This window comes from Panthera onca, chromosome B3 (assembly GCF_046562875.1).
Source record: "Panthera onca isolate mPanOnc1 chromosome B3, mPanOnc1 haplotype 2, whole genome shotgun sequence".
In the NCBI taxonomy this organism is placed as follows: Eukaryota; Metazoa; Chordata; class Mammalia; order Carnivora; family Felidae; genus Panthera; species Panthera onca.
In genome coordinates, this window is record NC_138344.1 from 144177672 (window position 1) to 144246775 (window position 69104).

General features: G+C 49.7%; 2 protein-coding genes, 3 long non-coding RNA genes, 2 other non-coding genes and 2 pseudogenes across 17 annotated transcripts; 6 read left to right on the forward strand and 3 right to left on the reverse strand.

Annotated features, from left to right (window-relative positions):
- Positions 1-1776: 1776 nt before the first annotated feature.
- Positions 1777-18995, reverse strand: LOC132670360 (uncharacterized). Of its 8 annotated transcripts, none has more exons than XM_078447819.2 (13): positions 18468-18963; positions 16664-16975; positions 13734-14295; positions 13131-13251; positions 11109-11201; positions 10106-10206; positions 8268-8366; positions 7785-7917; positions 6151-6264; positions 5737-5892; positions 5179-5303; positions 4517-4608; positions 1777-2444 (listed from the first exon to the last, which is right to left on the reverse strand). In XM_078447819.2, the coding sequence occupies exons 2-12, from the start codon at positions 16890-16892 to the stop codon at positions 4536-4538; spliced, it is 1806 nt and encodes a 601-aa protein (XP_078303945.2). In that variant the 5' UTR covers positions 16893-16975; positions 18468-18963; the 3' UTR covers positions 1777-2444; positions 4517-4535. The 8 variants fall into 8 exon arrangements, 4 of the variants coding, with proteins under 4 accessions (XP_078303945.2, XP_060476838.3, XP_060476840.3 ...); XM_060620855.3 differs by having other exon boundaries at positions 13131-13254; positions 18468-18961; XR_013555950.2 differs by lacking the exon at positions 5179-5303 and having other exon boundaries at positions 13131-13254; positions 18468-18977.
- LOC144616612 (uncharacterized) lies at positions 11192-12704 on the forward strand. Its single transcript, XR_013555953.1, has 2 exons — positions 11192-11281; positions 11382-12704. It is a non-coding gene; the product is annotated as an uncharacterized LOC144616612 (long non-coding RNA).
- On the reverse strand, positions 17781-17887 carry LOC132670515 (U6 spliceosomal RNA). The gene has a single exon (XR_009606752.1). It is a non-coding gene; the product is annotated as a U6 spliceosomal RNA (small nuclear RNA).
- Positions 18996-32944: 13949 nt separating the features above from the next.
- Positions 32945-33653, forward strand: LOC132668549 (thioredoxin-like; annotated as a pseudogene).
- Positions 33654-36542: 2889 nt separating this feature from the next.
- Positions 36543-40234, reverse strand: LOC132670362 (uncharacterized). 3 transcript variants are annotated; one of them, XR_009606640.3, is made up of 3 exons: positions 39933-40234; positions 39742-39806; positions 36543-39003 (listed from the first exon to the last, which is right to left on the reverse strand). It is a non-coding gene; the product is annotated as an uncharacterized LOC132670362 (long non-coding RNA). The 3 variants fall into 3 exon arrangements; XR_009606641.3 differs by lacking the exon at positions 39742-39806 and having other exon boundaries at positions 36543-38577; positions 38875-39003; positions 39933-40189; XR_009606639.3 differs by lacking the exon at positions 39742-39806 and having other exon boundaries at positions 36543-38158; positions 38313-39003; positions 39933-40185.
- On the forward strand, positions 39307-41732 carry LOC132670363 (uncharacterized). Its single transcript, XR_009606642.3, has 2 exons — positions 39307-39737; positions 41502-41732. It is a non-coding gene; the product is annotated as an uncharacterized LOC132670363 (long non-coding RNA).
- A 4165-nt stretch (positions 41733-45897) lies between these two features.
- On the forward strand, positions 45898-54265 carry EIF5 (eukaryotic translation initiation factor 5). Of its 2 annotated transcripts, XM_060620858.3 has the most exons (12): positions 45898-46003; positions 46138-46348; positions 47235-47514; positions 47620-47701; positions 47987-48159; positions 48726-48837; positions 49665-49807; positions 50062-50220; positions 50749-50910; positions 51174-51338; positions 51605-51739; positions 52074-54265. In XM_060620858.3, exons 3-12 carry the CDS (start codon positions 47443-47445, stop codon positions 52161-52163), a joined length of 1293 nt encoding a protein of 430 aa, XP_060476841.1. In that variant the 5' UTR covers positions 45898-46003; positions 46138-46348; positions 47235-47442; the 3' UTR covers positions 52164-54265. The 2 variants fall into 2 exon arrangements, with proteins under 2 accessions (XP_060476841.1, XP_060476842.1); XM_060620859.3 differs by lacking the exons at positions 45898-46003; positions 46138-46348 and adding an exon at positions 46690-46847.
- LOC132670643 (small nucleolar RNA SNORA28) lies at positions 49176-49299 on the forward strand. Its single transcript, XR_009606864.2, has one exon. It is a non-coding gene; the product is annotated as a small nucleolar RNA SNORA28 (small nucleolar RNA).
- A 9758-nt stretch (positions 54266-64023) lies between the features above and the next one.
- The window catches only part of LOC132670364 (small vasohibin-binding protein pseudogene), a 6756-nt pseudogene continuing 1675 nt past the window's right edge, over positions 64024-69104 (forward strand).

Below are 69104 nucleotides of genomic sequence, written 5' to 3' on the forward strand. Positions count from 1 at the left end.
TAGTCTGCACTCCACAGGTCTTTGCCAGCCCGCCCGCTGTCCCCTGTTCCTGCTGGGTCTCGCCCATGTGCTTGCTGATTTTTGCATGGAGTTCATTGTCCTCCCAAAACTCCTTGTAGGGGTCCCTGGGGGAGCTCAGTCAGTTAAGGGTTCGACTCTTGATTTCGGCTCAGGTCATGAACCCCTGGGTCGTGGGTTCTAGCCCCACATCAGGCTCTGCTCTGAGTGTGGAGCCTGCTTAAGATTCTCTCTCTCTCTCTCTCTCTCTCTCTCTCTCTCTGTCTCTCTCTCTCTCCCCCACCCCCATCTGCCCCTCCCCACCTCTGTCGGAGTACTTTGACACCCAGCCAGAATGAAGACAGTGTTCTTAGGAGACGATCAGTGTTTGCTGCTACCCAGCACCGGTCTGGGCCAGTTTCAAGTAACACGTATGGCTTCAACTTTTTATTCTGTTTTGTTCTTAGACTACTTGCTTACGTAATGTGATTGGCACAGTGCCCAGCACCCTCTCCCCGTGGTCCAGCCCTGGGTCCAAAGGGGTGGAAAGTGTGGCTGGTCCGTTGGCTGTCCCCGGGGCTCTGCTTCCTAGGCCAAGCATGTCAGGGCTTCCCGATCCTTCCCAGCCATGGTCCTGCCCTGCCCGCTCAGAAACAACCCCAGGGACACAGTTCTGGGCCCGAGTCAGAGAAAAGAGGGCTCTCCGGGTGGAGAGAGGAAGAAGAGGGACCGAGACCCACAGCAGTGGAAGATCAGGAAGGAGGCGGCCTGGCCATTGTCTTCAGCAGGTGGCAGCACTGGGCAGGAGGGCCGGAGGACAGAGAGGACGAGGGATGAACAAGCCAGTTCTTTCTTCAGACGCAAGGAACGTGAGGTCCTCCTCCTTTTGGACTCCAGGCCGAAAACTGTGCACAGTTTTGGACTCTGCACAACCACAAAATCCTGCTGGTCTAGAGACCAGGAGACAAAAGAAAGGAAGAAAGACTTCCCACCCCAGCTCATGAAGGGACAGCCCCCTTCCCCAGGCTCACCTTGACCTGCGGGACCTGAGCGGGGGGCTCTGAGAACTCAAAGGACTCGGGATGGGCCAGGGTTGGAAAAAAGGCAGTGGGAGGTGGCTATGTTCCTGATTGTTTGGGCCTCCCCACCAAGCTGAGGGTCCTCCTGGGGCAAGGACACTGACCTGAGCAGCGTCCCAGGGAGGGGCCAGGCTGTGGCCTGTGGACAAGGCCTGCTGGGGTCGAGGACGGGGATGATCAGAGCTACAGGCTGAATAAGTCCCAAGAAATAGAAATCATATAGGCAGCACTCTACGGTATCATGCAACGAAACCAGGTCTTAAAAATGAAAAGACCCTTCCACCGGGAAATTTTAATTGAAAACTCTTCAACATCTCTAGAGACAAAAAGGAGATACAGACCCAGGGGCGCCTGGGTGGCTCAGTCGCTTAAGCATCCGACTCTTGGTTTCACCACAGATCATGATCTCAGGGTTCATGGGTTTGAGCCCCACATCGCGCTCCCTGCTGACAGCATGGAGCCTGCTTGGGATTCTCTCTCTCCCTCTCTCTCTCTCTCTCTACCCCTCCCCTGTTTGTGCGTGCTCTCTCTCTCTCTCAAAATAAATAAATAAAATTTAAAACAAGGAACTACAGACCCAAACTGCACATTTCTTTTACAATATATATAAAAATACTACCTATCTGAGCCCAGGGGATCCGCTAAACAAGGTGTTTAAATTCCTATGCAAGGTCGAGGTCACAGACCACAAACACAGATGTACAGGAGCTACTCTTTAATTTTCCAGAAAGGAGAATGAGGACAAGGAGGACAAAAAAAAGGAAAAAGAGAAATGACTGCTTCCAACTCTAGAGTTAACCAGAGGCCCGTCGGCTGCGATTTATTCACGTAGCCCGGAGGCAGCGGTACCTGAACATCCACCCAAGACATTTCCTGCGACTGCTCTTCTGACACCAGGTGTGGGGGTCTCCACACCAGGCAGGTGTCCAGGTGTGCAGACACAAGTTAATTCTGATAATACATCAGACGGCAGCTGGGGCTGCAGGAATCTTGAAGCTCTCCTCACTCAAACATCTGGGGTTCACGTCCATAGCCCTGGCTGGGTCCTCAGTAGAGTCGCTGGCTGGGACACCTGCACGTGGCCTCCCACAAGGCCTGGCCTGCCTTCTAGCTTGGTGGCTGGGTTCCAGGGTAAATGCCCCAGGCATTCCTTCTGATAGAAGAGTCCAGACTTCGGAAGGATTGGCTTCCTCCCGAATATCAGGCTATCATTTATGAAGTGGCCACTGGGTGGGCACTGGGATCAGGGGCACTCAGATCCTTTGCCTTAGGTAGCTGCTGGAGTCACACAACTTCCACAGCCCGAGGTTCCCTGAAGCTACTGCTCACCTCCACCTCTGTTCAGGGCAGTCAGGGTTCTGCCAGACCCTGGGGGGACAAAGACAAATGTGGTTGGTCCTCTGCCATCAAGCCACTTGCCAATGAACAGACAAGACAGCTCTTGGCCAGAGGAAGACTGTGATGTGCATCTTGGGAAAGAAAATGAGCAACAGACTTGGCGGCCTGAAAGGAGAAGAATTTCGACAGATGGGAAGGACACTCCAGGTACGTGGAACAGAACATACAAAGATGTAGAGACAATCTGACCAAATATCAACAATTTCATGTGAGTCAACCAACAGCAGGCACATGGGCAGGAGAAGAGCCCAGTGCAGCTAGATCAGTGGTTCTCAAAATATATTCAGTGGAATCCCAGGGACCTGAGATCCTACAGGTGACCTGTGAGGTCAAAACTTTTCATATGCCCCTTTCGCTGAGTGGACATTTACACCAATGGCCCAAAAGCCATGGCGGATAAAGTTGCTAGAACCTTGGCCCACACCAAAGCAGTGGCACCAACTTCTACTAGTGTCCTTCACTACCATGTACCCACAGGAAAAAAAAAAATCCAGTTTCACTTTAAAAAGTGCTGATAAAAGAGTAAAAATACTTACTCTTGTTAAATCTCAATTTGTGACTTACACAAAATTTGTGATGCATAAATTTTTAAGATCCCACATGAAGAAATACACAGTTCATACCTGGCCCTTGTATTGCACAGTGAAAGACAATGGCCACCCTGAGGAAAAGCACTTGTGCAATTGACATTTGAGTTACAAGCTGAACTAGCCACTTGTTTCATGGAACACCACTTTTACTTGAAAGAATGACCCATGGACAGACTGTTCAGTTGTTGATGGCATGTTCTTGGAAATGAATGATGTGAGCTGGCCACTTCAAGGTAAACAACTGATGGTGTTTGTCGCCAATGATAAAATTTTGAGCTCTCGAGCAAAAATTGGGATTTTGGAAAACTTGTGTCTTCCACTGTGAGCCTGGGATTCCCAACAGCTATAGACTTTCCTGATGAAACTGATAGCTATGTTAACAAAGGTGCTTTATGGACAAGGTCTGATAAAACATGCTGACATCTAGATCCACATCACTGTGTGAACCTGTGTTTGCCAGGTGACAAACACTCTATGCTACAAAATCACATATGGGTAGAAGAGCCATTTCAAAGTGCAAAGTAGACCGAGGGGTTTTACTACAACAGAGCATGCAAATTTCATAAAATTCATCAAGCTGGTTTCAGAATATACGTCCTAATCTTTAATAAACTACCACCTGTCCAGGAAAGGTGTGATATCAAAGCAGACTGGCCATAATTTCCTAAAAGAGGCATTAAAATACCCTCTCTTTCCCCAATAGTAACTGGTCTATGAGAGGCTGGACCTTCCTTATATACTCCAGCCAAAACATGTCACAACACATTGAACACAGCAGCCAATAAATGAGGATCTACCTGTCTCCTAGTAAGCCAGACAAAGATTTTGCAAAAATATAAAACAATGACACCCATATTGTTAAGTTTGTTGTTATTATTGCAGAAAATACTTAATTTCTCCATTTAAAAATCATTATTTGCCATAATGTTAACATGTTATGGGTTTATTTTTTTAAATAAATTCATATACCTAAATTAGTGTTATTCTATATAAATGTTAATTTATTTTCAAATCTATATATTCACATATAAATAATATATTGTCATTTACTTTGTTTCTAGTGATTTAATAAATACTAATTTTCCATTTTGGTGAATTACTATTTTAACCAATATTGTAGATGAATTACTAAATATTTATTGGCTTTAATTTCTAATATGGTAACTCTTAGATTTAACCACGTAAGCTACAGCACTTAAGTTCAGTGACTGTTCAGAGTAAAGGGGTCCTGAGATCAAGACGTTTGAGAACTGTGCTCGAGAGCACAAGGTGCGGGACCCAGGCTGGCCATGCCACGTCTGCTACGGCAACTGGGCCTTGATCCGGCTGTGCCCTTTGACCTGGTTCCCTCCACATCTCCAGAGCCACGGCCCTGGCCACCCTGCCCAGGGCTGGACCCTGCCCTATCGCCTCCCCTGGAGGGATGCTCTGGAGACTTGCACCCTCGGTCACCTGGTGCAGAGCTGGGGGATCAGCAGCAGCAGCAGGATCTTCCCTTGACCTCAACCTCCGAGTCCACAGAGCTGCATGGCTGGTCCTGCATGCTAGGGAGTGAGGAGAGAGCTTCTGTGCACCTGTGAGCCTCTGGGTCTGTGTACCTGTGACCACGGGGTCCGCGTACCCAGGAGTGCCCACCAATGAAGTCTAGAGCAGTATCTTCCAGGGCGGCTGGGACACTAGCACATTCCCCAAGTCTCCACCCGCCCTTCCCTCCGGGGACCCCTAGGTGACCTACCAGGGAGCCCTGGGAACTCTAGGAATGGGTCAGGATGGGAGCACTCTGAGGGTGGCAGGGAGACCAGCCTCCCTTAAGACCCCAGGTGAGTGATGGTCCTGCACTGCCTGCCATGTTTTGCTGGGGACTCTGGGCAAGTCCTTGCCCAGACCCTTGCTCTCAGGCCTCAGTTTCCCTCTCTGGGAATAGGGGTCAATGAGCTGTGAGACTCCAGCTTAGGGTTCTCAGTCTCTGGCAGCTACTGACCCTCCATACCCAGGGGCCCATGCTTTGGTGCGGCCTTGCCCCCACTGGGGCCCCTGGCAGCACCCCACCTCCGCAGGCTCACCCGTCCCCCTCTCTACCGACCCCCTCCCCAGCCCCTTATTCTCCTTCGTACCTCAGATAACCTGGGAATCTGTCCCTGAAGGAGGCCAGCCAATCATCCACAGTCTCCCTGCCCTTGTTCTCGCTGAGCTGGAAGATCCCCAGGATGGGTTCCTCTGGGATGGCCAAGCCGGGACCCTGCCGGGAGCAGCTGGTACGTGAGCACGGGCCCTGTGTTCCCGGCTTCCCGTCTCTCCGGAGGACCCATTCCCCTTACCCACCTGCAGGCCCAGAACCCAGGTCCACCCCTCAGGCCCCAGGGTGGGCGCTGCTGGTCAGAGCTGCCTGGTCCCGCCAGAGTTACCTCCTGAGCTCACCACACCTGTCCTGGGAGGGCTTGCCTCCCCCCAGCTTGAGACATCCCAACCCTATCTCACGGTGTCGCCGTGGAAGCAGGTGGCCCCAGCCTTGTGTGCGGGATTCGAGGCCCAGTGCCGGCAGGTCTGAGTGTGGTTTGGGCGAGGGCAGCACACCCGGCCCAGGCAGGGGGCCGGGAGAGACGAGAACCGGAAAGGGAGGACAAAGCGACCCCCGCCCAGCACCCGGCCTCCCCGAGGGGCCCACGGCTCACCCCGTGCTTCCTGAAGATGTTGTCCAACTTCCAGATGTCCATCTCCACCTGAGTCCTCAGGCTCCCCCACTTCCTGGGCGCCAGCATCCTGAGGTGGGTGGCCAGGGCCTGGACGTACTCCCCAAAGACCACCACGTGCAAACTTTGCATGAGGCTCTGCTCTCCACAAGACAAGATGGAGAGGCCCGAGTGAAAGCTGTCCCAGGACACGGTCTGGCTGGCCTTAGCGGTGCACCCTCGGGGATGGGGGCGGGGGGAGGCGGATGCTACTCAAACTCCTCCAGCGCGGGTCTGTGGAGGGCCTGTCCCCACCACCAGCCACATCGAACCCCTAACCGCCAGGTTCCAGGGGTGCCTGCTTCAGCTCCTCAGGGTGACCGCCAGCAAGTCAGTCCCCCCGAATCGGCCTCCTACCTCATACACGGGAGTGGAGTGCAGGCTGGGACAGCCCTCCAGGCCCTGCCACAGGGACTGCAGAGCATTGACCAGATCCCTCTCCTTCCTCCCGAAGTGGCCCTTCAGCAGATTCTGAGAACAGGAGGGTCGGGTGTCACGGGGGCCCGTGGTGCCCAGGCCGGCCGTGCTCCCTCCCACCCTTGCCGGTCTCCTCCAGCCTCTGGGCCCCCGCCTCGCCCCACTGAGGGCACAGTCCTGGGCCAGAAGCTCACCCACTGTCTGTCCCAAAGCTCTGTCTACCCTCCTCCTGCCGATCTCTGAGAGCACCCCAGATTCAGACTGCAGCCCCTGACCCGAGCTCTTCCCTGGAGCCCTCCTGAGTCCCCCCGGGTCTCTCCCCTTTGTCCCCACAGGACTGGCCTGGCACCAGACCTCGATGATGCTTTCCCTCCAGATCAGACTCCCAAGACACAGGACTGGGGCCTGCTCAGTTCTCAGTGGACGCCACAGAGGATGGGCAGAGGGGCAAAGCCAGCCTCCTCGGTGTTACCAGGGTACCTGAGCAAGTCCCGTCCCCGCTACACCCCAGCCCTCCGGCGCCCCGTCTGCACGACGCAGCCTCATCGGCACCATCTGTAAAAGACGGTGCCAACGTCCAATCCATGAGGTCTGCCTGCCTGGAGCTCTGTGTGGAGAAAGACCCCGGGGCTCCAATCGGGCCAGAGCAGAACGGAATGCTGGGACTGAAGCCATGTCTGCCACAGCCCAGGGAGAGGCAAGGACAGGCTGCTGGTCACCCTGGGAGGACCAGACCTCCCCAGGGCTTGCCAGGTGCTCAACTCTGCAGAAAATCCAATGGCAGTTGTCTCAGGAGCCGGTCCCCAGGGGGGAAAATGAACCACTGGCTAGAACTGCAGGAGTGGAGACCGACCACCAGTACCTCCCATCTTCCACCCAGGAGGCCCCCATGAGGACAGGGCCCTGAACCCCTAATCTGAATGGAAAATTCCCTCCTGTGGTTTCCGCATCCTAGGAGGCCACCTCGCCCTCTCAGGGCTTCGGCTCCAGGGTCAGCCTCTGGGCATCCTCAGGGACCTCATCCTCTGGTGTGGCAGCCACAGCTCAGGGGGAGACAAAGCCGGGCAGGCACAGAGGCTCTGGGACACAGTGAAGGGACTTCACCTGCCTGGGAATGCAGCCCGGTCAGAGCCAGGGTGGGGAGAGGGGAGCCAATGTCAGGCCTCAACTGGCCTGGCAGGAGAGCAATCACACAGGTGGAGAAAAGAAGAGGCAGGTCTGGCCAGAGGGGACAGAGGGAGGTACCCTCCATGAGGAGGGGGCCAGGCCTCATAAAGTGGCAGGGAGGCTAAGCTAAGCCCACTCATCGGACAGGACCCCTACCTCAGGTCAGACAGGAAGCTGGCCCTGCCCCTCTGCTGCAGACAGAGAAGGCAAGCTGGGGAAGGCGGTGGGGGGGGAGGGGGCCTGACCAGGAACATCTCTAGCCCATTCTGTCATTGCTGCCATGTCCCTCCCCAGCAAAGGCTCTGCTGGGCTGGGCAGAAGTCCAGGGAGACAGGGGCAGGCGCCTTCTGCCTAGGTTTTCTAGGATAAGAGACCCCACGCCAGGGCTGGGGCGGGGATGGCATCACCTGGCACAGGGCTCTGACTCTAAGCAGGAGGTGGTCCCGGCTGTGGCCCTCAATGGCGTGGATGGCACCCTGTACTGCGGTCACCAGGTCTGCAGGTGGAAAGCATGCCTGACTCAGCTCCTGCCACGTTTTCCTGTTGGAGTAACCAAAGGGGGTCCGTGGGGCCTGGCCCAGAGCCCTGCCACAGCCCCAAAGCTGCAGCACACCGGCCACACCCCTGCGCCTCTGTGCACCCTGAGACAGATGGGAGGCCGACGCTCCCTCATTTCTGCTGCCGTTGCTGTCTATCCCATCCCACTGTTCTTTTTTTCTCTGTACTTATAGACTGTTGTATCCACGTGCCTTAAAATGCAAAAGGTACAGTGGAAAACTCCTCTCCCCACTTTTTTCACAAAGGACAGCCATTGCCTGTCCGGATCGTCCATTGCCTAGCCTGCCCGGGCCCACCGGCCCCGCCCACACCCGGGTCACGCCCCCACGCACCTGAGGATGCAGCAGTTTCCCAGCAGGTGCACCTCGGGGAAGGCCCCCGCAGTGGCAGTGGCGTTCTGCTGCAGGAAGTGGACAGCCTTGTCCTGGTACCTGCGGTGTGAAGCGGGAGATGCAGCCCCTCCCACCAGCCGAAGGGCCCTCCCACCAGCCGCAGGCCCCGCCCACCGGTCGCAGTCCCCGCCCACCAGTCGCAGGCCCCGCCCACCAGCCCCAGCCCCACAGGCCGGGTCCCTTCTCTGCTTTAACGGCCGCCCCGTTCGCAGAACCACAAACGTGGGTTGCAGGGACCGAGATGTTGACAAGGCAGCCGGGGTTTACTTGGGCTGGCTCCGTGCCAGACCCGGCAGCCAGATGCTTCCTAAAGACATTTTCACCGAATGCCCTGGAGGACCGCTGGTGGCAGATGCTTGAGAACAGGATGGGGGTGGCTTTTCCCGTGGACTTGGAGCTGCGTCAGTGCTGTATCTGAGAAGCCCTCCCTCCCCGGCGGGTGAAGGGGAAGGCAGGCAGACGAGGCCCTGCCCTCCAAGCCCTGGGAGCGTCGGCTGAGGCCTGGGGGTGCTCTCAAGAAGGGGAGGCCGGCACCCCACGCCCGGGCTGGGCCACTGAAGCTGCTCCAAAGCAGAGTAGGGGGAGGCTCCGGGACAGCACACACCCCTGCTCCCCAACAGCAGGACAGAAGGGGCGCCCTCACGAGTCTGAGTCCCTAGAACACAGATCAAACTGGCGGCCCAGCAACATTTTCTTAAACATTTAAAACCTGGCTGATTTCACCTAACAATCCATATCCCTGGCCTCTTTTAAGTAACCTGCCTCACAGCCGCCCTTTATGGAGCCTGACCCAGGTGAACACAGCCACTTCTGAAGTCTCCAGAGAAAGGGGCCTCGTGATGTGGTCTACACCGCGCTGTGCCCAAGGCATGCTTCTTAATCACAGGGGCCCAAGGACCCTGCAACACTGAGCCCAGCCCCAGCCCGTCGGGAAAGAGGCAGAGTCCCCACCCAAATCCTTAGCCTGGGACAGAGCTGGGTGTGTGGCTCAGGACTCTGACAGTGAAAAGCAGAGGAAATGAGGACACAGGCAGTCTTCCAGGTCCCTGGCCAAGGTGTAACCAAGATCATTTTTTATTAGTTATTTATTGGGGGGGAGGGGCAGAGAGAGAGAGAGGGAAGGAGAGAGAGAGAATCCCAAGCAGGCTCCAGGCTCAGTGCGGAGCCCAACATGGGGCTCGATCCCACGAAATATGAGATCATGACCTGAGCCAAGATCAAGAGTGAGACACTCAACCGACTGAGCCACCCAGGTGCCCCAAGATAATATTTTGATGAAACATTTTAAAAAATCAAAACCGATCCAAAATATCCAGAATGAGCAAAACATGAAGTTTTAGATAAAGACAGAATTCGACTTTGCATGCTCATGACTGCCCTGCTGGGCTCCCCCTTCCTCCCAGTCCTGCTGTCCAGTACGGGAGCCCCAGCCCCAGGTGGTGTTTAAAGGTCAATTAACTAAAATTAAGTAAAAGTTGACTGTAGTCCCTCCATGGAAGTAGCTTGACAGCCACGGGAGGCTGGAGACGCCATGTCAGAAGGTGCCACCGTGGGACGTCTCCACAGTCACACAGGGGCTGCCTCCAGAGCCAGGCGGGAGGTGGAACAGGCCAGACTGGAGACACCCAAAGCCAATGCCCACCCTTTTCCCTGCTTCGGGAACTGGCCAAGCACCCGGTGGCCCGCGGGTCTCAGGCTCGGCTAGCACTCTAACTGGGCTTATGTGGACCCAGACACCCGTACCTCCTTCTCTAGGCAACGACCACCTTTTCACTTACCTGTTCAGAAACTTTGAAAATATTTCCAGAACCATGGCTTGAACTTGGCTAGTGACCGATGGTCCAATGGGTCTTGCTGCAATTATGGCTTCTTCCAGCAGCTGCCAGTCAAAGCAAGTGGCCTCTCAGGGGGGAACCAGGGACCAATGACACAGCCGGCGGACCCTGGGAGACCGTGTCCCCCCCAACTCTGTTATAGGAATGGCTGACGCGCGGGAGCTGCGCCCACACCCCTCCGCCACTCTGCCCGCTGCCGGTGGCACAGAGCAGACGCCTCCCGCCAGGTCCTCACTACCCCTCCCGGCCCCACCTGTGTTGCAGGCCTCTCTCCCTCGAACCCTCCAATCAGCCTGCAAACAGCCAGCCTGAACGACCTCCTCATCCCCACGCATGGCTAGGCTTCCCCTGTCTGGCCCAGAGGCTGCCGCCACCCCCCCCCCCCCCCAACGAAGCTGCCAGCTCCCCGCCTGACACTCTGAACAGGGCTTCTTGGCATAAAGGCCTTGAGGATGCATAACATGTTTTCTCCCTCCAACTCTGAGCAGTCAAGAGAAGCAACAGAAACTCCCAGCACAGATCTTCTTTAAAAAAACAAACAAAAAAAAAAACACCTCCCCCTCCCCACACACGGGGTGGCCTCTCCTCCGAGGCCAAACATCCCACACCCCCATGACTGCTTGACCCTCTCATCGAGGCATCCCCAGACCCTGGTCTCTCTGCAGATCCTACCTGAGGCCCCGGGCAGTCTCGTGAGCTGAGACATTCCAGGAGGAGGCCTGTCTCCTGAAGATGCGCCCTGCAGCCCAGCACTGGGACCCCATCTGTTGTGCCTGCCGCCCTCAGTCACTGACACCGTCCTTGCTGCACATGCGCCCGGCCACCCGTCAGTCATCGCCCCCCAGCACCCCATCCTTCCAGGCACCCCCCCACACACCAGGCGGGGCGCTCAGGAAGGGACCAGGGACCCACGTGGTGGGCTGGAAAGACTCTGACTGGCGAATACCTGGAAGATTTCAAGGAACGTTGGGTGGGAGAACGGGGCCCACTTTTTCTGATCGCAGATCAGGACATTTTCTAGAGTCTCCTCCAGCCTTTCCTGCCCAGAAAACAGTAAAAGCAACTTTGATCCCCAGGCTTCTCCCCAGGGCTCCGCCCCAACTGAGGACAGGAGAGCGAGTAAGAACCAGAGCCCGCCCAGGAACCCCCCCTTGACCAGCAGCCTGAAATCCGCCCACCGCCGAGGGACCCAGTTCTGAGTAAACCCTCTCCCTCACAGCCTCCGGCCCTCTGTGCATCAGCGTCTAGATACACCCTCCTCCTCGTTCCTGGCCAGGCCATCGCTCCCATCCCCGTCCACTCATCTGCCTGGGGGTGATGGGCAGCTCCCACTCGCGGACAGCAGAGCCCATCAGCGGGCGTGAGCTGAGAGCTGAGAGGGCCGCCAGGGTCCAGAGACACACAGTCTGGGGACAGAGGGACCACGGACCACTGGGGACCAGGTTGCACCAGGGAGACCCAGGGCCCTGGAGACCAGCTCCCGGCCAGAAGAAACCTGAGTGTGACCTCTCAGGCCCGACCCCAGGCAGTGACAGAGGCTGTCCCTAGCAGGTCCCCCCAGGGGAAGCTGTCCTCCTCACCCGGCTGGCCACACGGCCAACACAGTGCGGTCGGGGGAGGGGGACGTCCTCAGGTTGGCTGCCCAGACTCCCACTTGGGTCTCCTTCCTAGCCCAGGTACCTCCATCTGGAGGCCAGCTTGCTGGGGGGCCCCTGGCGGGCCGTGGCCTTCCTATCTGCAGAAAGGGGCAGGCTGGAAGCTGATTGTCTCCACCAACTCAGCACTCGGTACCTTTTCCCTCCTAGCCCTGCCAGAAGCTCATGTCCGGCTGCCTGCCCGACGCCACTGACGGCGGGTGCTAGCCCTCACCCGACACGGGTGCCCCGCGGACATCGCCGCGCCACGACCCGGAAGGCGGCACCGTTGCTTGCGCTCTGGCTGCCTGTCTGAATTGCCCACCGGCCACTGCAGCGCAGCCCTTGGCGGCTGGAGCGTGGAACAGCGAGGAGTGAGAAGCCCCGTCTTCCCTAATCCGGCCCAAACTGCAACGCCACAGTTTTGGGGAGAGCCGTGAAGGACAAGGGGCCTCAAAACTCAGAGCCCTGAGTTTGCCGGCGATGAAAAGGCTGGGCACTTACACACCAGCTACTGGAAAATTCCCGTTAAGCCGATACCGATTCTCTACCTCACGGTCGTAAAGCTTAGTTTCTCGGTCTGTTAGCTGAGATAGGCAGAAAGCTTCCCTGCATCCCAAAACATCTCTTCCGCCGGTTCCCGTGACACCAGACGTGTCTGTGCCACGGCCACGGATGCCGTTATGGGAGGTCACGTCTGTTGAAAGCGATCATAGGGGCGCCTGGGCGGCTCAGTTGGTTGCACGTCTGATTCAGCTCAGGTCATGATCTCAAGGTTTGTGAGTTCGAGCCCCGCATCAGGCTCTCTGCTGTTAGCACAGAGCCCTCTTAGATCCTCTGTCTCCTTCTTTCTCTGTACCTCCCCCACCTACACTCTCTCTCACAAATGAATAAACATCAAAACAAAAGACCATAGTAGGAAATTGCGATGTCCCCTTAAGTCCTCTCCGTCTGCCAAGGATTAACCGTATGCACCCACCTTGGGGCAGCTGGCTTTCCACCCGAGGCTCGCCGGCCCTGCTCTGCAGCCACCGGTGTGGAAGTGGCCAGACTGCACTCACTGGTCAGGACAGTGACCTCTGGTCTGGCGCTCTCTCTCTGGGCCCGCGATACACCTCACACCTCAGACCCACGGCACGTGGTTATTCCCACGTGACAGTGCTCAAGGGCCAGAATCGGCACGGCATCACCCCTGCAGCCCTAGGAGTGGACTGGGGCTCTGGCTCCAGCCCACCATCCGGGGCCCGCCCTGGCCCATCCCCTTTCCTGTTGTCCCCCAGCCAGGTGTGGGACAAGGAGACCTCTGGGTGGTGGAGACTCCTGGATCCATTTACCTGGATCAGCCCCACCAGCTGCTTCTGCATTTGGGACATCCAGGTCACAAACATCATGGAGTCCAAGAGGTACCCGGCTGTGGGCTTCTGGGAGGTGGAAGGTGCATTCGGAAGTGTCTCCCTGCTGGGTTGGAAGGAACCACGAGGGGCACAGAGCTGAGCTGGGGTTGGGGGAGGGACTGGGCTGTGGAGGACAGCTCAGCCCTAAGGGCAGTGGACTCCAGGCCGGGCCTCGCCCCCTCCCCAGCCTGTGCTGCCCGCCCCTCGCCCCTGCACAAGGCCCAGTGACTAGAGAGGGCAGCTGGGGTTGAGAAACCAGAGCCAGAGGCTCTGTTGGTGTAGACCAGTCTCTGGTCACACACAAGTGTGGACCGTGAGCCGCCCCCCCACACACACACACAAAACCACACCCTAACATGCTAACGCACCAACACATATACACAACAAGCACACTGACACACATGTGTCCCCAAGGCTGGGGCTGCATCTGCCTTCTCCGGCCACCAGCCCCACCCAGGTGGCCCCTCGAAAGGCTCTGCGTCGACCGCAGCCCTGGCCTGGGCGCCCTCACCCAGGACCCCAAGCTCCTCCAGGAGGACTCACCCCAGCTGCCCGAACAAGGTCGTCCTGCCCCAGGCATACAGCACGCAGCAGCTGTTCCAGCTGGCACCGCAGGAGTGCTTGAGCTCCAAGAGGCGGCTGAGGAGGACCTCCTGGAAGCAGGTGCTGTAGATCGTCCAGAAGCGGGCCCCCAGCTGGCTTGCCCTCGGCGACCCCAGGCCCTGTCTCACAGCCTCCTCTAGCTTCTCCAGGAAAGGGCCCAGCTTGTCCCTGCGGTCCCAGGTGGGCACTCGGGCCTCAGCGTCACTCCTCAGCAGCCTCTCCAGCTGACTGCCCCAGGTGGCAACTCTGCCATCCTCGAGGGTACTGGCCTCCGGGCTCGGGGGCTTGTCCTGTGTGTACTCCACAGTGTCCAGCACTGCCTGGAGCTTCAGCTCCAGCTCCTGGCCGTGCCTGACGCCCTCCAGAGCCTGCTGGACCACCTGCCACATGCTCTGGGCCAGAGCCTGGTACTGGGGGCCGCAGTCCTGCCCTTCCCATGCTGACGTGGAGACGCTCAGGTAGGCTTCCAGAAACTTCCCCTCCTGCACCAACTGTTGGAAGCCTGGAAGAAAAGAACCCAAAAGGGTGGCTCAGCAGAGGGACTCGGAAGAATGGGGGAACCCGGGGAGGGGGAGGGGCGCCTGCCCAGGCTTCTTCCCCAGAGTAGGGTGGGTGTGGGCTGAGCTGGTGTGAGGGGACCCACGCACGAAGATGAGGCAGTGGCTTGAAGAGCCTTTGGGGACGGGGCTCCTTGCGGCCAGTCAGGATCAGCAGGGCACGAGTTTGTACAAGGGTCACAGAAGACTGGTAGGCTTTCCACCGTGTCCCCCTTGCAGCAGGAAAGCTTAACACGAGCAGTTCCTTCCCATGAGCCTCTAAGCTCCCAGGGCGACGCACGGTCTGCGCTTTCATCAGCGGTGCATTGTTAACCCGACATTGAGGCAGCAAAGGCGCTTCCCCGACCAGAGGCACGGACAGGGGGGTCCAACAGAGGTAGTAGGAAATAGTGTCAAAGGAATGCCCATCAGGACCACGTGGAGGGCTCACTGAAGCCCAGGTTGGAATGTGCATTTGGGACGGGTTCCCAGGGGGTGCCAACAGTGCTGGTCCTCTGCCAGGAGGGAGGGATGCGAAGGGAAGAATTCCGCCTTGGGTCCCAGAGGAGCCTCAGCAAGACACTGCAGCCTGTAGCTGCAGGAGGCAGGCTCTGATGAGACTCAGATGGGAGAGAGGAATTGGGAGACAGGGCTGTCCAAAGCACTTGAACACTTGGACACTGATTCTTATGGACTTCAACTTGGAGGGGTAGTTTTGAACTTTAAATTCTCCCTGGAAACTTCAGAACGAGAAGGCAGGTATATTTCAAGTTGGGGCGCAGAATGCCTTCCTGTCGTCAAGGGCGAACACATGCCCCTCCCCCCATTTCCTATTCTTCCTTTCTCGTAGCAAGAATGAAAGTGTGATGCCAGGAGCTGGGCAGCCGTCTTGGGCCACGAGACAGGAACCCCATGTGGAGGATGGTGGAGGGGTCCAATGGAGGGGTCTGGGTCCCTGATCACGGAGGAGCCCTGGACCACCTACCCAAATCTTCCATGAGAGAAGCACGTTTTATCTTGCTTTATCTTTTTTTTTTTTTTCAACGTTTTTTATTTATTTTTGGGACAGAGAGAGACAGAGCATGAACGGGGGAGGGGCAGAGAGAGAGGGAGACACAGAATCGGAAACAGGCTCCAGGCTCCGAGCCATCAGCCCAGAGCCTGACACGGGGCTCGAACTCACGGACCGCGAGATCGTGACCTGGCTGAAGTCGGACGCTTAACCGACTGCACCACCCAGGCGCCCCATATCTTGCTTTATCTTAAGCCACTGTTTGTTGGGCGTCTCAGTGAAAGCAGCTGAACTTATAACAATACGAAGAGTTGAGGAGGAGTGGAATGTGGGATGGAAATTATTTTGCCCCAAGCAGGACAGCCTTTGACAGCCTTGAACTATTCTGAAGGTGGAGATTCCCTGTCTACTTCTCATAGATGGCTCCCTGTGGACAGTAATTAATTAGGTTAGATGTGGAAATAGGAACCGTGACCCCTGGAATCTCTGTGCTGTCAGCAGGTGCAGGGGCTACCTGGACATCATTCCCCTTCCTTCCAGAGCTGTGCCGTCCAGCACGGCAGCCCCGAGCCACCCGTGGTTACTGAGCACTGAAAACGTCAAACCTGAGCTGTGCTGTCAGCGTAAAACACACACCAGATTTCCAAGACTTAGCAGGGGGGAAGAAAAAGAATGTAGCATACCTTAATTTTAATACCGATTGAACGTTGAAACATGTTGAAATACTACCTCAGCTCTATTGGGCTGAAGAAAAGATATTACTAAAGTTAATTTCACCCGTTTCTTTTTCAATGCTTCCTGTGACTCCTGAAACTTGAAATCACTGCCCGGCTCACACTCGATCTCCTCAGACAGCACTAGCCTAGAATATACTTGCCCCTCTCCCTCCAACATGGGATTCCGATTTATCCCACACCAACCTGGCTCTTTTCTGGGCAGGGGGCCACGATCCGCCCCCCCCCACCCCCCCACCCCCCAAAACAGAAGACCTGCCCTTACAACGTCCTGAGGTCTCGACTGCGTTGCTATTTCTTAGCAAGAATATTGGTGGGGTCGGGCCGGGCCGGTTCGCTCTGTTCTGGGGCTTTTCTCACTCCCCAGCACGTGTCAAAGCCCCCGTGCGCTTAGCAGCCCGGCCCCGGGACGGCTGTCGTGTGGCGGGGGGTGATGGTGAGCAAGCCGGCCCCCCTCCCCTCGTGGGGCCCTCCAGGCCCTCCGAGTGACACCCAGGAGGGTGGCACGCCGTACATATTGAAAGAAAGGCCGAGTGAGCAAGCAAAAGATGGGGAAACAGTACAAAGATGAGAAGACGGCGCCCATACCTTGGGAGGTTTCGTCCAGAGGAATGACACTCTGGGGCCCTTCGTTTGTGTGCAATCCTTTCAGAAACCCGGTAATCCTCCTTAGGTTGAAAGGATGGCCTCTGGGCTGTCGTCTCGGGTGCCCCTGAGGCTCAGCGAGCAGGATTTGTCCACACTCGCTCCCAGCTTCTTCCCCTCCGAGCCTGGATTTCCTCCTGCTCCAGAAGACCTTCCTGTGGACTAGATCCATCCCACTGCTCTTGTGCCTGGCAGCGGCTTGGCCCCACTGACACCTGCCACAGCCTCTGAGTCACGGGGCGTGTTACTCTCTCTCTGCCAAACAAAAGAAATAGGAGGAAGTGGGTGACTGCCAGAGAAATTTCCTCCTGTGTTTAAAAACATGGCTGTTAATGCTTTGAGAAGTCCCCAGATCTCACTGCCCAGGGCAAAGATAGAGGTGGTAGTCTCACTGTTTAGTCCAGGAATGTTTCCCTGACATCTTGAGCCAACCCCAGGTCGGAGCAAAGGCCGGGAAGTTAGGCAGAGCACGTGAAGCCTGTGGTCACAGTGGACCCCCATCACCACCACCACCACACTCCCACCCCACCGTTGCTGTCGAAAAGTGAGAATAAACTCTTGTTTGGATTTTTGAATGTTTATTTATTTATTTTGAGAGAGAGCGCGCGAGCAAGTGGGGGAGAGGCAGAGAGAGAGGGAGACAGAGAATCCCCAGCAAGCTCCATGCTGTCGGCACAGAGCCCGATGTGGGGCTCGAACCCACAAACTGTGAGATCGTGACCTGAGCCCTACCTGGATGCTTAACCGACTGAGCTGCCCAGGCGCCCACTTGTTCAGATTTTTTAAAAGTCTGTCATTTGGGGCGCCTGGGCGGCTCAGTCGGTTGAACATCGGACTCTTGGTTTCGGCTCAGGTCATGATTTCACTGTGAGTTCAAGCCCCGCTTCAGGGTCTGTGCTGACAGTGTGAGCCTGCTTGGGATTCTCTCTCTCCCTCTCTCTTTCTCTGCCCCTCCCCCACTTGTGTTCCCTCTCTCTCTCTCAAAATAAATAAACTTGAAAAAAAAGTCTGTCATTAACAAATAAATTACTCATAGCTATTTTTTTTTAAAACAGGCTTTAAAAATACGGAACACTTCCCAAATTTGTGTCATCCCTGCACAGGGGCCCTGCTCATCTTCTCGGTGTCATTCCAATTTTAATGCATGTGCAGCTGAAGTGAGAGCTCTTTGTACAGCTGAAGTGAGAGCTCTTTTTTTTTCATTATTATTACAGCAAAGCACAGACAACATAAACTTTACCATTCGAACCATCTGTAAGTGTACAAGTCAGGGGTATTGAGCAACACCCTTCCAGTAAGGTCTGCAAACATCACTACCATCCATCCCCAGGACTTTTTTTGTCATTCCAAACGAAAACTGCCCCCGTTAAATGTGAACTTCTGTTCCCCCTGCCCCGGCTCCCGGCGACCACCCTACCTGCCGTGTCTGTGATTCTGACCCCTCTAGGGACCTCACATAGGTGGAACCATGCAGTGTTTATCCCTCTGTGACTAGCCTAATGTCCTCAAGTTTCATCCTTGACGTAGCAGGTGTCAGAATAATGCTCCATCGTATGGATAGACCCACTTTGTTTGTCCACGTATCTGTCCGTGGACCCTTGGGTGGCTTTTGGCTACCGTGAATGATGGTGTTCTGGACACATGTGTGCACGTGTCTGTTCAAGTCCCTGCTCTCAGTTTGTAGCTCTGGTTTCTTTTTCACCGACAGAGGAAGTATCACCGCTGTGGTTCCGAAAGCCTCACGTACCTTGGACGTGCTCACTGCCCGAGTAGGTGGGTGGCATCCTCGAGAAGCCACCGCTCGCCTCCCAGGAGTCTTCACGGGGACACTGCCGCCAGCAGCATCGCCCAGACCCTGGAGCGGCTTCTGTCCAGTGTGGTGTGAGGTAGGGATCCAGTGCCGTCTTTCTCCGTGGGGGAGAACCTGCTTTCCAGTGGTGGTTACCAAACAGTGTCCCCTCCCCCGTGCCCTGATTTGACAGGCCAGCTCTGTCTCCTGCATCCAACATGGAAACTTGGATCTGCAGCAACCCAGATGGCAGCTTTAACCACTAGCCAGAGAGCTCCAAGGATACATTCAGAGTCCCCTACCTGGACCCCACGTATCCCATGGGAGTTTCCTGTTGCTACTGTAACAAATTACCACCAGCTTAGCGACCTAAACAATGCAAGTTGCAAGTTTTCTTTGCCGCTGTTCCAGAGGTCAGAGATCTGGCTGGGCGTCTCTAGGGTGTGTTCCTTCCTCCCGCAGCCCTGGGAGGGAACCTATTTCCTGCTTTACCACCGTCCTGATGCTGCCCGCGCTCTTAGGCTCACAGCCCTTTCTTCCAGTCTGCAGATCCAGCAGTGGCTGGCTCGCATCTGGTCTCAGCTCTGCCTCACTCTCCCCCTGGTAGGGACCCTGGGGTGGCATCAGGCCACTAGACAGGCCAGGGTGGGCTCCTCTGTGAGGTCAGCTCATCAGCAACCTTATTTCTGTCGCATCCTTAGCTCCCCCTTTGCAGTGGAAGGGGGAGCCATCAGGCGGGCATCGCTGGGGGGCGCTATTCTGCCTACAGCACACCCCCTTGGGAACAGCCTCCCCTCTCTCCTCAGCTTCACAGGGTGACTTCTCAAAGCACTCAGCATCTCCACGCTCTAGTGGCCAAGGGCAGGCCGCCAAAACGGCGTGTTGATTATTTTACATTGAAGCTGCTTAGGAAGCTTCCAGTATAAGGTCACTGAGACCCTCCCCTGTCCCCAGAAAGCAGGATGTAAACCTCCCACATGAAACGTGTCCCGTCGGTACTGAGAAGCAAAACAACACCCTTATCACCAGAGACAGAAAATCTAGAGCCAAGAAGGCCGTATCGACAACCATGTTATGTTCTATTAATCTCGTACCTAGGTCCAAATTCCACTTAGAATTCTTTACTAGTCAAAGCTCCCAGACACTGAAAGAGGGACCCTTTCACACCACTGGTGAGAATGCAAACTGGGGCAGCCACACTGGAAAACAGAGCAGAGGTTCCTCAAAAAAATTACAAATAGAACTACCCTACGACCCAGCAATTGCACTACTAGGCATTTATCCACGAGATGCAGGTGTGCTGTTTCGAAGGGACACGTGCACCCCCATGTCTATAGCAGCCCTATCGACAAGAGCCAAAGTCTGGAAAGAGCCCAAATGTCCATCAATAGATGGATAAAGAAGATATGGTATATATACACAATGGAGTATTATTCGGCAATCAAAAAGAATGAAATCTTGCCATTTGTAACTATGTGGATGGAACTAGAGGGTATGATGCTAAGCGAAATTAATCAGAGAAAGACAAATATCATATGAGTTCACTCATATGAGGACTTTAAGACACAGAACAGATGAACATAAGGGAAGGGAAGCAAAAATAATATAAAAACAGGGAGGGGGACAAAACAGAAGAGACTCTTAAATATAGAGAACTGAGGGTTGCTGGAGGGGAGGTAGCTGGGGGCATGGGCTAAATGGACAAGGGGCATTGAGGACACTTGTGGGGTTGAGCACGGGGTGTTATATGTAGGGGTTGGATCACTGGAATCTACTCCCGAAGTCATTGTTACACTATATGCTAACTAACTTGGATGGATGTAAATTTAAACAAACAAATAAACAAATCTCCCAAACACCTGTTTTCTTTATCCTGCCAATTTCTCAAAATTTAGTGCCTCTCTGTCTAAAAGTACAAAAACTGCCCGTCTGGGTCTCTTCCTTAGGTCTCAGTTTTATATTAGGCCTCCGTGCACACAGAACAAAACTTTGGGTTTTTTGTCCCATTGACCCATTTCACGTCAGCTTAGTCTTGAGTCCAGCTGGAAGATCCCCGAGGTAGAGAAGAATTCTTTCTTCCCTGCGACACGATCGCCCTCGCCCCTTCAAATCCCCTCCCCCACCCAGTCGGACGGGTCCCATGTTTCTTTGAACCCGGTTCCACAGCACACTCCCACGAGCTTTGTCCTTAGGGACTCAATTCAACAGTCTAGAACAGTCCTCCATTTCTAGGACAGCGCCTTGGTTTCTGAGGACCATCTGGCTCATTTGCCATTCCCTGTGTTCCTACTTCCTGCTCACAGAGACAGAAGCACACGCATATCCACACTTAACTAAGGGACACAGAGCTCACAGAACACAGAGAGCATGCAGAGATGTTGGTATTGCCCTAAACACACACCACAATATCCCCCTCCCCACGTGTTGCAAAACAGGGCCCCTGTCCGGTGCCGGGGGTTTTCCTATGAGGCAGGTGCTACTTTATAGATATGCAGTGAGACAAGGAGATGGCCTGAGGCCCTGCAGCTGGAAGGTGCTAGAACGGGGGAGCCAGCCCCACAGGCAACTCCAGAGCTTCTCCTCCTAGAAATGCTGGGGGGGGGGGGTGCTCCCAGAGAATCCTTTTTTTCCTGATGCAAAGACTTTTGGGCTCTGAATATGAAGCATGCTGTATCCAGAATCCGGAACCAGAAAGATACTCCCACAGCCTGAAGGGAAGTCCGTACAATGTGTCCCCCCAGGTCACCTGCCTGGAGCGGAGCCCTCGCAAGGCGTTTGGATGAAAGGGGCCAAACTTCAGCGGCCGCAGGGAGGCTGCCCTGGAACCCTGGCGCCCTGCCCCCAGTTCTCTAAGAGTCCGAGATGAACATGATCAGCAATCAGAACAGGACTGTGTCTAGTGGGCTTGGGCGGCCAGACCTCGGCATCCTGCCCAGGTCTGGAAGCTTGGGCATGAGGGACACCTCGGTTCTGGGGACTCCCCCACCAGCAGCACAGACCAGGAACCTCGAAAGCCGTAGAGCCTCATGAGTTACACGTCCAGGTGACACAGGAGAACTGGTGGCCTTGACGAGGCTACAGGAGAAGGGGCGGGCAGAGGGGCAGGGGGCGTGGACAGAGGACAAAACCCCCTCAGTCGGGCTTAAGGCCACCGAGAGGAGCCACCGTCCCTGTATTAGATGCCTCGCTCCTGTAAACTGACCAACTCCCAGCTTAGGAGCCTCCTGGGGACAGAAGGTGGGTCTGCCAGGCTGGAGAGAAATCTCGGAGAATCCCAAAGTTTCACTTTCTGTTTTGCTTTTCCTGTTTCTCTGGAGTTTCTCAGAAACCATTTGGAAGTTCCCTTTGTCTCCCCCACCCGCTCAAATCACATCCTAGTAGATGAGTTCATGTGAGGCAACAAACGCCCTCTTCATGGGGTTTCCAGCCTCTTACGAGACTACCCAGGGTCCCAGCACAGCTGCCCACCCGAGTGGAATGTCCCCTCCCTCTTCTCTAGTTCAAGGGGTACCTGGCAGGTTACACAGGCCCCTGCTGGACCCCAGCTCACACTGGCACCCCCGGGAGGGAGAGGCAGGCTTTCTCTAAATGTCCCCTCGCCTCCACGCTGCTGGGCACCACCCCGAAGGGGTCCCAGGAAAGCCCCAGCCTGAGCCAGCTGCTCAGAACCCCACCGGCGTGGCCACAGCTCAGGGGAGCTCAGGACAGAGTGCGGCAGCCGTTGCAAAAACTCCAGCTGGGCGCCGTCCCCACGAGCCTGAGGGCTTCCCCCTAACCCTCCGGGGCCTGTTCTCTCCCTTTACCAACTAGCTTCACCAGACAGAGTGGAGCGATGCGCCCCTCCTTTTCTAGCACCAGATGGTGGAGCTTAGAACCCCGCCGTCCACGCGTGGTTCCCATGCAGGGGGGCCAGGGGGATGTGCCAGACCCATGAAGGTTTTAAATGCACGTACCCTCAGCCCTAATAATTCCACTACGAAAACTTCAATATCCTGACAGATCCAGATTCCCTCCACAATCTGGACCTCGGTGCCTTCATAAAAGCTGAAGCCACATACAGGCTGGAACGCACCTGGAAGGAACCAGCCTAATAAACTGTCTACAGCAGTCAGACCAGCTGGAACTCCCACAGCCACTGACGGCGATGAGGCTCATCTCGAGACGCACAACTCAAGGAAAAGAGCCAAGGGCAGCGCACACACAGCTTTTACAGGTCACCTTGGCGGCCTGCTCGCGGCCCACCTTCCTCTGTCTTCAAGGCCGGAAGGATCGCATCCCTAACCTGTCATCACCTCTCTCCCTCCGACCACAGGTGGGGAAGGCTGTCCACCTGGAAGGACTCATGATGCCACTGGACACCCTTAATCACACCCGGACCGTCCCTTTCTCCATGTCGCACATTCACGTCCCAAGACTTGGGGCGAGAATATCTTTACACCTTGACCATTATGACTCTGCCAACCAAAACAGTGCATCCTAAAGGCTGCTTGTGGTCATCTACAGGGAGAGTCCCCATTCCTTTTCATGGGTACATCCTCTTTAGCCCTCCAAGGACGGACCACAGCCTACTCAACCGATCCCTTCTGTGAGGAAATAAATGGAATTTTCTCTTGAATCCACTTTACTATAAGCCCCGTGGAATCCCAGACACAACCTTGAATATTTACCAGCTACTGATTATACAGCTGAAACAAATATTTTTAGTAAGCAGCAAATTCTACACTGGCTCCCTGACCCGCAGAATAAAGGTTTCCGGATAGAAAAGACTTCACTAGAGGATAAAACAAGTGCTGAAGGGAATCCTAGATGAGGGTGTCGTCAAAGACAGAAACACAGTCCCATCTGACTCGGGACAGAGATGCCCTGCCGGCCAGCCCCCAGTGCTGCTAATCACACCCCTTGATACAAAATCCTCCCTCCCGGGGCACCTGGGTGGCTCAGTCAGTTAGGCACCCGACTCTTGATTTCTGCTCAGGTCTTGATCTAATGGTTGATGAGTTCAAGTCCTGCATCAGGCTCCAAGCTGTCAGTGCAGAGTCTGCTTGAGATTCTCTCTCTCTCTCTCTCTCTCTCTCTCTCTGCCCCTCCCCGGCTCATTCTCTCCCTCCCCCCCCCACCCATCTCCCAAAATAAATAAATACAACTTAAAAAAATCCTCCCTCCCAAAGCGTACGAAATCTGCTTGCTTGCCTCTGTTCCTGCCACTGTCCCATCCAAGCGTCCTAACTGCAGATCCGTGACAGCAGGCAGGCTCTCTCCTGCTCCCTTCCAGGGCTGGTCTTGGTGTTCAAATGCAGATCTGGTCAACTCACCCCTACTCAGCCAGCTTCCTGTCGCCCAAGGACTCAGTCACATTTATTAGAGGACTGAAGTCTTGAAGACCTTTTGGCCCATCCCACCTCCCTGCCTACCTGCCCCCCTCAGCGCTGCAGCCACACAGCTCCTGCCCGGCCCCCTTCCCTCACTCTCCCCCTCCTCCTCCAGGAGGCCCCCAAGACAAGAGCGCAAGAGCCACATGTGTGCCTCGTGGCCCCTGACCTCTACCTCTACCCGTTCAGCGTCCCTCTTCCCAAAGACTCGTCAGCTGCGTGAGATCGGGCCTGGGTTGGCCCCTGAGTCCTGGTGCCTGGCAGGGCCTCGTGCATTCAGGGTTCAGCAGAGACTGGCTGAATGAATGAATGAATGAATGAACACGTGGATCAAAGAGTCTCCGAGGCCCCTCTTAAGGTGTGTGCCTTCCCACAGCACCTCTCCTGCTGGAGTGGGGGCCGGGCCGGGGCCCCTGAAGCCCTTCTGCCTCTGGGGCTGGGCGACTCCCCAGGCTTTGCCCCCTCTCTGGAGCAGTGGGCCTGACCAGTGATGTCCACCTCTGCCCCGTGAGCAATCATAGTTCCACGAAAAAAAAAAAAAAAAAAAAAAAAACGAAGCTTCGTGGTGGGTCGCTCCCATGGGTGTTGCCTAAGCGGGGCTGGGGCCAGGAGAGAAGGGTCTTCCCTCCCTCAGGTGCCCCTCGGAGCCCCACTGTCCGCAGAAGCAGAATGACGCTGGGATAATCTCTCCCACATCCTAAATTCCCAGGAAGCCGGCAAAATCGTGCAACCCGTCCCCTTTGTAAAATCCTCCTATTCATCGAGATGCCCACTTGCCCTTTCAGAACCTGCCCCTGTGTCTGTCCCCCCTCCCTTCCCTCCAGGGGTCTGCTGACTGAGGTGGGCTGGCCACCTGCCACTCGAGGGGGCCACGCGTGAGCACCTGGCTGGGGGGAGAGGAGGCCATGTGCATGCGGGAACACAGGAAGTAACCCCACAGAGCCCAGGATCAGTCTGCCCAACCTGGAGTAAGAAAGCTCTCCCTCAACTGTTCTGACTCCGACGGATCCGGCTCCTGCCCTGTGGCCGGAGGCTATGGCAACGCCTGGTCTCTCTCCTAGAACCCTAAAGAAACAGAGCGTGGGGCCCAGAGGATGGGGACAGACGCTGCGGACCTCACCCACCCTCGCTCCGGGAGGAAGAGCTCGCTGTCCGTGCCTGTGGAGCCCCCAAGAGGGCCGGTGTGGGCGCAGGCTGTGGCCTCCCCGGGGCGCAGTGTCCACTCCCGGTCCCCAGCAGCCTCGAAGTGCACCCGCACAGACCCACCCCGGAAGCCCCCCACCTCCTCTTCCTCTACTGGGAGACAGTCCAACAGCTTTGACACTCGTCACCAGGGCAGGAGAGAGGACGTGGGGGGTGGGGGAGAAGGGGGGGGGGCGGGGAGGCTGGGACCCCATACTCAGGAGATGAGGAAGGGGCGATGGCCTCTTCCCCGGGGCAAAAAAGCACAACGTTACGTCGAGACGGACCCCCTTCGGCAGTGTCGAGGAGTCGAAACATTTGGGGGCCACTAACCGTGTGAAGAGTTTAAGTTCAAAAGTAAGGTCAAGGGAAAGGGGCGGCGGGTGGGGAGGAAGCTGCGAACCCTCGGAGGTGGGTTCGGAACGAGGGCGAGGGCGTAGCGCGGGGAGGCCCTCCGGGCCTGGGCACCGCGGGGCGCCACCTGTCGGGGGCCGCAGCCGCTGGGCTCGGGCTGGCGAGTGCGGCGCCGCTGGCTTCCCCGGGAGCCGCGGCCGCGCGGCTGCACCTGCGGGACTGGCGCCCCCCACCGCGCTTCCCTCCCGGGTTCGGGAACACGTCGGGGCCGCTGCACGGCCGGCTGCAGAATCCGGATGAGAAAAGGCCTCGGCCCGGGCCGCCGCGAGTAATACCGGAGACACGAGCGGGAAGCGAAGTCTGCGGACACCCGACCTCCGCCGAGACGGCGGCCGCGTGCCGCCACCTGGTGGCCGGGGCTGGGAGCGTCCGCTGGCGTTTGGCGCTTTGCCCACCTGGTGGCGGGCGACTCGGCCCAGGTGAGACCCGGAGAGCGGGACTGAGATCTTCCCCTCAGAAGACAGGTGAGAGCCTGATCAACGGGGGACATTTTCTGAGTAATGTTTCCATAAACATTTGAAGGCTCTGAGTTCTTTCAAGAAAAATCCTTTCCAAAAAAAAAAAGAGGCAGAGCACAGAATGACGGTGGTCATTATAGCAGCCCAGGTGCCCCCTCTTACACAGCAGGCCCTGCTAAACGCCATTGCGGTTGTCCCGCAGGTAACACGCACAAGTGCCAGGACAGGGCTTTCCCACCGCAGGCTCCAGCTCACAGGAAGAACTACATTCCAATGTGTCCCAATACTTGCCTATATATATATGTATATGGCCCCTTTTGGTATTTTCTACTCTATGCTACTTAGGGTTGCCAGATTTAGTAATAAAAAAAAAAAAAAACAGGACTCCTGGGCTGCCCGGGTGGCCTCAGTTGAGCATCCAACTCTTGATTTCAGCTCAGGCCATGATCTACCACTTCATGAGATTGAGCCCCGTGTCCCGCTCTGCACGGACAGCATGTAGCCTGCTTGGGATTCTCCCTCTCTGCCCCTCCCCCCCACACACACACACTCTTTCTTCCTCTCTCAGAATAAACAGACAAACAAACATTTAAAAATACAGGATCCCGAGGGGCACCTGGGTGGCTCAGTCGGTTAAGCATCTGACTTCAGATCGAGTCATGATCTCGTGGTTCACAGATTCCAGCCCCGCATCAGGCTCTTGGCTGACAGTTCAGAGCCTGGAACCTGTCGGATTCTGTGTCTCCCTCTCTCTCTGCCCCTTCCCCGCTCCACTCTGTCTCTCTCAAAAATAAATAAACACTTTTAAAATTTTTAAGTAAATAAAAAAGATCTTTGGCCCATTAAAAAAAATACAGGACCTCAGTTATATTTGAATTTCAGATAAATAAATAACTGACTTTTTTTTTTAGTATGTGTACATCCCACACAATATTTAGGGTATATTTACAGTAAAAAAAAAATTATTTGTTTTGTAACTGAAATGGAAATTTAACTGGGTGTCCTGTATTTTGCTTGCAAACCTTAATTCTACCCCATTTGTTTAATGCTGGTTACAATACTGCAACCCAGTATTACAGCCTGCTAATGAGTCAGAGGCCCCAGTTTGAAGATATTGCCTTAGGTGACAGGGCCAGAAGCATTTCCTTCTGCAGGGAAACCAAAGTCAGTGGAAGAATTTGTACCCAAATTGGACAGTCACCACCCCTCCCCTGCCAAGACCCACCCCCCCTTAGCTGCAATGAGCCACTTCCCCCACCAATGGCCTGGGCACACCATCGCAAAAGGTCTGGGAGTTTTTAAAGATGACCGTGGTGCACACACATGACTAGGCACAATTACTCTGCTTTGTAAACAAATATTCAATGTGCTAAAATACTACATTTTAAAACCTGGTTTTTGAGTATAAACAGTTTAAAAATCTTATTATGATGTTTATAAATCCAGTCAGTTTTTAGGGGCGCCTGGGTGGCTCAGTTGGCTGAGTGACCGACTTCAGCTCAGGTCATGATCTCACAGTCTGTGAGTTCAAGCCCCGCATCGGGCTCTGCGCTGACCGCTGAGAGCCTGAAGCCTGCTTCGGATTCTGTGTCTCCCCCTCTCTCTGCCCCTCCCCTGCTCATGCTCTGTGTGTCTGTCTCTCTCTCAATAATAAATAAACATTAAAAAAATTAAAATCAATTAAACAAATCCAGTCAATTTTCACAATCACAAGGGGTCTTTGGTATTTAGTCTCATTTACAAGGGAGGTCAAGTAAAAACTCTTAAACCTTTAAAACTATACATTTAATTACTGTAAATACTTCCATTGCATAATTACAAGCAAAACATTCCCTAGTAGATGTAAACTGGTACAGCCACTGGGGAAAACAGTATGGAGGTTCCTCAAAAAATTAAAATAGAAATACCATATGATCCAATAATCCCACAACTGCATTTTACCCAAAGAAAATGAAAACACTAACTCAAAATGCCTATGCACTCCTATATTTATTGCAGCACTATTTACAATAGCCAAGATACGAAAACAACCTAAGAGTCCATCAATAGATGAATGGATAAGGAAGATGTGGTGTGCGTGCATGTACACACACACACGCACACACAAACACACTATTATTCAGCCATAAAAAGGGATGAGATCATGCCACTTGAAACAACACGGGATGATCTGCCAGGTATAATGCTAAGTGAAGCAAGTCATGCTGAGAAAGACAAATACCATAGGATTTCGCTCACATGTGGAATCTAAAAACAAATGAATAAACAAACAAAAAGCAGAATCAGACCTGCAAATACTGAGAACAAACTGATGGTGGCCAGGAAGAGGAGGGTGGGAGATGGACAAAATGGGTGAAAGGGAGAGGGAGACATAGGCTCCCAGTTACAAAGTGAGTAAGTCATGGGAATAAAAGGCACAGCATAGGGAAGGTTGTCAGTGGTGTTGTAATAGCATTGCACGGTGACAGGTGGCCACACTGGTGGCCAAGCATAGCATAATGTAGAGTTGTCCAATCACGACATGCACACCTGAAACTAATGTAACATTGTGTCAACTACACTCAAATTAAAAAATTAATTTAGGGACGCCTGGGGGGCGCAGTCGGTTGAGCGTCCGACTTCGGCTCAGGTCATGATCTCACGGTTCGTGGGTTCGGGCCCCGCGTCGGGCTCTGTGCTGACGGCTGGGAGCCTGGAGCCTGCTTTGGATTCTGTGTCTCCCTCTCTCTCTGCCCCTCCCCCATTCACACTCTGTGTGTGTGTGTGTGTGTGTGTGTGTGTGTGTGTGTGTGTCTTAAAAAATAAATAAAAATTTTTTAAAAACCCCCAGTAATATGGTAACTCTTCAGTCCTGGCACGCAGAAGAAGTGCTTTCTTTCCAAGCACTAGCAGACGGTGAGGACACCTGTCATGGAGAGTGAGGACAGCATTATTTCACGCATGCACATCCGCTCTCCCCCCCCACCCCCCAACGTGGACCAGACCTTCTACTGGAGGGAGATGTGGAAAGCAAGGATTCAGGTCGACCTCTTCCCCTTGCCCAGGAAGAAAGAAACCTGGGGAGAAGCTTCTGCCTAGGAGGGGGTCCCCGCGGACGTGAGCTCTGCTGTGAATGTCAAGTTTGACGTTGGACGAGTGACTTCTCCCCAGGGCCTCCTCTACAGAGTGACACCCAGAATTCAGCAGTTTTACTCAAGATCACTTCTACCTTCGCTTATTCCACGGATGCTCATTAAGTTACCCAAGACACGGGGGCTACATTCGTTTCCCAGGACTGACCTAAGGCACCACAGACCAGGCAGCTTACACAACAGGAGTTCATATGCTAGTGGTTCTGGACGCCAAAAATCCACTCGGGGCCTCAGCAGGGTGGCTTGCTCCTGACACCTCTCTCCCTGGCACGTTGATGGCCATCTTCTCCCCATGTCCTCACATGGTCTCTGTACATGTCTGTGTCCTGATCTCTGCGTCCTGATCTCTGCTTCTTATAAGGACACCGGTCCTGGGGCACCTGGGTGGCTCAGTGGGTTAAGCGTCTGACTTTGGCTCAGGTCATGATCTTGTGGTTAATGAGTTTGAGCCCTGCATCAGGCTGTGTGCTGACAGCTCACGGCCTGGAGCCTGCTTCAGATTCTGTCTCCTTCTCTCTCTGCCCCTCCCCTGCTCGGCTCTCTCTCTCAAAAATAAGCACTAAAAAAAATAAACAAATAAGGACACCGGCCCTATTGGATCAGGACTCACCCTAATGACCCCTTCTTAACTTGACCACACCTGTGTGGACCCCATCTCCAAATACAGTCACGTTCTGCGGTGCTGGGGGTTAGGATTTCAACCTGTGCATCTGGGGAGGGAGGTAATTCAGCCCATAACATAGATGCTGGTGCTTAAAAAACAGAAAGAAGACACAGTCCCAGGACCTGAGGTGTCCCAAAGCCTGGTAGATGTGAATACAGCCTCGCCCACAGCAGAGCCCAAACCCGAGCCGAGCCGTGGCTGTGGCCCGGAGCAGGGCCTCCCAGAGCCGCTGCGGAGAACCCAGGCCCAGCTCAAACAAATCGTCCGTGTGCGTTTGTGTGTTTTGGGTGGGGCAGAGGTTGGCCACAAGTGCTGCAGGTGACAGCTAAGTCACCCATGCGATGGATTCCTGTAATTGCCATGCTGCCCTGTCCACGGGGAAGCCTTTCCGGGAGCAGAGCTGGGCTGCCCTTCTGTGCGGTGCAGGGAGGCTTCCACAGCGCCAGAGAGCAAAAATTACGGCACGGCACGGAGCAGGTTGTCGAAAGTATGAGCTCGTGGCCAGATCCCTTCCCTCCCACCCCCTCCTGCCCTCCAAGAAGTCACCCCCTGTCTGCCCTGCTGGCTTCACTCAGCGAATATTGTTCTTATAAACAGCTGGCCCAGATTCCCAGCTTGAGTTAGGACGCTCCCCAGGCAGTCAAGGGTGTTCGGTGATGAATTTCAACGCGGCTTAAAAGCATGAAAACTTGCAAGCAACCTTGGGCTGCTCCCTCCAGTGGGGACAACGCTGCCGGCACCCGCCGGAGGCCCTGGCCCCACGCGAGACCCCGTCAGGCTTCAGGTGCCTGTGGCACTTCCCCCAGACTCGATGCTGACTCACGGAGCCACTGCAGAAACGTCTCTGCTTTAAACTTTAATTGACCTACATTCTTTCCTAGATCTCATGACCTGATTTTCCATTTTCTCTCTGCTGGGACCTACACGGCGGCAAAAGAACCACCTTCTCTTTAGCCCCAACACCCGTCAAACAGGGGCTTGACCTCCAAAGCAGAGGACACAGGCACAGAAGCAGGCGGGGGCTTGTGACAAACACGTCGGTCAGGGGCACTGTTCCCCTTCATCTTTGCATCTGTAATCACGGAGGTGGGGCGAGGGGACAGGTCCAGGCCGGTCACACCCAGAAGAATGTGGTGGCCGTAAGGACGCAGACCCTGAGATCCAGGGAAGGTAACTGGTCCGGGGCACAGCTGCCGAGCTCTGAGATCCAAGCTTCCCATGGCTGCCACCAGCCGTGACCGAGCGCAGCAAGGATGTGCGGGCAGGCCCGCTCCTAGGACACAAGGCCTCCTCTGATTGCCGCGCCAGACCTTGCGGAGGCAGCAGGCCCTCCAAGCCACCAGCCTTCCCTCCTCACCCTGGAGTCCAATGTGCATGGCTGTCCCCGCTCTCCCAGCCCTCGGCACCTGCATCCGTTTTCTCCCCCACGGACATCTCCCTCGTGCAAACCTTTAGTCCCCGCTGCTTCTCAGAGGAGCCCCAACATCACCCCTCCATCGTGACATGGGAAACAAAGGCCAGAAGGAAATGGCAGATAAAATTAAATTTCCTCATAACCTGCAGCCCATTGACAGATACTTCAGACCAAGACAGAGTAGAACATTTCTCCACGCACCTGCGAACATCCTGATGTTAATGCCTTAGTAGAGGGAAAACCACCTTGGCCGGACAACAGCAAGGCCTCAGGCATCTTAGGAGTCTTCCTTAGCACATCACAGATCCTGTCCCCACGTTTTAATAAAATCACCTTTTTTTGCACCAAAGATGTCTTCAAGAATTCTTTCTACGTCGTCAGCTCCGGACCCCCCACCATCACCCCAAAACCTCATCAACACTCATCACTCAACAAAGCGCCAACGTGGGCAGGAAACGGAGCTGGGTGCCGCAGCATTCGGTCACAAAGAGCCAACAGTCTGGCTGCAGGGCACGCAAGCAGGGCAGAGCAACCTGTTAAAGACGCAGAAGGTCCTTCCTTTCCTTTGTTACCCTATTTGCCCTTGGGAGGACAAAGCACGACAAATAGGCTTTTTTGTTTTCAAAGGTATGCGTCTCTCGAAGCAGTAAATTCTAGTGTTCAGGCTGGGAGGGTAATCAGCAATTGTGTTTCCCAAAGGAACAGCAGGAAACCACCAGGCAGGTGTGGGGCTCCCCAAAGACAGTCCATAAACAGGCACAAAAAGAAGGCTCATTGGAGGGGAGGGGATGGGGTGTAGGCATTTTCCAGGAAGGACATAGCCAGAGCAGGAAGGGACAGCAGGCCAGAGAGAAAGCATACAACATCATCGGAAGAACGCACGGCATCCAGGCCGGACCAGAGGGCAGCAGAGATCCTGTATTCAGGAGGGCGGCAGCCCCATCCAAGGCAACCAAGCTCAACCACCCAAAATGATGTCACCTGGTCACTTTGTGTTCCGTGGGTTTAAAAGAAAAAGTGGCTGGGGCACCTGGATGGCTCAGTCGGTTGAGTGTCCGACTTCAACTTAGGTCTGTCTCATGGTTTGTGAGTTCAAGCCCTGGATCTGGCTCTCTCTCAAAATAAATAAACTTAAAAAAAAAAAACAAAAAGAGAGAGAGAAAGTGGCAAAGTGCAGAGCCTGACTCCTGAAGGCATCCTGACACCGTGCTGGGACCACCTTGGGCAATTTCCACTGGGCAAGAGAGAGAAAGAGCCAAGTGTCCCTTAGCAGGAGGCCCAGGGCCTCCCGCCATATTCCTGACTCTCCATTCAATCTCGGATTTCCTTACAACCCCACAAAGCCCTTGGGTTCTCTCCAAACTGACACGCAACGTGTCCCTTCAACACCCAAGCAGAGTCTCGTGACCACTCGTCACCCCAGGCCAATTAGGGAAGCGCTCTCCGTGACAGCCAGTACGTGCACACACGCAGCTCACAGAACGGGACTGTGGTCACTCTGCTCCTTCTGCTGCGTCTCACTTTTTAAAAATGCTCTTCTGTGTAGGATGTGCCCCAAGAGTGAACTTCAAAGCGAACTGCAGCCTACGTGGGTAATGACCACACATCGATGTGGGCTCATCAATTGTAACAAATGTCCCACCTGGTGGGATGTCCACACTGGGAGAGGCGTGCCTGTGTGTGGACAGCGGGCATGATGGAAATCTCTAATTTCCGCTCAGTTTCACCGTGAATCTAAAGCTGCTCCCGAAAGGTAAAACGTGGGGCGCCTGGAGCTCTGGCCGCGTTTAGGATTCACCTTCCATTGGTCCTTACGGTCACTTGTCAGACCCCAGCCGCCAAAATGGTGAAGCAGATCGAGAGCAAATACGCTTTTCAGGAAGCCTTGAACAGTGAGGGGAAAACTTTAGTAGTTGACTTCTCTGCCACAGGGTGTGGGCCTTGCAAAATGGTCAAGTCCATCTCTCATCCCCTCTCTGAGAAGGATCCCAACGTGGTGTGCCTTGAAGTAGACGTGGGTGACTGTCAGAGGTTGCTTCAGATGTGAAGTCAACCCTCCCGTTTTGTTTGTTTTTTTTTTTTTTTAATTTTTTTTTTTCAACGTTTTTTTATTTATTTTTGGGACAGAGAGAGACAGAGCATGAACGGAGGAGGGGCAGAGAGAGAGGGAGACACAGAATCGGAAACAGGCTCCAGGCTCCCAGCCATCAGCCCAGAGCCTGACGCGGGGCTCGAACTCACGGACCGCGAGATCGTGACCTGGCTGAAGTCGGACGCTTAACCGACTGCGCCACCCAGGCGCCCCACCTCCCGTTTTTAAAAAAGGGACAGAAGGTGGGTGAATTTTCTGGAGCTGATAAGGAGAAACTTGAAGCTACCATTAACGAATTAATCTAATTATGTTTTCTGAAAACATAACCAGTCATTGGATGTTGACAACTTGTGATATTTTTTATTACAAAAAGGAAAGATCAAGTATGAAGACTATATACCCAACTGCCATCTGATTATAAGTGACAATAAAATATTAATTCTAAAAAAAAAAAAAAAAAAAAAAAATGGGGCACCTGGCTGGCTCAGTCTGCTAAGCATCCAGCCCTTGATTTCTGCTCAGGTCATGATCCCACAGTTCATGGATCGAGCCCCGTGTCAGGCTCTGTGCTGACAGCACTGAGCCTGCTTGGGATTCTCTCTCTCTCCCTCTCTCTCTCTGCCCCTCCCTCATGTGTGTGCTCTCTCGCTCTCTAAATAAACGTTTTTTAATCTTAAAAAAAGAGAGAGGTAAAAAGTAAAATTTAAGCAAATGCTCTCTGGCTGCTGCCTGGAGGGTGGACAGCACTTCTCAGAACTTGATCTCAATAGTCCTTTTGGCCCACATTTTTCCCCATCCCACTTTATATTATACCAAGTAATTTAGGTAAAACGTGTGCCCCTCCCCAGGGTGACAAACTGTTCCAGTTTGCCTGCGACTGAGAGGTTTTCCAGGATAAGGGATTTTCACTGCTAAAACCAGGGAGGTTCTGAGCAAACTGGGCCGAGGGGGTCACCCGAACTCCCCCTCAGAGCCAGGGCTTGTTAGTAACATGGCCTCTGACCTCCTACCCGTGAGAACTTTGCTTAGAACCTGCTGCCTGGCAGATGCTGGACAAATAGACCATGGTGTCCTTATCATTACTTTCAGTGATGACCCCTGCAGGGCCAGTGGGGGTGTCTCCACGTATGCTTACTGGGCTGGACCGGTATGGTTGTGAATTCCATTTCTAGATGTATGGGGGTCTCCTCTGCCATTCATCAGGGCTCACCCCTTCCACAAGGACATGGCTTCCCAGTGTTCTGGGCTGAAGGGCCACAAGACACTCCTGCACGTGGCCAGATGCAGGGCAGCTAAACAGGCCTATCCCCTGCCCAAAGGGAAGAGTCTGCTGACCGCACACGTGGCTAACCCGGCAAGGTCAGGCAACACTCTTTATATTTATTTTTATTTTTTTAATGTTTATTTATTTTTGAGAGAGAGAGAGAGAGAGAGAATGAGAGGGGGGAGAGGCAGAGAGAGAGAGAGAGAGAGGGAGGGAGACACAGACTCCGAAGCAGGCTCCAGGCTCTGAGCTGTCAACACAGAGCCCGACGCAGAGCTTGAACCCACGAACTGTGAGATCATGACCTGAGCCGGAGTCATGGTTAAGCCGAAGGACACTTAACCAACTGAGCCACTCAGGTGCCCCATACACTCAACTTCTGAACACATGTCCCGGAGAAGCTCATTTTGATAGCACTGCACTGTGATCTCCCTCAAATAAGATGGACCACTACCTCACGTGTCTTCAGTGGCCAGGAAGGGGCTGTATGTTCCTCAAAGAGGAAGATGTCATTACTTGGGGGAGCTTCCAGAGCACATGATGACCTAAAGCCATTTCATCCCCCTCCTCCCAAAACAATGATGATCAAAGCATAACACATCTCCGGGGGCCGTATTCATCCTAGGTCTGCGAGTTCATGGCCCTGGTGTAGAGCTCTCCTAACGCAATCCAAATTCTCACAACGGATGTTAACAAGAGAGCCAAAGAAAAATCTACCTTCTCAAAACTTGTTATATATCTTAGAAGGTCAGCATATCAGATATATGAATACGTCCACCGATAACTTCCTTTGGCATTTTTATCCAAAGGCCCACACGCAAATGACGGCAATTTTGAAAAGGCTGGGAGACACGTAGTATGCATATCAAAATTTCTGCTGGCCGTTAAGTGCTGGAGTTTGTTGGAAAGTGGCAGCTATCACTCAAACAGAAAAATACTAGGCACTGAACTTCATTTGTGCAGTAAGATGAAATTAAATCAATTTATCTATGTTTAAGGAAAAGATTCAAATTCAAACTTGGAATGATATACTATCTGGGGGGGAAAATGGGGTGCCTGGGTGGCTCAGTCAGTTAGGCATCTGACTCTTGATTTCAGCTCAGGTCATGATTTCACTGTTCATGTGTTCGAGCCCCCATTGGGCTCTGTGCTGACAGTGCAGAGCTTGCTTGGGATTCTCTCTCCTTCTCTTTCTCTGTTCTTCTCTGACTCACATGCATATCCTCTCTCTCTCTCTCTCCCTCAAAAATAAAAATTTGAAATAAAGAAATGAGGAAAAAAAATTTCTAGCCAGCATTGAGGAAGAAGAGAGCCCTAAAACTGTTGTCTAAGATGTAGCTAGTTCTAGGCCAGTTCTTTCTAAAGCAATGCATAACTTCATCATGGTTTCTTCTTTGGAAAAGCAGGGGTGAGGACAAAAAGTCCTCCAGTGTCCCTCCCAGATCCAAGAGTCTCTCACTCTGAAGCAGAAATTGCAAACTGGTGGCCCACAGGCCAGACACAATCCCTTTGAGTTTTGTTTGGCCTGCATGGAGTTTGGTTTGGTTTTGTTTCCTTAGTTGAATGTGGATCCCTTTATATTTCTATTCCCGGAGTCCCTGTGGTTCCTCAGTGCCTCTCACAGCCCTGCAGCCCTGCTGTGATCACCTGAGGTGGGGAGGGGGGTGGCTGGAGGGCGCTGGGAGGATGTGGGTGTAGGATTCTTGCCCTGGGAGGATTTGGGTTGACAACTCTTGCCCTGGGAGGCTAAGGAGTTGACGGTGTTGCACTTGATTCTGTTACGACTTGAATCTTACTGAGGGGTGACTTCCATTTACTTTGGTTTCTACTGTTCCGCAGAGTAAATTTCGTGTCTTTAACACCACCCCCGCTCCCCCCCGCCCCCCACCTATTTTACAGGGCAATAGCAGTTCAAAATGCTAAGACGGGCTCAGTGTCACAGAGTTAGCTAAAATTTATATCTTCTGGGGAACTTTTTAAATTGAAAAATAAAGAAAAGCACAAAACAGAAAAGAAACGTCATATAAATATGCATGATTGTCAGTATTTATGATATGCATCATATTTAATCGCAGGCATGTGAGGTTTCTATCAATTGTATCACTTGTATCAATTTACATAGAGTTGCTTAGGTTATTATAGGATGTTTTTTTGTTTTGTAAAATATACACAACATAAAATTTACCGTTTTAGCCATTTTTATGTATACGGTTCAGTGGCACTGAGTATAGTCACATTGTTAGAAAACCACCATCCATCTCCAGAATGTTTCCATCTTCCCGACCTGAAACTCTTTCCCTGTGAAACACTAACTCCCTATTACCCCCTCCCCCAGCCCCTGGCATCCACCCTGTTACTTTCTGCTTCCATGAATCTGCCTACCCTAGGAACCTCATCTAAGTGGACTTATACAGCATTTGTCCTCTTGTGACTGGCTTCTTTCACTTAGCACAATGAGTGAACCTTGCAGACATGATGCCAAGTGAGAGAAGCCAGTCATGGCTTTAAATGCTGACTGTGGTTTTAAGGCAGCAGAGGTGTGTGTTAAAAATAGCCGTGAACTTTGTAAATATCTAACCGAGAATGACCTAGCCCGAAAGACTTCTTTCTGCATGAAATACCCAAACATGTGAGCAGCCTTTATGAGTGCAACTAAAAAGGGAACTCTGAGCATAGGCTCCTGGCACATAAACCTCAGAATAGCTAAGCTTTACTTACCAAGTATAACAGTACAAAATGTCACGCTGGGAATGTTGAACGTGGGGGTTGATAGCCCAAGAAAAAAATTGCTCACCTAATTTAAGGAAACTCAAAACGAATCCTTTCTTGCCTTCAGAACTCTAGATTGCAAAAGTCCCATCTGGTACTAACTATATTTACTCAGATGGATCAGTACCACAAAATAAACGTTATTTAGAGCATATTGTTATGGGTTCTGGATGGCTCTTCCATCTGCCAGTAGATGCAGGAAACTGACCCTAAATATGGACTAAGTCTTGTGCAAGTGGGAGTTTAGGGATCAAGAAAGTAATCAGACCTTTTCTACATCATGCCCAAAGCCCCCTGCAATCGCCCTGGGAAGTCACAGAGCAGCACACGCCCCAGGGGGATGATAAAGGAGGTAAGCACTGGGTTTTGTGATGGCAGCTGAGAAAAAGGTTAGCCTCACCTGTCCCCATCACAAGGGCCAAGGGTCTGAAGAGAACGGGAAACAACCTGCTGTCACTTGCTGTCGTTCACACACACACACACACACACACACACACACACACACACCCAGCTCTGCTCCCCAGGCACTTTGGCAAAGCTGTATGACCTCTCTGCACCTCAGTTACCTCATCTGCAAAGTCCACTGGCAACAGAATCTCCCTGGGAGGGCTGTGTTAGGGATTAAGTGGTCGGTGTGCATGAAGCACCGAGGCCACGGGACTCTCTCACTGTTCGTGCTCCAGGAAGGCAGACGGCCACCGGGTCCTTGCTGACACTTCGGGAGTCTTGTCTCCCAAACATGAGTGATGAGCCAGGGCCAGGTTTTACATTTGGAGTTGTTTGGGGTCCTTCTTTAAATGTCAGCCGCAAGTTCAACTCTATCTCCCCAAAGGATACATGGAAGTCCAGATCCTGAATGAGGTGAATGAGTCCTTATTTGGAAACAGGGTCTCTGCGAATGAAATCAAGTTTAGAGGAGGTCATACTGGGCCAGGGTGTAGGGCGGGCCCTACGTCCAACATGTCTGGCATCCTTCTGAGAAGACACACAGAGACAGGCACGCGCAGAGAGACCGCCCTGCGACGTCGCAGAGGGAAGAGGGTCACCTTCCAGAGACAGCGCTTGCGTCCAACCAACAGCAAGCGGAAGAGCATCCAGGACGGCCGGCCATCGCCAGGCACAGAGAGAGGGCACAGCCCTGCCGGAACCTTGATTTCAGACTTCTGGCCTCCAGAACCAGGGGAGAAGAAATCTGTTGTCTCACACCGGGTCTGTGCTACTTGGTTCCAGCGGCCCTAGAACACCAGGGCAAGGTCTCAAACGTCTAACTTCCCTCGAGCTGGCACACAGATGGCATCTGATGCACGTTCGCTGGAGGAAGAAAGAAACGAGCAGAGGCGTGAACGCCAGCGCGGAGGTGAGGCAGGCAACGGGAGTGAACGGGACAGGTGTGGGCGCATGTGCACGCCTGCACAGAGACACGGTGGCTGCTGTCTTCGAGCACTCATGCCCCACCTTCAGCTCTGGACGACAGAGGCGTGGCCACATACGGGTATATCCCAGCATTGCCAGGGCTTCCTATTTCCTGCAGAATCAGAAATCTAGACTTTCAGGTGACATCTCCCCAGCGCCCACAAACAACCATACGCGTACAAGTGGGTACAGCACCTGCAGGGGCCCCCTGCGTCTCTAATGTCCTGCTTGGCCGCAGGCGCGATACACAGTGGTTGCTTGAAGCAGGTCAGCGTCGTGAGGAGATACACCCTCAGCCCTTGGGTCCCGCCTCCTCTCACGTGTCTAAAAAGGAGCATTGGAGTTGGGGCGCCTGGGTGGCTCAGTCGGTTGAGCGTCCCACTTCAGCTCAGGTCACGATCTCACAGTCTGTGAGTTCGAGCCCCGCGTCGGGCTCTGGGCTGATGGCTCAGAGCCTGGAGCCTGCTTCCGATTCTGTGTCTCCCTCTCTCTCTGCCCCTCCCCCATTCATGCTCTGTCTCTCTCTGTCTCAAAAATAAATAAAAACGTTTAAAAAAAAATTAAAAAAAAAAAAAAAGGAGCATTGGAGCAATTAAAATCCAGCCAAAGGAAGGGGAGCAAACTCTAGAACTGGGATATGCCAAACAGGATAATGAGGTCCTAGACAGTGGGAAAAACCCTACAGCTGGACGTCAGCACCCCAGCCCCAGCCTTGAGACAAATCCTCCCTCTACGCCTTGGTTTCCCCAACCGCAAGAGGAGGGGACAGCATGAGGTGTTGGCACGCCAGTGAGAGAACATGGGTGGCCGCATTGTGACAGCGGCACAGTGTCACTGGGACAACCACCGTGAGGCCCCTGGCCGTGGTGCATACAACACAAAGTCTCCGACAGCCGGCCCCGAAACTTCTCCAAGCGGCCTGGGCACCACAACTGCAACACAGTCACTGGGACACCGATTTCGTTCTTCTTGACTTTGATTCCCAGACCGACTGTCTGAATGAGGGCTCGGGGGATTACTCAAAAGAAAGCTGCTGAATCCATGGTGAAGGAAAAGAGGTACCTGAGCTCCCAAGTCATGTGGTCCCCCGGCCTTAGGGCTGTGTGTGGTCCGGGGACCAGCAGCACCTGCGGAACCAGGGGATCTGGTTCCAAATCTAAATTCTGGGCCCCACCCAGACCTACTCTCTCACACTCTGGGGAGGGCCCAGCAATCTGTGTTTCAATAAGCCCTCCAGACATTCTGATGCTTACCTCTATTTGAGAACCACGGGGCCGTGTCCTGCATAGATAAGCAAGACAGGCATCCTTTAAGAAATACAGAGTCCAGGGGGCACCTGGGTGGCCCAATGGGTTAAGTGTCCGACTTTGGCTCAGGTCATGATCTCGCGGTTTGTGAGTTCGAGCCCCACATCGGGCTCTGTGCTGTCCATCCAGAGCCTGGAGCCTGCTTTGGATTCTGTGTTTCCCTCTCTCTCTGCCCCTCCCCCACTCACACTCTGTCTCTCAAAAAATGAATAAACATTAAAAAAATTTTTTTAATAAAAAAATACAGAGTCTGGAACGTAGGATCATTTGTACTCAAAAATTAGGTCTAGGGGCACCTGCCTGGTTCAGTCGGTTAAGTGTCCAACTCGATCTCGGCTCAGGTCCTGATGTCAGGGTTGTGAGTTCAAGGCCCACACTGGGCTCCATGCTAGGTGTAAAGCCTCCTTTAAAAAAAGGAGGTCTAGGGGCGCCTGGGTGGCGCAGTCGGTTAAGCGTCCGACTTCAGCCAGGTCACGATCTCGCGGTCCGTGGGTTCGAGCCCCGCGTCAGGCTCTGGGCTGATGGCTCGGAGCCTGGAGCCTGTTTCCGATTCTGTGTCTCTCTCTCTCTCTCTGCCCCTTCCCCGTTCATGCTCTGTCTCTCTCTGTCCCAAAAATAAATTAAAAACGTTGAAAAAAAAATTTAAAAAAAAAAAAAAAAAGGAGGTCTAGAAGGCAACTCCACCCAATGTGCCAGCTGATTCTGCTAAGCGCATGACAAGCTGTGCTTCCTGGTGGTGTGGGTCTAGTGCTCCACTGCGAGGCCACAGCCCACAGGTCAGCAGCAAGCTAACTGGCTGGCATGTGGATGCTTCACCTGGGTGGATAAGATGTGCCAGATTCGGGGCGCCTGGGTTGCTCAGTGGGTTTAGCGTCCGACTTCGGCTCAGGTCATGATCTCACGGTTTGTGAGTTCGAGCCCCACATCGGGCTCTGTGCTAACAGCTCAGAGCCTGGAGCCTGCTTCGGATTCTGTCTCCCTCTCTCTCTGCCTCTCCCATGCTCATTCTCTGTCTCAAAAATAAATAAACATTTTTAAAAATTAAAAAAAAAAAAGATGTGCCAGATTCACAACTAAAGAGGACAGTGTGTGGCAGAGGTGGGAACACACAAAGATGCCCCCTCACAAAGGCTTGCAAACGGCTGTCAGGAGTCAGCGGGAATCGCAGGGTCTCAGGCGGGACAACTGGCCTCAGGACGCCCCTCGGCCTCCCCCAGGCCTTTTATTGTGGTGCCCTCCCACAGCAGGGCCTTAAGTCTGAGCAAAGGCCTTTCCTGCAGCCACCAGACTTGAGCAGGTGAGGGTGCAGCTAGGTAGCCAAACACTTTGTTTCCCCGAAGACAGGACCTGAGGCAAGCCAGACGAGACCAGCATAGCTGCCGCCCTGTACTGTGTGTGGCTTCCCGGCGACCAAGACTCAAGCAACCCAAGAGCAGAGCCTGTTCTCCAAGTCATCCACATTTCTCCGCCATCTACTGAATCAATACAATCGTGTACTTTTTTCTCTTTTTCCAGGAATGACAGAAGATAGGCTCCGCTTGGAGTCAAATGCTCGGGAGCAAGACGACATCATGTCCGTCTCCAGTGACACCTCACTTCATCTCTTCCTCGTAGACACCTCTGCCTCCTGCCTCTGTCCCCTTTGTAGCTGACTCCGTGCGCTCCTCAAGGACAGGTCCTCTGACCACAAGCTGTTCAGCCTAATGAGGGAGGCATACCAGTAAACAGGCAGATGCAACAAAGTGCCATCTGAAAGCCAGAGGTGCTGTGGAAGTATTGGGTGGGAGGGGCCTGTCACAAAGGCAGAGAGACATCCTGCCCAGAGGGTCAGAGATTTCAGGAGTGGGGACAAGCTTCAGTGGGAGTCAGAGAGCTGCTATTTTTTTACATAAGGCCCCTGGGCAGGGCCTGTGATGTGGGCGGGGCCTGTATCCCAGCAACTCAGAAATGTTTATTAACCTGGGAGCCTTAGATTACCCTGGTTTGGGACACTAGCTTTCAACATAGCCAACGCCTTTACCACCTCTGTACTCATCAGATAACCTTCAGTTCCCTCCTAGCAGCTTTGAATGTCTGCTCTATGCACACCCCTGTGACAGGCTATTGCCAGAAGAAAAACAATGCATAATCCCCTATAGCTCCTACTCAAGCAGGGGAGACAGGAACTTGCCTAACTAAGCTCTGCTCCAACGGTGCGATGGAGGCTAGAGATAGCTGAGAGTAGGATGTCACAGAGGCCCGCTGTCCAACCAGATGGCTCATCACAGAGGGCAATGTCCTGGGCCCCTCAGTGGCCCACAGCTCAGAAACACCAAGGTTCTTGGTCCGTGCAGACCTGATCTTGCTCGAGGGGCAAATTCATGCTAAACAAAACAGACACCCATATCTGAACAACCAGAAGGCCAATTTACCAATTTACCTTCTCAGCAGCTACTCATGTCTGCCCTTCAAGGCAAGTGCTGAAAGGCATCATTCAGGCACTCATTTGACAAAGATTTCATAGGCACCGGCTGCCCATTACTTAGCAAACCGCGAGCACCTGGTTGGGGTAAATACAGCCAGATGAGGCGGAGAGCCAGAAGTAGGAAGCAGAATTGTGCAATGAGCTTGGCGTCAAGCTAGAGTTCAAACGCTGTCCACCATTTATTAGGCAGGTGACTTGGAGAAAATTAACCTTCCTGACTCTGTTTCCTCATCTGTCAAATGGGAATAACAACACTACTTCACATGATTGTCAAAGGATTAAATGGGACTTCACATGTAAATTGCCTAGTTTTGTGTATGTTTGTATTTACCCGGGAAGGCTGTGTCATGTAATGGTTAAGGGAACAGACTCTGGGGTCAGACAGATCTCAGTTTAATTTCCAGCTCTGCCACTTACTAGTATATGATCTTGGGCAAATTGTTTCCTCTAAGCCTCAGTTTGCTCTGCACTGAATGGGAGGAACCTGCTTCAGATTCTCTCCCCCCCGCCCCCATCCTTCCCCTGTGTGCATGTGCACTCTCGCTCCCTCTCAAAATAAATAAACTTAAAACAAATTTTAGGAAAGGTATCTTGTATCGAGTACAAAACCAAAAACTCTTTAAAAAAGGACAAAAATTCTTCATAGGGACTAAGAAGTAAATAAGATAGTGTAAATAAGTAAAGGACTAAGAAGTAAATAAGATAGCAAATTCTTAGGCTCTAAGAAGCATTCAAAGGTATGGTTAAGAATAATTTTATAATTGTTTTTTTTTTTTTAAAGAGAGCTAGTGAGTGGGGGAGGGGCAGAGGGAGAGAGAGAGAGAGAGAGAGAGAGAAAGAGGGTGAGAGAGAGAATCTCAAGCAGGCTCCACGCTGAGCTTGGAGTTCGATCATGCAACCCTGGGATCATGACCTGAGCCTAAATCAAGAGTTGGACACTCAACCAAGGCACTCAGGCACCCCAAGAATAATTTTAAAAAGTTATCCCCAGTTCAAGCCCCATGTTGGGCATGTAGCCTACTTTTAAAAAAGTAAATTTAAAAAATAAACTAAAATTCTGGGGTGCCCAGTTGGCTTGGTCAGTAGAGCACGTGACTCTTGATCTTTGGGTCATAAGTTCAAGCCCCACATTGGGTGTGGAGCCTACTGAGAAAATAAAAATACAGGGGGCATCTGGGTGGCTCAGTTGGTTAAGTGTCCGACTTCAGCTCAGGTTATGACCTCACAGTTCATGAGTTGGAGCCCCGCCATTGGGCTCTCTGCTGTCAGCACAGAACCTGCTTTGGATCCTCTTTCTCCCTCTCTCTCTGCCCCTTCCCCACTTGTTCTCTCTCAAAAAAATAAAAATAGAGCTGTCCCTGATTAGATACAAATGAGTGGTACACCTGCTAAAAATTAAAGTTAAAATTAGTACAAACTTTTTTTAATGAAATTAAATATAAAACCATCAAACATGGCAAAAAAGAAAATCACTTTGTATTTAGCTTTATTAAAAAATACTTCTGAGGGTCACCTGGGTGACTCAGTTAAGTACCCGACTTCAGCTAAGGTCATAATCTCACCGAGTTGGAGCTTCACATCCGGGCTCCCTGCTGTCAGCACGGAGCCCACTTGATCCTCTGTCCCCTCCCCCACTCATGTCACACGCTCTCTTTCAAACCTAAATATAAAAAAATAAAAACTTAAAAAAAATACTTCTGAGAAGGCAGGCCTCTTAACTCAGACTAGTTTCACGCCCATCTTTTCCAACAGTTTCTAAAATAATGTCATTCGAGTGCAGCTATGCAAAAACCCCAATGTTTCAATGCTGCTAAGGCATATTTCATGTTGAACCAGAAGCAGCTTGTTTGGGATCTACCTTTTCCATTTACCTGATGGGAAACCTGGTACCCATAAAGCATTATGCATTTCTTTTAACAATCATACCCCTATGTATATACACTGGGTGGTTATAACAGAAGCTCTGGCACCAAGGACACAGATCACTTCTCTCAACTCTGGATCTTCCCTTTGATTTATTAACCTCCTCACCCACATTGTCAATTTTAAAGCCTCAGTCAGTTAAGCGTCTGCCTTCGGCTCAGGTCACGATCTCACGGTTGGTGAGTTCGAGCCCCACGCTGGGCTCTCTACTGTCAGTGCAGAGCCTGCTTCGGATCCTCTCTCTCCCTCTCTCAAAATTAAATACATGTTAAAAAAATTTTGTAATGGTTTATGAAGCTTGTAAATCATGATTTACTTTAATAAAAATCAACATACCTTTCAGTGCCAACCTTCTTGCATATTTGACAGATCTGTAACAAAAGGCAGACCCTTATCCACCTCACCATGTCCTCAACAACATTGCTACTTTATTCAAATGGGGAAGATCACAGAAAGCAGATTAGAGCCCGTGGCTCTGTTATTTGGCTCTTCGCTAACAACAACTATGTTTGCAAATTTCAGGATGGACTCGATCGCTTTTACAGTAGCAACCGAAACTTTTAAGCACAATTTAAGTTTTTGAAAGAAGGGGAGAGTTTCTGTAATCACTTCAAAAGGAGGAAAACATGAGAGGCTCTAAATAGCCATTCCAGAGGGACCGCTCTGGAACCTCATTAGGAACACCTGCTTTGGGCTATGCTTTGCCTAGCAAGGAAGTCACAATTTATAAACTGTGGAGTGGATTCCAGGAGTGGTAACCCAATGTGATACTCGTTTTGAGCAAAGTTATAGTGGAGCACGAGAACACGGAGACCTCTCCGAGACGCACTTTCCGGAGGGTCTCGGAGTCACGAACTAATTTGGTGTTTCCCTCTTTAGAAAACGGGTGTGCGGGCGTGCCTAGCCCCGGCAGGCTTGGTGCCGGGGAGGGGAGCCGTGGAGTGAGCGAGAAAGGCGGGCTACGGGCCGCACGACCCTGTAATGGTGTCTTGGCGAGTCACCGTCGCCGCGGGTACATGGACCCCGGCATCGGACCTTAAAAGACAGCACTTGGGATGAAAGAGCCAGGCCCCCCCGATCATCACCGTCTGCCCAGGCCTAAAGGAGCAGGGAGGAGGAACAACTTCCGCCTCGAGGACCGACGACGGGCGTCCCCAGGGGACCGAAAGGGCAGCTAGGAACCCACTAGGGAGGCCGCGCGCCCGCCACGAGGGGAACTCGGTGGGAACGCCGCGAAGCCAGGGCGGCGGGGGAAGGGAGTCAACCGCCATCTTCCCCCTCCCCGTCGCTCAAACCGACAAAGCGCGGCCCCGCGGCCAGCCCCCAGCCGCGGCCAGCCTGCTCTCGCGAGACCGCGAAGACCCCTGGGAAAGGCGGGGGGAAGGGAGGACAGAGGAAGGAACGCCGGACCCGGGAGATGGGGGCGGGCTGAGGCGGCGAGCGGAGCCTCAGGAAGCAGGAGGGGCGGAGAAAGACGCGATTGACGCGGCACGTGGACCAATGACGAGCGAGCTCGGGCGCCCCTCGGGCCAATGAGCCGTGCGGCCTGGCGCGGGGGGCGGGCGCAGGGGCCGAGGGTAGCTTGAGCGCGGCGGCGGCGTTGTTCAGTCAGAGCGAGAACATTCCAGAGGTGAGTCCGGTGGAGGGGCGGCGGCCCCGCGCCCCCTCCCCAGTCCTCCCCGCCCCTTCGACCCCCGCGGGCCGCTGGCTGGCGGGGAAGGCGCCCCGACGCCCGCGGCTCACGGCGCCGTCTCTCCGCGCCAGGTCGCCAGGCCCCGGGCGCTGAAGGGTGTGGACCCCGGACGTCGCTGGGACAGCCCCTCCCCGCTGCTCGGCGGCGCCTGGCCCGGCCGCTGCTCGCTGCGCTGCTCCGCCGCCTCCGCCGCCCCTCCTCGGACTCGGGTTCACGCGCGCCTCACTTCATCCCAGTCCCGGGCGAGCAGCGTTGGGTTTATGTCTTTATTTGACGAAAACGGTGAGTCCGCCGGCGGGCCGGCGGGGAGATGGCGGCCGCACAAGATGGCGGCGCGCCGCGTGACCCGCGCGCGTGTGGCGCAGTTCGGGCGGGCCCCCGCGGCCCCCGCGCCCTGCCCTCCGCCCCGGCCCCCGCCCCTCTTTTCTCCCCCGCTTCCCTCCCCCGCTTCCCTCCCCCCTTCCTCTCCCGCCCCCCACTCCGCCCCGCGGGAGCGCGCCGCGCGGGCTGAGTCAGGCCTAATTGCTGCATTCATGAGTCATCGCTCGCTCGGGGGCGGGGGCGGCCCGGGCCGGCGCCCCTCGGCCGGTTCCGTTTCCCCCGCCGCGCCGAGGCCGGGCGGCCTCCTGCCGCCCCAGGCGGCGCGGCCGGTGGGGCCCGGAGCGGAGCCGGGGAGGAGAGGTCGAGGTCGCGCTCGGTCACCGCCTCGCCGTCCGCGCGCACGGCCGCGAGCGCGCGCTTCCCGGTGGGGGTGGAGCGAGCGCCCGGTGCCGGAGGACGAGTCCGTAGTTTTCTGTCTCGGCGTGGGGGGTGGGGGAGGCAACCTGAGAAGTTTCTTCGCGAGACGGGCTAGGTTTGCAGAGCGCAGGCCTTGGTTCGGTCTCCCGGCAGTTGTTGAAATATGGCCGCTGCACGGAAGCGGGCCTCCGACGGGCCGTGTGTTCGGCGTGGTGCGAGCCCGCGGCCGCTGGAGCAGCGCGGCGGCTCCCACCCTAGTCCAGGTGGAGGCCTGCTTTGCCGCCACAGGTGTTCTGTGTTAGATGGGGTGCTGGCCGCCTCCCACGTGAGCTGGGTGCGCTCAAGTAGCAGCATTAGGCGAAGGGAGGTTTCCTCGCGCGGGAATCCCGTTAAACGTCGGGGGGGGTTGTGTGTTCTCTTTCTCTTTCAGAGCTGTTGCGCAGCCATTGGTACCTGTATTGGGGAAACATAGCATACAAACAAGAAGCTTACAGCCTCAGTGGCGAAAATTTTTTCATGTCAGAGACCGAGAACTCTTGCAGTCGTTTATGTCATCCCTTCTTCTCCAGACAGAAGATACCAAAAAGTTGCAATCAAAGATCTCTTCATCTTATTGATAAAGCCACTAATAAGCCAAAATGTCTGTCAATGTCAACCGCAGTGTGTCAGACCAGTTCTATCGCTACAAGATGCCCCGTCTGATTGCCAAGGTAACCCCGATCTTCGTAATGAGGCCTAAGCTCTTTTTGTAGATTTTAAAAGATTGCAGGTTCTGGGGCAGATAATGCAAAAATTAAAGTTCTTTTTTCCTTTAGGTTGAGGGCAAAGGAAATGGTATCAAGACAGTTATAGTCAACATGGTTGACGTTGCAAAGGCGCTTAATCGGCCTCCAACGTGTAAGTAATGCCTCTTAGGAGGAGTCTGAAAAAAACATCAATATGGAAATGACGAACTTTGTGGGTGTCTTGTTTCAGTTGTATGTTAATTAGTTTTGGGGTTAAGTGGAATCCTGGGGGTGAAAAACAACTGACTTACTAGTTGCTGTTAGGAGATAAAATTACCCAAGCAACACATTTTAACTCCACATAAAAGTGTAAAGAGTGACATTTGTATAAGGAGGAATAAGTAGCCACCAAAGATTTAGTTAACAGAACTTTTCCTCCCCCCCCCCCCCCCCATAGATCCCACCAAATATTTTGGTTGTGAGCTGGGAGCACAGACCCAGTTTGATGTTAAGAATGACCGTTACATTGTCAATGGATCTCATGAGGCGAATAAGCTGCAAGACATGTTGGATGGATTCATTAAAAAATTTGTTCTCTGTCCTGAGTGTGAGAATCCTGAAACAGATCTGGTGAGTGTTCTTGAGGGTTTTGTCAATAAGAGAAAAAGTCACCTGTCTGCTTTTCTGATCAGTTCTGTGATTCCACCAACTTCTGTTCCCGAGAAGGCAAAACAACTTCATTGGAAGTAAAAACCAGAAGCAACACGTTTTTTTAAAATACTTTCATACTCTTCTACGTAGATTATTTTGCATAAAAGATACTGTTTTGTTTTTTTGTTTTTTTTGTTTTTTAATTTTTTTTTTTTAAACGTTTATTTTACTTTTGAGACAGAGACAGAGCATGAACGGGGGAGGGTCAGAGAGAGAGGGAGACACAGAATCGGAAGCAGGCTCCAGGCTCTGAGCCATCAGCCCAGAGCCCGACGCCGGGCTCAAACTCACGGACCGTGAGATCGTGACCTGGGCCGAAGTCAGACGCTCAACCGACTGAGCCACCCAGGCACCCCTAAAAGATACTGTTTTTATGTTAAGCTGGAGTTACCATCAGATACTTCAACACCTTGCCAGTTGAAGAATTTTTGCTTTTTTATCAGAGATGACATACTTGTTTTTAATCTTTGTTTCCTTTCTGGCAGCATGTCAATCCAAAGAAGCAAACAATAGGTAATTCTTGTAAAGCCTGTGGCTATCGAGGCATGCTTGACACACATCATAAACTCTGCACGTTCATTCTCAAAAACCCACCTGGTAAGTGTTCATGATGAACTTCTAAGATTTTAGCTTAAAAGCAACTGATGTTGGAAACAAAACTGAAGCTTTCTTGCTGTTACAAAATTAAAATATAAGGGATTTCTAATCTCTGTACCGTGTTAACGTGGAATCTATGAGTTTGAAAGACTACCAGTTAAACTCTGCTTTGTTCGGTTTGTTGTTGTTGTCGGTTTTTAAGATCTGTTTTTTTGGAACGGGAGAAGTAGATACTATAAAACAAACTGTTGGGATCCCAGCAAAAGATCTACTTCTGGAATACTGTTTTGTGAACTGGGGTCTTTGCTTTTTAAGCTTGAGTGGCTTTAGAACATTGCAAGCAACACTCTGTGTCAGATGATCAAAGTTGTCTGATGCAATTTGAGCTTGCTATAGCAAGAAAGTCTAACCTATTCCAGTGGTCTCTTCCATGAGACTGACTGTTATATAGACTTAAACAGCGTTCTAACCGTTAACTAAAGTGCGGTTGAGATAAGCCTTTGTTCAGGTTCATGGGGGGAGAGAGGGTCAGGAGTGCCAACTTTCACTTAATTACCTGTTCTTTCTGAGGCACTACATGTTAATCTTTTCTAGTATTTGAGGGACATTCTCTTCTTACCCTGAGTGTTTTCACATATGAAATAATGGTAGATGAACTTGGTTTATGAGTCCTTTTAGAATTAAGTAGCATTGTGTTTGTGTATGGTTTTCTGAGGGGAATGTTCCAAAGCAAAAGGGGGCAAGGTTTTAAATGTTCATGAGACGCCATGAGGTGTTGTACACACTGTAGTATTAATTTTTCACTTCTTTTTTTGGTTTTCCTGTAGAGAATAGTGACAGTGGTACAGGAAAGAAAGAAAAGGAAAAGAAAAACAGGAAGGGCAAAGACAAGGAAAATGGTTCCATGTCCAGCAGTGAGACCCCACCACCACCACCACCAAATGAGATCAGTCCTCCTCCACATGCCGTGGTGAGTGCACAGTTGATGGTATGGTAGGCGCTAAAGTTGTGTAAAATACGATGCTTGGGTGACATGGGCAAAGAGAATGAAACTAGTCATAGTTACAACATTGCAACAGTATGTTAGGTTCCTGATCCTGTGGTTAAAAAAGCCTGATGTGTGTTTGTGGGAAATGAACCTGATGCCATTAACATGACTAGAAATTTGGCGTGGTTTTTTTTTCATTTTTAAAGTATTTGACCAACCATACTTGTTTTTAACAGGAAGAAGAGGAGGATGATGATTGGGGGGAGGATACAACTGAGGAAGCTCAAAGACGCAGAATGGATGAAATCAGTGACCATGCGAAAGTTCTGACACTCAGTGATGATTTGGAAAGGACTGTTGAAGAGCGGGTCAATATCCTGTTTGATTTTGTTAAGGTAAAGCAAGTTGCTTCAAGAGCAGTTAAACAATTACGCGATCAGGAAATAAATTTTTTCCAGGCTTGGGTTTTAAGGTATCTATGACTAAGCTGGTTACTTGGCGAGTAATTTTTTCTCAAGCTGTCTTTTGAATACTCCGGTGCCAGGTTTATTTTTTCCATGTTTTGCTCGAAAACTTCTTGAAGGTGGTTCCAGGTACTATCTTTGGCGTGCACGTAATCACTGAAAAGTCTTGAAACTGGGGTGCCTGGGTGGCTCAGTTCAGCGTTCCACTTCAGCTCAAGTCATGATCTTTTCAGGAGTTCAAGTGCAGAGCCTGTTTGAGATATTCTGTCTCTGTCTCTCTCCCCCTACCCCCGCTTGGCACTTTCTCAAAGTAGATAAATTTTTTAAATGTGAATAATGAATAAGTCCTGCAACTATAATAAATTAGGAAAAAGGTCCTTGAAAGTTGGAATTACTAACTGGCATCTCTGGAGCAAGATATGTTTCCAGTGCACTGAACTGCTTCCTTTTTGTTTGCAGAAAAAGAAAGAAGAAGGTATTATTGACTCATCAGACAAAGAAATTGTTGCTGAAGCAGAAAGATTGGATGTAAAAGCCATGGGCCCTCTGGTTTTGACTGAAGTTCTTTTTAATGAGAAGATTAGAGAACAAATTAAGAAATACAGGCGCCATTTCCTACGAGTAAGCAAATTATTTTAGGTTCATAAATAAGATGAGAGCTGGGTGACCCTGGGAACGTTGTTCTCTGTCATACTAAAAATGGAAATGATTGACCTACCTCACAAGCATGGGAGTATCTGGAAAATGCTGTAAAATAACACAGATCTTTAAGGGTTGACTGAATCACTGTTGAAGGCCATAGCTTTAAGGAATGATACTGGGACGATTAATGTACTTTGAGTGCTTCTTTGAAAGCTTGTTAATGCCAACGTGTTTATTTTCAGTTTTGTCACAACAACAAGAAAGCTCAACGGTACCTTCTTCACGGTTTGGAGTGTGTGGTAGCAATGCATCAAGCTCAGCTCATTTCCAAGATTCCCCATATCTTGAAGGAGATGTATGATGCAGATCTGTTGGAAGAAGAAGTCATCATCAGCTGGTCAGAAAAGGTGGGGAGTGTAGATACATAAACAGTCTCTTCAAGATGAGAAGTGTCGACCGCTGTTGGGGGGCTCTTGGAAGAAGTAACTTCTAATACTTCTACGTTGAAATAGTGTCCCTGGGATAACCCATAGGTGATTCCCACCTGGCGTTGAGTCCAGATTAGGATGTGACCCAGTCCCTTCAAAGAGCTGAATGTGGGCAATTCTATGAGTGACTCAAAAATTATTTTTTAGATTCCTCAACTAAGGAAATTGTATTGAACGTTTTTTAGGCGTCTAAGAAATATGTTTCAAAAGACCTTGCCAAAGAGATTCGTGTCAAAGCGGAACCATTTATAAAATGGTTGAAGGAAGCAGAGGAGGAATCTTCTGGTGGTGAAGAAGATGATGAAGATGAGAATATTGAGGTAAATAGTGTTCGAGGTGGGGGTTTGGGAAGTTTAAAATGGCAGTCTTGGGTAACTGAAAATCTTTGGTAAGTGAAATCTCTCAATTTGATTGGCAATAATCTATGAATGCTCAAAGGTAACAGCAGGTTGAGTATAGAGGGGCTAGTTGTGTATGAAAATTAAAATGTTACGCCATAGAGAACTTGGTTTTCACATGATAAAAACTTAGAAAAAATGCTGTGTTTGGGTAGTTTTTTTTTCCTTATTGACCATCGATTTGTACTACTATTATTTTTATAAATAGGTTTACTGGGATAAAAATTTACAGTAAACAAAAAATTTGTTTTATCAGGTGGTGTATTCGAAGACTGCCAGTGTACCTAAAGTTGAAGCTGTGAAGTCTGACAACAAGGATGATGACATTGATATTGATGCCATTTAAAGGGGTGGGTGCAGCCCAGCTTAACAGTGTAATGCTGCAAATCTTTCTGCATCATCAGCCAGAAGTGCAACATGTATGTGCAAAAGCTAAAATGGCTTAACATCATGCTACACTTTCTACTAAAAATGTATTGCTGTGAGTGGTCTGTAATTAAGCCCAACAAGACATCTAGGGAGTCCATACACATATCAGTGAGCAGATATAGTTTGCTTATTTATAGCATGTTTCTTTTTGAAAAATTAGTGGTGGACACATTTGGATCACATTTATACAGTTAAAAAATAAAGATTTGATTTTGGTCATTCTTAAGATTTTGGCTCTGAATGACTTACGCTGAAATGGCTCCTTAAAATACTGCACCATCATTAACCTGATAGGACTCTTGGAGCCTGTTAGATATTGTTAGATGCTGAGACTGTAAAGGTGTCTTCAGCAGAATGTAAACATAAGCTTACTTATAATTCTCTGCAGCCATTGAGAAGTACTTTGAGTGTTCAGTCCCTCAAAATGGCATCTGGTAATGTACATTCTTCTCATGCCAAGGTGGACTGATAATCAAATGACAGCGTGACATCTTTATCTTACTGAGAAGTAAAAATGACCTGAGTGTCCTATAAATAATTTTAAGAGCAGGTTTTGAAACTTGAATTGTGTTTTTTCAGTTCGTGTATACTTACCCCAAATTGTAGTCTTTGGAGTCATGTGCATTGCACGTTGGATGAGCCAGGGGAATTATTACATTAACAAATAAGCATTTTACGTGTATGTAGCTGTTGCTTTATACTGAGAAAATTTTGAAACTAAGGTGTGGTTATATAGTAAGCTATGACTTTATTTGGGGGAAGCAGGAAAAGGTGCACTTAATCTCTAGCAAAATGAGCATAATTTTTCAACTCTTATTCTTAGGATCTAATTATAATTTCAAATGTTTTAGGCATACTGTATCTTTTGTTCATTGTGGATTTCCTCCTGATAATATGGTTTGTTTAATGCCTTTTACATGTGGATACTTAGTAGCTTAATGCTTTTTAGGTTTTGGTTGCTATCTTGCCAAAATAAGTGTTACTGTGTCTCGAACTTGATTTTTTTCCCCCCCAAAAAATGTTTTATTTAAAAAAAAGCTAAGAGCATACTTCCAGTTAAAGCCTATATTTTGGTGTAAGACTTAAGGTGTTTTTTATTTCATGTTGAATATAGCCAGACACCCAAGAAGTCTGATGATGGTCACTGAATGCAGGTTACTGGGGCCTGACCCAGCCCATCCTGAGATTTAGATTTGGAAATAACTTGCTGGTGAATTCTTGGCTCAATTAGCTGGTCTAAACTCATTTGACGTGGGTTATGGCTATATCAGAAACTCTCTTCAGGGGAGAAACTTGTTCCATTTATTCCTTTCCACAAAGTACACTAGGAATCAAAAATCCAAAGGATTAATTTTGTTGGGAGCACTGTCTTACATCGCTTTTTTCTGTGATCCATCTTCACAGATTATAATGAGACCTTAATAAATGTATCTAAGAATTTTTCACATTGGAAATTATATAAACATTTGGTATAATAAAATCTTGTTAGCTTGATGTTTTAAGGAAGTAAAATCAAGTAATCTATCTGCAAATTGGTCTCTCTCTGCCTTTCAGTCAATATTGAGTGAAGAAGCATCTACCAGGAGAGAATGTGCTCTGTCACACCGAAGAGATGAGATTTTTGCAAACTTGTATCTTACCTAGGTTACAATTCTTTGCCATAGGCGATTTTGCTTTCATTATCTGAAATTCTGTAGGAGTTGGTGGTGACTTAGGCCAAGTTGCATTCAACATACCCAATGTCAAGCTAATAGGGTTTTGTTATGGAGCTTTCTTCTTCTCCCCTACCCTCCTTCTTTTAATCTGAAAGAAAACCCGTTCGGGCTTCTAAACACTATTTTGGCTGAGACCAGTATTCAGTCTGGTGCCAAACTTAGAATGGAATTCAAATCCACATAATAAAAATTTTACCCATGGAAGCTATCTTAGTAAGTTAATCCTTGCTTTAATCTATTCAACGGTTTTAAAATTTCCTGTTTTAAACAGCTACATTACTTGATTAAAACAATGTTGAAATTATATTTTGTCTTTGCTTTAATATTAAAATTAGTCTAGATTTTTATTTTATAGGATCGGAGCATTGAACTCTGCCCTGTTTTGTAGCTGCTGGTTTGGATTTGTGTTGGGATGTTTTACTTCCATGGTTGCAAGTCCCACTCACAAAACACACACTGCCTCATTACTGTGGGTCAGTGACTTTCCCTAGGTCTTGTATTCCTGTCCTGTAACCCAAATTAATTACAAACTGAAAAGTTCTGCCTTAATCTGAGTTCTTGAAATTTCTTCAATTACTTTGGGGAATTGAGGTGTTAAGTGTATAGTCCTGTAACTGGATACAGTTTTTATCTCTAGTTAAGAAAGGGAAACGGGTGCTTGGGAGGCTCAGTTGGTTAAGCGGCCAACTTTGGCTCAGGTCATGATCTCAGGGCTCGTGAGCTCTAGCCCTGAGTCAGGCTCTGTGCTAACAGCTCGGAGTCTGTAACCTGCTTCAGATTCTGTGTCCCATCCCCCCCCCCCCCCCCCACACACACACACACACACTCTGTCTCTCTCTCTCTCTCAAAAATGAATAAACATTAAAGAATTTAAGAAAGGGACATAGAGGAGATTTTTCTCTAAACAAGTCCTTTCTGGAATCGATGAACCTCGGGTTTGAGAAGGGAAAGAGGTATTCTTTTAATACAGTGCTTTCCATCTCGGGCTATGCTGCAGTCCCGCCCCCCCCCCCCCCCCCCCCCTCCAGGGCAGTAAGCACTGAGTAAAAGCCTTTGATCTGAAGAGAACTTTGAAATAAAAGCTGGTCTTCTTAAAAGACCCTTCTAGAACATCTAGAAGGGTACTGGTCAAGAAGAGACTTCTTGCTGCATTTTGTATCTCTTAAAGATGTTTTTGGGGTTTTGTTTTTTTTTTTTATGTTTGTTTTTGAGAGAGAGTAGGGAGAGGGGGGAGACACAGAATCTGAAGCAGGATCCAGGCTCTGAGCTGTCAGCACAGAGCCTGACGTGGGGCTTGAACTCACAAACCGCAAGATCATGACCTGAGCCAGAGTCGGATGCTAAACTGAGCCTCCCAGGCGTCCCCTTTGACTTTTAATTGACAGACTATAGGGGCACCTGGGTGGCTTGATTGTGTCCAATTTCTGCTCAGGTGTGATCTCACAATTCATGGGTTGGAGCCTGCTTCGGATCCTGTGTCTTTTCTCTTTGGCTCCTCCCCTGTTCACTGCCTGTCTCTCACTCGCTCTCAAAATCTCTTTTTTGAAAACATGACAAGATAAAGCAGAGTGATACGGGCAAATAACTTGGCAAAGATCTTGAGGCTGGCTTATGCAGTCTCTGTAGTTGACCCTGTGAGCCTTTGCTCTTAGAAGGCTGGGGGCTCAGGTTTTCTGTCCACCTGCAGTAGGACTCTGTACTCCAGCCCTAATACCTGGTGGTTTACAGCCAGAAAAGTGAATCCTTCTGTGTACTAGAATATGGGGAGAATAGCTCCCTGCAGAGACGTTTTCCTCAGAACCTAGACTGCGGGAATAGTGTTAGGATCTCAAAACAGACATGGGAAGGGTCCGAGTTGCTCCAGTGCCTATTGGGATACTATTCATTCAGTGAGGCTTTTTTTATACTTATTTGCGTATTTATTTTTGAGGGTGCAAGTGAGCACAGGGCAGAGAGAGAAGTGGAGCTTAAGCTTATCCGGTGTGAGACTCAAACTCATGAACCATGAGATCATGACCTGAGCTGAAGTCAGATGCTCAACAACTGAGCCACCCAGGCACCCCAGTGAGCTCTTTTTAAGGGGCATATTCACGTGGGCTTTGGAATCAGACCTGGACTCCAGCCTGGGCCTCTCTGGGAGACTTCTCTGTAGCAGAGATGGTAACTCCACCATGCAGCACTTAAAATTCTGATGGAAGCCTAATAATGTCAGTGGAGGGATTCTTGCTGGGCTGGGGCAGATAGGGAAAACTCTCTTGTCTGGAAGGAGGGGATAGAAGGGTAGTGTGTGTGCTGGGATCTCCAGACATCTGAAGCAGGGATCGGAGTAGACTGAGGGAAGCAGTGGGTAGCTAGAAGTTATTTTTAAGCTACTGAACAGTTGAAGGGAAGCCCTGTGGTTAAGCAGCCATTAGTGTGCCATAGGTGATTACTACAAGCAACATTTATTCTGCAGTGATACTCCGACCAAGCCAAGTCTATGACTGAGGACAGTTCCTGGGCCTACTGGGATCCCGTAACAGCTGCAGACAGCACCCTGAACCAGTAGCCAGCTCAGCCTGTCACCTCTCCCAACAGAGTGAGTGGAGCACCTCCCATCAGCACTGTCATGGGGTAGCACTAAGCTGGTGCCGGCAACATTTAAGCCCCCAGCCCAAGATGAACCGGACTGAGGGGTTCAGGGCCAGTGGGTGAAGCTGGGCCACATCTAGTACTGGCAGTCTTCTAACTGGAGGAAGAAGCGTCATTCCAAAGTATCCAGTGGGGTTGGTAGCGCAGGTATTAACATGCACCTCATAGGAAGAAATAATCCCGGAGAGTAGAGAACTGTCCTGAGGTCCCGTGGCATACCCACACAAGCTGGACCCCAACATTTCTGCCTAAGTGAACTGTGCCCTATCCAGCTTTCAGGTCTTTGTTGCACTGTGAGGGACTTAATGCAGAGATAAGGAGGAGCTTTGTTCCTTAAGAGGGTTTGTGCAGGGAAGACCAGATGACAGATTGCTTGACGTTGATTGAAATTTACACTGAATGGACTAGAGCCATCAGAAGCAGTCTCCCAAAGGAAGGGCACCATTCCCTCAGGTACCCCAGCAGATCCTTTAGCCCCTGACCTGCGTCAGACCTTGGGCAAGCTTGCATTGTTCCCCACCCTGGAGGAGTTCGCAGACCAAAGCACACACAGCAGAGGGGTAGAACTTGAGAGAGAAAATGACTGGGGACTTGACTGTCTGAAATTAAAAGCAGCATCACTGAGGATGAGTACGAGTAGAAACGTGGGAGGGAAGGCCCTTCCCTGAAGTGGACTGTAGCAGATGAGGCTGGAAGCAGTGGGACATCTGCAAAGTCAAGCCCTTGAAGCTTTATAAGACTGCAGGAACAATTCTATTTGCATTCTCCTGTAGGGGCAGCTAACCCACTGGGAGTCCAGGAGGGAGTGGGGGGCAGTCCCATGGCTGACACCCAGCAGTGGAAGACTGGTCAGACAAGGATGCACTTTTATTTATCCTGGGAAGTTTGGGGTCTCCAAACAGCCTTGCCTGTTGAGTCCCAGTGCCCCAGATTGGAGAAAGCAGGCCCAAACCCCTTTCCCAGAGGGAGCAGAATCAGAGCACCCATGAATGATAGAATTTCACCCTCCTTAGACCAGGTTTCCCATTCAGAGTTTGGATAAAGGCCCACACCCAGCAGGAGGTCCCTGGAGCGTCAGGGCCTGAGTGGACACAGAGTTTTTATATTGTGGCTGCTAGGTCAAGGATTGTTCTCTAGTGGCAGGGTTGGGGACCTCCAACACTGAAGAAAATTTTTTAGACGTAACTACGAGCTGTTTTGATTGAGAACTTTACCCAGATGTGGAGGATGGTTTTCCAAGGAGTCACAGGATAATGGTATTGGGAATCTCACACAAGTCTCGACTTCTGAGGACCCAGAGATTGCTGCAGTTTGGCGTTGTGGACATACTGTAGCAGTCAGGGCTCCAGGCAGCTGTGCAAGACAGCATCCCTCCAGGGCGCTGCCCACCTGTCTGCGTCCCTGGGTTTCTCTTTTTCTGTCCACTGCCCATAAGTTTCCTGGTTCTCTAGAACTGTACTCCTCGTGACTTGGCTTTCTCATGGTGCCCCGCGCCCGTGAAGCTTCTATTCCTTCAGTTCTTAAACCTGATGTGAATTCCTGACAGGCTGTGTCTGATACACTCCACAGCTTCTCAACATTTCTATCAGGTTGGTTTGCAGCTGTTGTAGGCTCTGTTGGCAGCTCCAATTTGCTGTGGCTAAGGGAGGACAGAGTGTCACAAGGGATTTGAGATGTGGCTCCCGGAGGTTGCTTTACAGTAGGGGATGGTGATTGGAGTCCTCGGGGACCTCCGTGATACATTGCCTTTCACTGGAATCCATTTCCTCCATTACTAGCAGGTTCCGAGGATGTCTACTGAGGACATTTGCTGCCTCATCTAAGCAGTTAACCAAATGGCAAGTGGACGCTGCCCTTGTGTGAACGTACCCTGAGAAGAGGCTACAGGTCCTGCCACAGAGATCTCACATCTGATAGGGGAGCCAGGGTGGGCCAAAAGGACCCTGTCCTCCAAGTAGCAGGAATCTGTTCTAGGATTGCAGCTTCTGATCAGAGTGCAGACAAAGAGAGGCCATTGTTGCACCTCCCCCCATTGTTGCAAGCCCCTCCTCTTCAGGCTAACATGACTTAACGGGATGTAAACAGAGAGTACCCCCGCCACCTTCAATTTTCTCATCTTTGCCCTTTTTTTTGCCAGATAACAAAGACTGATGTATGAAAGCAACTGAATTTACAAGGGAAAAATAGAAAGTGTACGTGCTCAGGGAAAAGCTTGGTCTGAAAAGGGCTGAAGTTTATACGTTAGGGGCACCTGGGTGGCTCACTTGGTTAGGTATCTGACTCTTGATTTCGGCTCAGGTCATGATCTTGTGGTTCGTGTGATCAAGCCCCGCACTTCGGGCTCCCAGCTAACAGCACAGAGCCTGCTGGGGATCCTCTGCTCCTGCCCCTGCTTGTGCTCAAACACACTTTCTCTGAAAAAAGTTTATACCTCAGGATGACCCTTGGCACAGAGACCGTCTGTAACTGAACATAACGTGTAATTTGAAATGGTAACAACCCAGCAAGCCCTGGGGATGGAAAAGAATCTGATTTCCAGAGTTAACACTTGGTTAGATTTAAGTATCCACCGTACAACAAAAACCTTACAAGAAATAGGAAACAGGAAAGTATGTCCCATTCACAAGGTTAAAGAAATGAAACAGTCTCTGAAAAAGATCTAATAGAAGATCTTCCGAGCAAAGTATTTAACCATCTTAAAGATACTCAAAAAACTAAAGGAAAATGTGGAGAAAGTCAAGACCGTTTCTAAACAATAGAAATATCATTAAAGATAAGAAACCTAAAAAAATGTTGGAGCCAAAAAATACAAATCAAAAATTCACTACAGGGATTCAAAGGCAGATGTGGGCATGCAGAAAAATTCAGCAAGCTTAAAATACTGAAGAAATTACTGAATCAAAACAACCAACAGATCTAAGAAAATTGAACAGAGCCTAAGTGACCTGTGGAACACCAGTAAGAGGACCAACCTATGCATTGTGGAGTCTCGGAAAAGAGAAAGGGACAATATTTGAAGAAATGCTGGCTGAAGTTTTCCCAAGGTAAACCAGACATGACGTTCAAACATCCAAGAAGCTCAGCAGAGTCCCAAGTAAGAGACTCAGACCCACTGAGATACATTATAATCAAACTTCAAAAAACAAGAGAATCTCGAAAGCAAGAGAACAGGGACTCCTAGATACAGGGATCATTTCCACCACCACCTCCATAAGATGTCTCATCAGAAACAATGTAGGCCAGAAGGTTGATATATTCAAAGTACTAAAAGAGAAAGTAAATTGTAGTTACGAAGCGAGGGCAGAAATCCAACATTCCCAGAAAACCAAAAGCTGAGAAGGTTTGTTAACCACCAAACTTGCCCTGTAAGAAATGCTCAAGGGATGCCTGTAGGGTGAAGTGAAAGAATACTAGACATAAAAATCTTTTTTTTAAGTAAGGTAAATGGGAATTACAAAAACTATTGGACTCATAACTCCCACTTTATTTTCTACATGGTTTAGGAGAATAGATTTTAAAAAACAAATATTAATTGGGCACCTGAGTGGCTCAGTTGAACTTCTGACTTCAATTGAGCATCCAACTTCTGGTCAGGTCATGATCTGGTTGGCGAGTTCAAGCCCCGAGTCTAGTATGCTGCTGTCAGGGTCAAGGCCCACTTTAGGTCTTCTGTCCCTCCCTCTCTGCCCTTCCCCCACTTGCACTCTCAAAAAAATAAACAACTAGTATTACTGTAATTTTGTTTTCTAACTCCGATTTTTATTTCCTGCATAATTTTTTTAAGTTTATTTTGAAAGAGAATCCCAAGCAGGCTCTGTGCTATCAGCACGGATCCCTGGATCCCAACATGGGGCTTGAACCCAGGAATCCATGAGATCATGTCCTGAGCCAAGATCAAGAGTCAGTCATTTGACCGACCAAGCCAGTCAGGTGCCCCTGTTTTCTACATAATTGAAGAAACTAATGAATTTTAAAGAATTATTACTTTGTTTCTGGACGCTACTTTGCATAAAGGTGTAGTTTTGTGACAGTTGTTAATTGACGGGGTAGGGAGAGAAACAGTCTTTGTAAATTAGTGAACTTAAGCTGGTATTAACTCAAATTAGAATGTTACAACTTTAGGACGTTAAATGTAATCTCTGTGGTAACCTCAAAAAAAATATATAGAATATGTACAACAGAAAATGAGAAAATAATTTAAACATTTAACTACAAATATCACCTAAACACAAAAGATTACAGTAATGCAGCAAATGAGGGACAGTAGAGCTTTAAGGTATACAGAAAACGGCACAATGACAAAATTGTCCTTACCAGTATTAATTTAAACGTAAATGGGTTAAACTCTAATCAAAAGAGGGATTGGCAGAATAAATAAAAACACATGATGGCAACTACATGCTATAAAGAGACTCGATCCAAGCCCAAATAGATTGAAAGTGAAAGAATGGCAAAAGATACTCCATGCAGATAATAACCCATAGAGATAGGGGATGACTATGCTAATATCAGACAAAATAGATTTTAAAACAATAAAGGTTATAAAAGAAAAAAGGACATTATATATTAATAAAAGTGTCAATACAGCAAAAAGAACAAGTATAAACATTGGCACAACTAATAACAGACCAGGAAAATTTATGAAGGAAGGGGTGTGCAGGTGGCTCAGTTAAGTGTCTGACTCTTGATTTCAGCTCAGATTGGTTGTGATCTCCTGTTCCACCGTCATGAGATTGAGCCCCATCTGGGGCTCTGCACTGACAAATGTGGAGCCTGCTTGGGATTCTCTCTCCCTTTCTGCCCTTCCCCAGCTCATTCACTCTCAAAATAAATAAAAATCTATGTGAAGGGGAAACAAAGAATTGAAGGTAGAGTTCTACGGTAGTAGATGGAGACGTTTAACACCCCGCTCTCAATAATAGAATGACCAGCCAAAGTAAGGAAATAAAGGATTTAACACAGCGCATAAACCAACTAGATCTAACTGAAATTTACAGACCATTCCACCCAACAACAGCAGCACACACTTTTCAAGTGCACATGGGACATTTTCTAGAATAGGCTTATCCGTTAGGATATAAAATAAGTCTCAGTATAGGTAAAAGGTCAGAGGAGTATCTGGGTAGCTCAGTTGGTTAAGCGACTGAGTTGCTTTCAACTCAAGTCATGATCTGGTTCATGAGCTCAAGCCCCACATCCAGCTATCTGCTGTCAGTGCAGAGCCCACTTGGAATCCTCTGCCGCCCCCCCCCCCCATACACACACTCTCATGCTCATGCACTGTCTCTCAAACTTCTTTAAAGAAGTAAAACTAAGGGGTACCTGGGTGGCTCAGTGGGTTGAGAATCCAACTCTTGATTTTAGCTCAGGTCGTGATCTCACAGTTTGTGAGTTCGAGCCCCATGTAGGGCTCTGCACTAACTGCAGAGCCTGCTTGGGATTCTCTCCCTTTCTCTCTGGCCCTCCCCTGCTCATGCTTTCTCTCTCAAAATAAATAAATCTATATATTTTTTAAAGCAGTAGAACTAGAGGGGTGCCTAGGTGGCTCAGTAGGTTGGGCATCCAACTTCGGTTCAGGTTATGATCTCACAGTTCATGAGTTGGAGCCCTGCATCAGGCTCTGTGCTGACAGCTCAGAGCCTGGAGCCTGTTTTGGATTCTGTGCCTCCTCCTCTCTTTCTCTGCCATCCCCAGCTTGTGCTCTGTCTCAAAAATAAACACTAAAAAAATTTTTTTACAGGAGTAGAACTAGGAAAAAAAAGTGGAAATTAAAATGCTATTAAACAATCAATGAATCAAAGAAGAAATCAAAGGGAAATTAGAAAATATTTTGAGATGAATAGAAACAAAAACAAAACTTAAGAGACCGAGCAAAAACAGTGCTAAGCTATACATGCTTAGCATTAAAAATCAAAGATTTCAAATCAACAACCTAACTTTACAACTTAAGGAACTAGAGCAAGAAGAATAAACCCAAATCTAGCAGAAGGAAGGAAAAAGACTAGAGATAAATGAAATAGAGAGTAGAAAAATAATAGAGAAAAGTCAATAAACCAAAAGATATTCTATGCAAATGGAAACCAGATGAAAGCGGGAGTAACTATACTTGTATCAAACAAAATAAAGCTTAAAGACTAAAAAAAAAAAGACAACAGTGTTACATAATGATAAAGGGGTATTTATGCAGTCAGTAGAGGAGCACTAAAATACATGAAATGAATATTAAAAGACCTAAAGGAAGAAATAGCAATACACTAATAATAAGGGATTTTATTGTCCCATTATACCAATGATAGAACATCCAGACAAAATCAGTAAGTAAACATTAGCCATAAATGACATATTAGTCCAGATGGACTTAGATGTTTACAGAGCATTCCATCCAAAGACAACAGCATACACGTCTTTCACAAGTGTACATGGAGCATTTTCCAGTGTAGGTCATATTTAGACCACAAAACAAGTCTTAATAAATTTAAGAAGATTGAAATAATACCAAGCATCTTTTCCAAACACAATGGTATGAAACTAGATATTAATTTTATGAAGAAGGAGTGCCTGGGTGGCTCAGTCGGCTCAGGTCATGATCTTGCAGTTGACGAGTTCAAGCCCCAAGTCGGGCTCTATGCTAACAGCTTGGAGCCTGGAGCCTGCTTCGGATTCTGTGTCTCCCTCCCTCTCTGCCCCTCCCTTGCTTATGCTCGCTCTCTCTCAAAAATAAATAAACATTTGTATATATATAAATATTTATATATTATTTATACATATATATTTATATATATATTTATATATATACAAATATATATATTTAATTTTACGAAGAAAACTGGAAAATTCACAAATATGTGGAGATTAAAACAGCTACTGAACAACCAATGGGTCAAAGAGGAAATAAATTTAAAAACACCTTGAGACAAATGAAAACAAATATACCAAAATTCATGGGATGCAACAAAAGCAATTGTAAGACAGAAATTCATAGTGATAAATGATGGCTTCAAGAAACTGAGATCTACACCTCAGAACAAATGAAGCCCAAAGTTAAGAGAGGGAAAGCTATAACAAAGCATAAATAAATGGAGTCTAAAAAGACAATGAAGAAGATCAATGAAAGTAAGAGCTGGTTCACTGAAAAAGATAAAACTACATTGACAAGCTTTTAGCTAGACTCACCAAGAAAAAAGGACTCAAAATTAGAAATGAAAGAGATATTAGAACTAATACCACAGATGGGGCGCCTGGGTGGCTCAGCCAGTTAAGAGTCAGACTCTTGATTTCTGCTCACGTCATGATATCATTGTGAGATCGAGCTCCACATTGGGCTCTGCACTGACAGTGTGGAATCTGCTTGGGATTCTCTCTCTCTCCCTCTAGGCCCCTCCCCTGCTCATTCTCTCCATGAAAATAAATGAACTTAAAAAAAAAAAAAAAAAAAAAACCAACTTGGGGCACCTGGGTGGCTCAGTCAGTTGAGCGTCCGACTTGGGCTCAGGTCGTGATCTCGCAGTCTTGTGAGTTCGAGCCCCGCGTCAGGCTTTGTGCTGACAGCTCAGAGCCTGGAACCTGCTTCGGATTCTGTGTCTCCCTCTCTCTCTCTCTCTCTCTCTAGCCCTCCTCCACTCATGCTCTGTCTCTCTCTGTCTCAGAAATAAACGTTTAAAAAAATTACAAATAAATAAAAACTGATACCATAGAAATACAAAGGGTCATAAGAAACTATTGTGAACAATCATGCCAACAAATTAGACAACCTAGAAGAAATGGATACGTTTCTAGAAACATGCAACCTACCAATTGTAATGAAACAGAAAATCCAAACAGACTGATTACTAGTAAGGAGATTGAATCAGTAATCAAAAACTCCAAACAAAAGTCCAGGACTAGATGGTCTCACTGGTGAATTCTACCAAACATTCAAAGAAGAATTAATCTCAATCATTCTCAAAATCTTCTAAAAAATAGAAGAGGGAACTCTTCAAAACACTTTATGAAGCCAGCATTACCCTGATACCAAAACCAGACAAGGATGCCACAAGAAAAAATTACAGGCCAATATCTCTTAACAAATACAGATGCAAAAATTATCAACAAAATATTAGCAAACTGAATTGAAAAATACATTAAAATGATCATACACCATGGTCAAGTGGGATTTATTCCAGGGATGCAAGGACCCAGGGTTCAACATCCACTAATTGGTCAATTGATACACCACCTCAACAGAAGAAATAATCATATAATCATCTCAATGCAGAAAAAACATTTGACAAAATTCAATATCCACTTATGATAAAACTCAAAAAAGCAAGTATAGAGGGAATATATCTTGACATAATAAAGGCCATATATGACAAACCTACAGCTAACATCATACTCCATGCACGAAACATGGTAAGATTAGGAACAAGACAAGGATGCCCACTCTTGCCACTTTGATTCACTATAGTATTGGAATTCCTAGCTAGAGCAATCAGGTAAGAAAAGGCATCCATATTGGAAAGGAAAAACTAAAATTGCCACTATTTGTAGATGACATGATAGTATATATAGAAAACCCTAAAATTTTTATCAAAAAACTATTTGAACTAATAAATTCAGTAAAGTTGGATACAAAATCATTATACAAAAATTGTTTGCATTTCTGTATGCTAGTAACAAACTATCAAAAAAATTAAGAAAACAATCCCATTTACAATTGCATCAAAGAGAATAAAATACCTAGGAATAAATGTAACTAAGGAAGTGAAAGACCTGTATATTAAAAACTACAAGGAGCGCCTGGGTGGCTTAGTTGGTTGAGCATCTGACTCGATTTTGGCTCAGGTCAGGATCCCAGGGTTGAGGGATTGAGCCCTGTATTGGGCTCTGTCCTGAGTGTGGAGCCTGCCTAAGATATTCTTTCTCTCTCTCTCTCTCTCTCTCTCTCTCTCTCTCTCTCTCTCCCTCCCCCCACCCGCCTCCGCCCCTCTCCCCCACTCTCTCTCTAAGTTAAAAAAAAAGAAAAACTACAAGACATTAACAAAAGAAATTGGAGAAAATACAAGTAAATGGAAAGATATCCTATTCTTATGGAATGGAAGAATATTGTTATAATGTTTATACCACCAAAAGCAATATACAGATGAATGCAATCTCTATCAAAATTTCAATGGCGTTTTTCAAAGAAACAGAACAAACCTAAAACTTGTATAGAACACAAAAAATCTCAAATAGCCAAGGCGATATTGAGAAAGAACAACAAAGCTGGAGGCATCACACTCCCTGACTTCAAACTATATTACAAAGCTATAGTAATTAGATGACAGAGTAGGGGGACCCTAAGTTTGCCCCATTCCACAGATACAACTAGATAACACTCATATTGGTATAATAGTCCAAAAAATGATCTGGAGACTGGCAGAACAAACTCCACAACTAAAGGTAGAGGAGAGGGCACATGGAGAAAAGTAGGAAGAGTGAAGACACAGTCTGAGAGTGAATGGACTGTACTGGTCCATGGTGGGGAGGGAGCTGGTGGTAGAAAAGGGTGAAAAACAGAGTTTCACGTCAGGAAACCCAGAAATGGGGAGACAAACCCCATAACATTTGTCTTTGAGAGAGGGGCCAAATTTCATTGAGTTCTTACAACCATTGGGACTTAAACCCTGGAATTTTAAAAATTGGTGAACTCAGCTCTGGGAGAGCTCAGAGGGTGTTAGGAAGTGGAGTCCCTGCCCTTAAAGAGACAGCATAACAAACAGCCTGTGCAGATACAGTGTACAACCAGCAGTTTGAAAAATGCCAGGGGCAGACAGGAGAGACAGTAATTTGCTCAACGTGGAGTGTGGCCCTAAGAGACAGGGATCATAGAGAGACCGCTTCAGAAACAAAGGAGCTGGCAGGTGCCACTTCCCTTCCCTCACCCCTCACCATAAACAACAGCCATCTGTGGGAACTAGTGCAGCATCAACACGTGTTACCTAACTTGCTTATACCAAGTCCCATGTACCCCCTGAGCTTCAGCGGATCTGCCCTTCCCAGTCACGCTCCCCTTAGTTCCAGCACTGCAGGCCCCCTTCCCCAGAGGACAGTCACAAACTCTGTCAACACCACATCTCCTGACCTGCACATTTTGTGGACCTCAGTTCTGGTGGTTGTGGGAGTAGATCACATTTTGCGAGCAGACCACTGCACGCCTTGTTAAAGCATATCCCACCCCTATTGGGGACCAGACACTACACACAATAGGCAAAGAGAGCCTCTGCAGACAATTGGACAGAAGAAAAAAGAGGCCAAGATTCAATAGCAGAGCATACACAACACATAGGAGACACTCCGTGAAGCACCAGGCCCAGGGGAACAGGGAGACACTGCAATGCAAGGCACTACAAGAACTTTTCTTCATAAAGCTATTATCAAGAGCAAGAGAAGTAGCCGACTCTCCTAACACAAAAACAGACACGGAGTTAGACAAAATGAGGCGACAGAGAAATATGTCTCAAATGAAATAACAGGACCAAACCGCAGCAAGAGACCTAAATGGATATAAGAGATACACTTGATAGAAAATTTAAAGTAATGATCATAAAGATACTCACTGGACTTGAGAAAATAGTAGAGGACATCAGTGAGACCCTTAACACAGATTAAAAAAACCAATCAGAGATCAAGAACACAATAAATGAAATTAAAAATACATTTGATGGAATAAATAGCAGTCTAGATGAAGGAGAGGAATGAATTAACGACCTTGAAGACAACAGACTAGAAAGTAACCAAGCTGAAAAAAGGAGAGGAAAGAAAATTACACAAATTGAGAATAGTCTTAGGGAACTTAGTGACTCCATCAAGTATAATAACATTTGTATTATAGGGATCTCAGAAGAAGAACAGAGAGAAAATGGGGTAGAAAATTTATCTGAAGAAATAATAGCTGAAAACTCCCCTAATCTGGGAAAGGAAATGGAGATCCAGATCCAGGAGGCACAGAGATCCCCCAGAATTCAACCCAAGGAGGTTCACACCAAGACATACAGTAATTAAAATGACAAAAAAAAAAAAAAAAAAAAAAAGCAGTGATAAAAAATTTTAAAGCACCAAGTGAGAAAAAGACAATTACATACAAAGGAAACTCCATAAGGCTATCAGTGGGTTTTTCAGCAGAAACATTACAGGCTAGAAAGGAGTGGCATGATATATTCAAAGAGGTGAAAGGGAAAAAATTTCAGCCAAGAATACTTTCTCCATCAAGGCTACTATTCAGAATAGAAGGAGAGATAGAATTTCTCAAACAAAAACCAAAGGAGTTCATGACCACTAAACCAGCCCTACAGGAAATATTAAAGGGGACTCTTTGAGTGGAAAGGAAAGACCATAAGTGAGAGTATGAAAAGTAAAAAAACAAAGGCAGTAAAAATAAGTATTTCTGTAAAAATCAGTCAAGAGATTCATAAAATAAAAGGATATAAAATATGACAACATATACCTAAAAGGTGGTGGGGAGAGGAGTAAAGAATGAGCTCAAGCTAACACAACCATCAAACTGATATAGACAGAAGATGCTATACACAACCCTAATGGTAACCATAAATCCAAAATCAGTAATAGATATGCAAAGAATAAAGAGAAAAGAATCCAAGTATATCACTAAAAAAAAGCTGACTAATCATAAGAGAAGAGAGCCAAGGAAGAAAGGAACAAAGAACTACAAAAACAACCATGAAGCAAGTAACAAAATGCCAATAAATACATATCTATCAATAATTACTTTGAATGTAAATGCGCTAAATGCTTCATTCAAAAGACACAGGACAACAGAGTGGATTAAAAAAATAATAATAATAATAACAAGACCCCCAAAAAAGACCCATCTATATGCTGTGTACAAGAGACTCATTTCAGACTGAAAGACGTCTGCAGATTGAAAGTGAAGGGATGGAGCCCCACCCAATCAGAGGCACAGCAGGCTCATGACTCCAGGCCTGGACGTCAGAGCTAAGAAGTGTTCAGAACCCAAGTCATGGATCCACCTATGCGTAAAGAAAATTCCAAAGTTAAACAACCTGTCAGCAAAGTTGAGAAGGCCAAGCAGAAATCAGCCCAGCAGGAGCTGAAGCAAAGACAAAGAGCAGAGATCTATGACCTCAACAGAGTCATGACAGAACCTGAGCAGCAAGAGTTCGATGAGTTCTGTAAACAGATGCAGCCATCTGGAGAGTGAGCCACTCCTTGTTCAAACTAGATGGGACCCCAGAGGCTTTGTCTGCCAGCTTGTTACTAGTTTTAGGCTGAGATGGTTCATTTGGAACCGTACAGAACTAGACAGGAAGACATTTGTGTTATCCCTAAAACTGGATAAATCTGAACTTACTGCATGTAACGCTGGCTTCACTGATTCCTCCAGTCTGAATTATCTCAGTACTTACTGAAGAGACTTGTTTTATTCTTCTTAGACAATAGATTTTTTATATGTTTCCATTGTTTGAGAAAAATCAGTGTTTCTTGTGAAACTGTAGATCTTCTCCAAAAGTATA

Bases quoted from the DNA above. Each gene is read 5' to 3' on its own strand.
- LOC132670360 (XM_060620855.3), bottom strand. From the start codon at position 16,892: ATGGATCTAGTCCACAGGAAGGTCTTCTGGAGCAGGAGGAAATCCAGG. The intron at 13,255-13,733 runs GTGAGTCCTCCT...CTTCCAACCCAG, and splicing joins ACCTTGTTCGGGCAGCTGGG to CAGGGAGACACTTCCGAATG. The intron at 4,609-5,178 runs GTACGAAGGAGA...CTCACTCCCTAG, and splicing joins AGATTCCCAGGTTATCTGAG to CATGCAGGACCAGCCATGCA.
- EIF5 (XM_060620858.3), top strand. From the start codon at position 47,443: ATGTCTGTCAATGTCAACCGCAGTGTGTCAGACCAGTTCTATCGCTAC. The intron at 47,702-47,986 runs GTAAGTAATGCC...CCCCCCCCATAG, and splicing joins GCTTAATCGGCCTCCAACGT to ATCCCACCAAATATTTTGGT. The intron at 51,339-51,604 runs GTGGGGAGTGTA...AACGTTTTTTAG, and splicing joins TCATCAGCTGGTCAGAAAAG to GCGTCTAAGAAATATGTTTC.